The sequence below is a fragment of the Triplophysa dalaica genome, chromosome 8 (genome assembly GCF_015846415.1).
Source record: "Triplophysa dalaica isolate WHDGS20190420 chromosome 8, ASM1584641v1, whole genome shotgun sequence".
NCBI lineage: Eukaryota > Metazoa > Chordata > Actinopteri > Cypriniformes > Nemacheilidae > Triplophysa > Triplophysa dalaica.
This window is the reverse complement of record NC_079549.1, coordinates 3,025,357-3,097,445: the sequence shown is the minus strand read 5'-3', so window position 1 is coordinate 3,097,445 and position 72,089 is coordinate 3,025,357. Positions and strand designations below refer to the sequence as shown.

General features: G+C 40.0%; 1 protein-coding gene across 1 annotated transcript; it reads right to left on the bottom strand.

The window, feature by feature from the left end:
* Positions 1-41,199: 41,199 nt before the first annotated feature.
* kcnj3a (potassium inwardly rectifying channel subfamily J member 3a) lies at positions 41,200-58,847 on the bottom strand. The gene is made up of 4 exons (XM_056755060.1): positions 58,613-58,847; positions 57,031-57,702; positions 55,705-55,921; positions 41,200-41,792 (listed from the first exon to the last, which is right to left on the bottom strand). Exons 2-4 carry the CDS (start codon positions 57,694-57,696, stop codon positions 41,200-41,202), a joined length of 1,476 nt encoding a protein of 491 aa, XP_056611038.1. The 5' UTR covers positions 57,697-57,702; positions 58,613-58,847.
* Positions 58,848-72,089: the final 13,242 nt, after the last annotated feature.

Sequence of the window (72,089 nt, the reverse complement as noted above, 5' to 3'; positions counted from 1 at the left end):
GTCGTTTTGTGTGGTCAGTGGGCAGGTCCGAGCATAATCTCTGACTAGTGCATGGAGAGTTATAGACTCTCCCTGTTCAATTCTACTCCAGAACTTAATCCTTTTTTGCAATGGCTGAGGAGGGGGGGTGTTACTGGATATTATCTCTGGTTGTGACCTTACTCCGCCGTACTCATCATGCCAGTTTGTCTGGAAGAGATGCTGAAGCCCGATCAACCCGGCAGGGGTTTGAGCTGAACACACAGGAGAAGATCTCACACCAGGAGCTGCCAGAGAGAGGTCTATTCTCACTCTACAGCTGTTATTAAAAACACAGTTTGTTTGTTTCAAAATGTTTGCTTAAATCAGTTAAATCATTGTCATGTGCTTTATTTTTAAATTATTTTGTAGGACATGCTTCCTATAGCTCAGTGGTTTGAACACGGCACTAGCAATGCCAAGGTTATGCTCGTGTTTATAGATCATGACCGATGAATGTCTGTGGATTTATGAAACTTTGTACCTGCAAATAGATCCAGCTTCTGTCTCCATCTAAATGAAACGTTTTTAGTTACAATGACATGCGAGAAAAACTGACCAAAAAACAAGATCATTGTTCTATTTATTTGAGAAAAACAATGACTGTGTCTACATTTGTACTGCTGTTCCTGTTGTCCGGGATGGATATTGAATGGTCAGACCCACTGGAAGCCATCACTTCCAGTTAGTGTGGACAGCCATGCTTTCTGCCCACTGCCTAGTACCGGTCATAGCCACCAACACAACACACCGGGATCTGCCGGGCTAAGGCGCAGGGGGCCGACAGGAGACATTAGGTGGAAGAAGACTGAAGAAATAGCACACCTCTGCCTGCAGTCAGGATTCCAACACGCTCTCGGTATTAGAACTTAACACCAAAACAAAACAACAGAGACAAACTTGTTTAAGTTTTTTATAACATTGACTTTGTTTCAAGATAACACGATGAGTAATTCTACATGCCTACATTTAAAACCTTTTTTACACATGAGGGATATGCTACTCTAGTGTGTATATTTTTGTAGGCTCTATTAATAGAAATGGAATATGATAAAGACATAACCATGTGTTTAGAGGTGTAAAAAGGCATTACTTAATGAAGCGTTTCATGATTAGCTATTTCCATCTACATACACCCCTACGATTTCCCCTTACATCGAATTTGCCATGTTGTTTCTACAGTGGCCCTTAACGGACAAACTGCTCTAAAGAACGTGTTTCGTAAATGTGTTATCTCCTTCGCTAAAAAAGCAAAAACGTGCCGACATGTTTTTTAATAGCCACATAAGTGCTTCGAAAGGGAGGGGTGGAGTGAGCCGTTGGTTGCAATTCGCAGCCTCACCACTAGATGCAGCTAAAAATTACAGAACGGTCCTTTAATTCTACGCTGTATTTGACATATGTTACACCCTGTATGCTTCCGTAAATATGGTAATGTATGCATATTCACAAGCAACCAACCATAAAACCAACCTTAAACTTAATCTCAACCTTAGAACATTTTGTTAATAATTATTACACAATATTTAGGGAATTACACAATCACAGGAATGACAGCTTCTTTTTGAGACCATTATTGAAGAACAGGCTTTTGTCGACAAAATAAGGAAGTTAGAGCATTTTCTTTTATCAGCATAAGGGTAAATTCACAAATTACTGTATAATTGTTGAAAGCACACTATAAAGATTTCCCACTGCAACTCAATGATGAAACCTTAGAAAAAACCCAGCATGAACCTACAACCAAATAAGACCATGATGACACAGGGCAACTCTACTACAGGAAGCACCACCCAGAGGAGTCTCTTCTCAACCCATTGTGAAGTTCTTTAGCCGCTCTTGATAAAAGTAACCTCCTGTCTCTCTCTAACAGTACATCGCAGAGAGCATTTAAAAACAACAAAGTAGCGACTGGCTGCAGCCTCATCCACGGGAGAGAGATGGATCTTCCCTTCCTGCCTTTGAAGCTCCAAGGAGTCATTTAATCAATTATTAATCAAAGCGGTGTGTGGATCTCAAAGACACTCGCTTCTGCTGTAAATGCTGTATGGGGCTTCACAGAGGAGATTTCAATGTGCCATTATTGAGGTGTCGCTGGTTTTAATAAGGTGCTTTAAGGTACACATGCAGTAAGGGAAAGGTTTCTTTGGAGGTTGAGTTCTACAGTTGGAACATGACATGCCTGACTAGTGCAGATTAATGGGGTGTAAATGAAAATCTAGGTGTTGGGAGCGTGCAGAGTGAGAAGTCAAGAGAGGCTACTGTACAAAGCCTCTGGGGAAGAGGATGTCTTACACGGATGAAGAGGATGCTTTTGTCAATTAACACAATGCTTAATGCTCATAGGGAGCTTGGTTGCCTCGTGAAATTCAATTCAACTTAAATGGCAGTCATCCAGGAATCTCATGACCACCAAAAGCACCAAACATCTCAAATGACAAATCTCGCTAATAAATTGCCTTGCCTCTGTAACAGGGAACTTCGCAGAAATGACAGTGTTCGATGTTGACATCATGCTAAAAAGTCATGTAAACTGCATTGGGGAAAATGAAGGTAGACCACAACACCACAGAGCAATATTGCCGTGATGAAACGGAAAGCTGTGAAAATGCGTTTAGCAGTGCATTGGCATTACTCCCCAGGTCCACGCAGGAACACAATGGGAGTTAGTTCATTTGATAGAATTGATTCCAGGGGTCACCCTATGGGGCATGGATCCCTCAATTCAATTTATGAATAAAAATGGTGCCTCTTGCAACTGCATTTCATAAAAAATTCATCTGTTTTCTTTTGGCCATTCTGTCAGTCTTTTAGTGTTAGACAAATTGAAGTGCGCGCTCAGAGGGAGGCCAGCGGTAAACGGAGAATCCATTTGCCCATTCTCTCCCTCGGAAGAGAGCGGAGATCCGTCGTTCAAAGACGGCAGCCACAATGCGGGTGACACCGGGTCATTCTCTCTTCCTGTCCATCACCTGCATGATGGGATTGTTCTCTGTGGAGGAGAAGCTCTGTGAAGCTCTTGCTCTTTTTGTGTGACGGTCATATCTTCTGATTGATGGCTTCATGGCCAGGGCCAATGTGCCCTTTTTAAATAATTTATGTCGCAATTGCTGTGGACAACTGCTTTATAACAGGAGTTGTTATTTTTACATTGACTCAATGATCAATAGTTTAAAAGACATCACACTTGGACTAATGAACTTCTTAACAAGGTCTCTTGGGTGTGAATATAATTACTGCTCAACCACTGACCACCAAGAGGACAAATCTATTCTGATCTTTTAACATAATCTGTGTGCACTGAGGTGTGGTTCTCGATGGATTTATTTATTCGGTTTTAATTCATTTTTTTACTCATATATACATACATATGGAAATTACAAGAAAACAAGCTTTTCTATACAAACGTACTCTACCGTTCATTTGTACAAAATGGATGTCGAATATGTGCCCGACACATATCCAGAGCTCATTCGTGTCATATTAAATCTCTGATTGTGACAAGCCTGGGCCATTTTACGCTCCTATTTTTTGTGATAAGAGTAGAGTTCGACTCGGAGACGGGCATATTTTTTCTCACACGCTGTACAGTAGTCCCTAACCTCGTAAATCAAAGTCCGCATTCACCCTGCCTTTAACCAAGTGACAAATTGGCCAAACAATACCGCTTGAATTCTTATTAAGCTTGATTAATTCATATCATTAGTTAATCACACAACAGCTCATAAAATATAGTAAATTAATTTCTATAATGTGATTAATTTGTGAAACACTTGAATTAACATCAATAAATCAATTGGTGAATCAATTACATTACCATTTTTAAATACAAAGTTAATAGTGTGCTTTAACTAGTGCTATAGAAGTGATCATCTATCTTGCGATATTAGAGGACCAGAGGGAGCAGCTCAAGTGATCAATGATATGAAGGGTTTTTTGCTGTCTCTCAATGGGTCAGAGCTTATAGGGGATTTGAAAGGCCGTGGTCCTCTTAGAGCGGTAAACAAATTCTTTTACACACTTTAAGTCCACGAAAACAGGTGATGATTTATTACTGATGGTGATGACTTTCACTCACATGTTCACGTCATGAGTTTATAAATGTTCTGTCTGAATGCAGTCAGTCCATATTTATCCAATAAACAGATTCATATGTAAGGTTCTAGTCTATTTATTTTCGTCTGCGGTCATTCAAATATTCAATAAGGTCAGTTTAGATCGTATGTTGACTTCCATGTTTAGCAAAAGGGAACATGAATGATGGGTTATTGCTTTTACATTACAACGTGACCATGTGATGTAAGATTCCAGCAACAAATCAGTCCAAGATAAATGTGGCCCAGTAAAATGCATATGTGGCCTGAGATCTCTTCCAGTAACATTTCATTCTCTGGGGATGTAGCCCATGACCATATACCTGGTTTCTAGACAAGTTTAGGTACCGGAAGCCACGTCAAATATTTAATCTGAGCAGTTTTAAGCAAATCATACCTCAGCGAAAGTGAAAACTGAGGGACACGAAACGACAGACTGTGAACACGAGAGAAAGGTTCTTTACCGTGGTTGGAGAAGATAACACGGCTGTTAGCTTACATAGCAATCGCAGCAGCTGCTTGGCTTTACACAGCCACTACATGCGGCTTACGCTCCGCGCTCTCGTTAATAGTCCTGCTATCCTCCGAAGCTGTCCAATCCCTGATGTTCTGAGCAGGCTGGAAAGAAGAGACACTGGCAGGATGAAATGTCACCCGGAGGGGAAAAAATGTTCTTCCAATTTTGGTTAGAAGGTTTAGGTGATTTGAGCTTGATTGGACTTTGTGTTTGTGCCAATGGTCCTTATATGAAAGTACGATGGTGGGTTTGACAGGTCCCTGTTTCTACGCTGTCGATGTATACAGGGGTTTCTCAACTCTCTGAAGTTAGAGGAAAAGGTTAGAGAGACTTGTTCACGGCTGTGAAGCGAGAATGAGTGTGCTGCTCTAATTGCTGCCGTTCAGAAGGGGGCAGGGATGGCACAGTGATACACCATGGAATCAAGGAAAAAATGTTGTCATTTTGTCACAGAGAAAAATCTACTCATATGAATCACCTATACGTTCAACTACTTGGCTTATTGTAGTGTATGTAGAGTACTGGTACTATAAAAACTCAAATGACTCCAAAAATCAATTCATGAACCTCATAGATGGTTTCAAAGCAGCAACATAATCAAACGTTATTGCACATGCGCGCATTTTTGGACTGCCCTTGATGTCCGGAATAGAGTGCCTGTAGATTACTTCTGCGATAACAAACAATAGAAACCAAGAAGAACTGATACTTGGCTAAACTTGTTTCTCGATTTTTTTTATTTACACTGCAATACCAAGCTCAACCACTAGACAAAGAGACACAACGTATTCATCAAGTTGTTTGTTTAATCAAATTAACATATATAAAATTCAACAAATCGTTTATTTAATAAAATGATTATACAATGAAATAGGAATATAAATAATATTAACATAAATTAAACGTCGAGACTGCTATGTGGCAAAGGCTCTGGGCATTGGGCAAAGTCTGGGTGATTGTCATGTCGAGGAAATGTGAGATACACACAATGACTTACACAAAGTTATTGTTTGGCTTCATAAAATTGAATATAGCAAATATTGTAGCTGTCATTCCAAAACCTTTGTTGTACAAATTGGATGTTTTTCAGGAAATAGAAAAAACAATGAACTTTTTATACATACTTTTGATTATATACTTGAACAAGCACTTTTTTTAGAATCCCATGATCCCGGAGTTGCGATCGGTTTTTACTTCCGTGTTTTGAAGCATTTCCGAGTGAAATGGAATTTCAAATGAGAACAATTGTGGGCGTGGCTGTCATCTTTCTCTGCAATTTGATTGGAAGTATAAAAAACAGTTGTTGCATTTTGAAATGGAACCGACTGAAATCTGACACTTGAAGGACAGGAGTTAACTGATGCTCCGCCCAAGCCGTCTAACATACACTCACCTATAGGATTATTAGGAACATCATACTTATACTGTGTTTGACCCCCTTTCTCCTTCAGAACTGCCTTAATTCTACGTGTCATTGATTCAACAAGGTCCTGAAAGCATTCTTTAGAAATGTTGGCCCATATTGATAGGAAATCATCTTGCAGTTGATGGAGATTTGTGGGATGCACGAAGCTCCCGTTCCACCGCATCCCAAAGATGCTCTATTGGGTTGAGATCTGGTGACTGTGGGGGCCATTTTAGTACAGTGAACTCATTGTCATGTTCAAGAAACCAATTTGAAATGAGCTTTGTGACATGGTGCATTATCCTGCTGGAAGTAGCCATCAGAGCATGGGTACATGGTGGTCATAAAGGGATGGACAGGGTCAGAAACAATGCTCAGGTAGGCCGTGGCATTTTAACGATGTCCAATTGGCACTAAGGGGCCTAAAGTGTGCCAAGAAAACATCCCCCACACCATTACACCACCACCATAATTGCATTAATGAGAAATTGAATAATCCTAATAATCCTTTAGGTGAGTGTACGTCATTTAAGATGGATAGTCATTACAGAAAGTCCATGATCATATTTTCACTAAAGATTGTGGGGACAAACAAATTTTTAAAGAGAATGGCGCACATTGATCAACTATTAACAATAAACGCTGCAATATTTCATGAAAAAATAGGGATCTTCATTTTATATTTCACTGGGACTTTAATGTTCCTTGTTTTTAAGACTAGAAATCATAAAAATAGCGTCAGAAAACTTTGATTGTTTATTACAAAATCCATTCATCTGTATCTGCGCATTATGTATTCCACAGATGTAAAGCATCTTAATCTAGTTTACAGAACCGCACTAATCTTTCTTCGAGAAAAAAATGCAAATGCTTCACAGGAATCAAAGCGCTTACCCACTTGAAACAATCTGTAATTATTGAGGTATTAAATCGATTCATTCCTTTGCACCAACTGTTTCGCAATTCTTCAGAAAATAATTTGCCATGTAAATCTCTTCTGTCTCACAGACTACAGAGCGTAGTGCCTGAACCTATACGACAGCGGCCCGGAACTGGCGCCCAGTAAACAAAATGTTTAGTAGAGGGAGGAATATTAATTATCATGTTCACGAGTGAACTGCTCTGTTAGGGGATGGGAGGAAAGGGCCAATGCTTTTGGGGGTTGCCGTTTGAAAATGGTTGCTATAGGTGCAACTAGTCTCTCTTACCCCTCCCCAAGGGAAAGAGAGAGAGAGAGGGGATGAATTTATGCTGTAAAACCCCCGCTGATTGCCAGGAAGGTAAAAGAACCAATAGCGGCATCAGTGGTTTAATTTAAAGTGTGTTTCTCACTAGGCTGCCCACAACACTTAATTAAACTCTCCTGTTTTGGCAATGACAAATGCTGCCGAGCAAGAGGACGGCAGGCAAGCTGACGGAGGCCGCTGTAATTTCTTTCATGTGCAGCGACAGCCAGATTCAGGTCAGAAAGTGGAGAATTAAAGAACTAAACAAGATTTCTGCAAGCTGAAGGCCCTACGACAGGCTTTTCTTTCACATGAATACTCTCTCTTTATTTGCCCTCATTTAACGGGAGTTTTGTCATAGATTTATGGGGGTTGTGAAAAAGCGTCATGTTTGCATAGACCTTGCTTTGCTCCGCTGTGCTTCCCATTTTCGCCTCGCTTTGGAAGGAAATTTTCAGCCTGTCAAAGCAGCAAAAGTCAGAGGCGTTCCGTACCTTACGATGCATTGACATGTCGCAAAATTATTATGCTTTATATTGTAGATTTAGCAAAAAAAAACATTTTGTTGAGAACGCGTAACTTTTGTACCATCGTGGGGACATTTGTCATTCAGTCCCCAAAGAGTGAATTGCGGGCCACGGTAATCACACATGGCGGGTGTATTGCCTGATCATCAGCATGACGAACCTTTAATACAGTCTGGACTTACATACTGTACAATGTGTCATCTACTTTACGGAAAACAGAAACCCATTTACTACAGCTCAACAGCTTATTTGGTTGTGACACAGCCCCAAATCCATCATGTGTGCATTTCAGGAGAGCGCTTTAAAGTCAGCTTTCCTAACAGCTCAAGAAACCAGCCTCATGTTCAACATGAACACAAAACCTGCCACAGAATGAAAACACAAACACATTTGCCTATAAGGCATTTCATTCAGTTACATGTTTCTATTCCTTCACAGGGTTTTATGACTTAAGACAAGTAAGGGCAAAAACATTGATTTCTAGATCTGGCAGTATTAACGTTTAAAAATAAATTCATGAGTATGTTCGATGGAAGCTGATGTATACTATATTACATATAGATATTAACAAATTAGGTACCATGAATCAGATTGATAAAGTTATTAAGTTAAAAATGATTTACAGTTTTACACCAAACCATTTTTAAAGTCTGACAGTATGTTATATCATTCACTGGTACAGGTTAAATATCAACAAGAAAATCGTTGAAAGAATGATGTATTGTAGTTGAAAATATTGTTATTTCTGTGAAGAGCTCATGGTTGGTGCTCTGACCCACGTATTGCATTATAATAAGACTAACGAATAAGAGTTTCACAGTCCATATAAGCAATGCTTATTCTGCACCATGAATGAGAACAATCCTCCACAGCATTCTAACACATTAAACGTCATTTGCATGTCAACTATCTTTATTGTTTTCTAACCTGCATAATATTTATTTAGGGACCAAACACGGAGGTGCAGGTTGGCCCCAACGAAAATGAATCATGTTTTATTTTTCGTGGTAAAAGTGTAGTAACTGTAGAATCTTTTATTTTCATTTTTTATTATTATGATTAATTTTCATAAGGGGAAGGTGCAAAGCCTTGTTGTTTTCCTTAGGTTATTAGGGCCCAAGCATCGAGTCGCAAGGCTAAAGGCCTACATCATAGTTGCGAAGCCCTATTATTTTTCTTTGAATTATTTGTGACTCTGGACCACGCAAACGAGTCTTATGGGTCATTTTTTTAATTGAGATCAGCATAATAAATAAGCTTTTCCTTGATGAATGATTTATAGGAATACTTGGCCGAGATACAACTATTTGAAAATCTGGAATCTGAGGGTGCGAATAATCGAAGTATTGAGAAAATGGCTTTTAAAGTTTTCCATCCGAGGCACTGAAGGTGCTAAGAAGAAACAGGTTTTTTAATGCTTTTTGGTTGGCTTATCCACTCTAATGAAGTTGTGGAGAGAAGATGAACCCGATGTTCAATGTTTCTGGGTATCTTGGGGACCTTAACAGGCTCATACATTCTTGCACAATAACCAAAGATGTCTGCCATATTGTTGGCACATGAGTCTCTATAGCGCCCACTTTTTCGTTAAAGTTATCTTGAAGCATAGATCTACATAATTATATGCACATCTACGAAACTCAGTATGCATATAGTTCCCATTGACCCACTTTTACACTGACATCCATTAGCTCTTCCAATATGAAAGTTGCCCATTTGGGATTTTGTGAAAACTGTATGCCGTGAACTTTTAAATACTCCTCATTCCGGATCCACCATCAGTCTGATTACAAGCCAGATCCAGCTTTGGTTACCTTTGGGAAAAGACAGACATACTTAGAATAGAATATACTTCCATACAGTTTGTTGTAATAAGTACATCAGTTTAATTGGAAGTGTTCCTGGTTCCAGTTGATCTGACTGATGCAACCTAAATATCCTGTTAGGAATTTGGAGTGTGAAGCAGTAGATTCAGGTGTAGGCGAGGCTAAATAGATGAGCTGTTAATCTAGATTTAAACTGACAGTGTGTCTGCCTCTCATACATTACAAGGAAGACTGTCCCAAAGTTTAAGTGTTGGGTAGGAAAATGATTTGCCTTCCACGCTTGATTTTGAAATGAACAACATAATGTATTATCAACTTTCCAGAGTTCTGAGACCACAGTGAACACGAGGGACTGTAATGGGACATGAGATCAGTCAGGTACTGAGGAGCTAAACCATTCAAGAACTTATATTTAATTAATTAACAAGTTTATACAGAGTTTAAAGACGTTTGAGAGTCAGAGTGGAATCGTGGTTGAACTCGGGAGGGGACTTTTGGTTGTATTCTAAAGCGGACTTGAGGTCTGTATCTCGTCGTGTGTGTAGAAGAGTCTTGGAGAAACTCCGGAACAGACAGACGGGGAAACTCTGGAGCAGACTGATGGGGAAACTCTGGAGCAAACTGACGGAGAAACTTCTCCAAAACAAGAACTAAAGCCATTTAACTTGAAGGCTAAATAAACAAAATCGACCAGAGGTAGGCTAATCTAAATAAGAATTCTTCAATGTATTGCTCCAGCGGACGGCCGCCTTGGCAGAGATGGAGAGGCAGGTAATCCCCCATTGACGCCATATAGTAATCTTTTCTAGGTAAGTAAAATTTACTTTCAGAAACTTTTTGCAGAAATGTACACAAAGAATGAAGTTAATCTTTCTTGTTGTTTTCCACAGTGTATAGCTAATCATTCAAATTGACTTCTTACTAGTGAATTAAATACAGATGATATTGAAAAAATTGTGTCAGTCGTTTCTTATCAAATAAAAAAATCACCTTTTTAAAAAACAATTGAATTTTCTTTTAGTAAAATATGGACAGCAGAAAATAATACAGAATCTCTAACACTGTTGCCCTAAAGTGAAACTGGGATAAATTGTGTGCAATCTAAAAAAGAGAGAAAATAGACCTGCGAGTGAATTCTTGTAATTTGTTAAACGGCTGTGAGAAGTCTAAAAGAGAGAGAGGTATCTGGTGGAGTTAAGCGTGCGGCACTTTTTGTGTTCTCCAGCACAATCCATTAATCATAGCACGGCGCGGCAGCCATATTCTTCTGTGTAGTGCCTGTACTTTCATTACGGGAGCCTAATTAAATAGCTCTGTGAACTGGAATCTGAGATTCCTCTGTTACAGATTATCATTAATTATGGTGAAAGAGCTAGGAGATGTTGGACTCAATTATACCCGGCTCAAGGCTGGCACGCTGTGATTCATGGCCCTCGCCTCCTCATCGACGCTCTTTTGCCGCTTATCACACCATCCCACTTCTGTAAATTGGGCACTGCCAGACGACACACAGAGTCAGGGGCAGCGTACTTCATTACAAACATGTTGGAGAAGCACAGACCAATTAAGGCTTGTGAATATCTGCTGGGAAGGATAGAGGTAAAGGAGTATTACTGCATTTTTGTCTCCATATCTTAATACTACAAAAATATTCTTGAAAAAATATGTTTTTTTGATTCCTTTTTAAGAAGTCAATTAAATGGAATACTGTGCTAACATGATGAGTAGTATTTTATTAGGAGGGCATGATCTAGGGCATTTAGGTAATATGCATGCCCATTTAATAGTTATAGAAAAAAACATACAAAAATCATTCAGGAGATATGTATGTAAAAAAGTACAAAACTAATTTGTGTTCTTGTCCTGTGTTATAGTTTTGATTCATTTGTGTACTGTATTCAGACATGGTGTGTTAAGATGTTCCTGTAGATCAATTGGTAGACAGTTTTGATAGCACCGCAAAAGCATGTGGGTTTGAATTTCCAGATATGTCTACAAACTTTTTGTTTTGTTTCTACCAAATATCTAAAGATACATCTACTTGACAAGAAAAGTGAACTAAGATATTTAGACTTGTTATAATTATACAAATAAGTTTATGTTTAAAACTTTTCTGCTTAATCCAAAATGTATCAATTACTTTTATTATCTACTTTAAAACAAACAAGTTGCTTTAACCAATTGTTTAGTCGAGTTAATTTAAACAAATGGCTGGTTTGAAGAAAACCAAGCATTTTGTTTGTTTGCTTCCTTGAGTGAATGTATAATAATAAGTAAAATTGTTGTTTTTATTTGAAGGATTCAAAATGCCCGATAAAGAAACATGAAGAAATTTAAGTTCTGGTAAAGCTATTGGCCTTAGTGGTTTTTGCAACTCCATACACACAGAGGGCAGACATTTTAATATATATGAAAATCATCTATCCAGTAAGCACTACAGGGAAGTTAACATCACACATATTTTCACAGAAACAAGAGACGACTCTAGAACACTATTTGAGGGACAGATGTATCTTACTTCTGGAAATAAAGTTATTACATCTTAGACAGTTTTCATTCGAGCTGTTATGAAGCTCTATACAAACTTTTGAAATTCTGTGTCTTCAACATATTTAAATAGAATGATTATATAATCTATTATTTATTACAAACATAAAGGATAAAGAAAAAAATGAAAGAGAGAGAGAAAAAAAGAGTGAGAGAGAATGAGAGTTTGAGAGAGAGGGAGAGAGAGAGAGAGAGAATTGATGTCTGCTGGAGGGGATTGCGCAGCTCTCTGCAAATGTAATACACTCCTGTCAAGTCACAGGTCAGCTGGCAATCTGAATTTTAAAAGGAATATGAATAATATTCTGTTTTATTTTCAAAAATGAACTTTCTGCCCTCTATCATGGATCCAATATATGTCTTAATCTAAGGGGCTCCGCCTGCCAGGGGGTCCTGCATTCCGGCTTTGACTTCAACGCATAATAAAGAAATATGTGTTTGAATCCTGCTTAAAAAGACTCACCATGAATCCACAAACAGACATGTGTGCACTTAAAATCACACAAAAATGCATTAAAACCTGTGATTGTCTAAGGATGAAATGTAAACACGTCAGAAAAACAATTCACGAAATATCACAAAATATAAATGTTCTTAAGAGCATGAATGTCTTCATTGTTTGATCTAGATAGAGAGCTTAAAATGTGTCGGTTGCTTGACTGATGTTCCAGTTGCTCCAGTAGAAAAGCGTTATGTACAGAGGGTTAAGGCTATAAGTTTGATATAATATAGCTTATATATACTGTAAAGGGATGGTTCCTCCAAAAATAAAAATTATTTCTAATGTACTCATGTTATTTCATAACCAGTATAAATTACTTTGTTCTGATGAAACAAGGAAAGATATTTGAAAGAATGTTAGTAATTTTCAGTTCTGTGACATCATTGACAAAGGCGCCCGACAACTCTTTATTTTCCTAAATTCTTCAAAATATCTCATTACGTGTTCGACAGAACAAAAAATACAACTTTTTTTCTTACTATGGTAGTCGATGATGTCCCAGAACTGGAAAATGCTGACATATTTTTCATTTTTGTATGAACTATCCCTTTAAGCTTGGTTTATACTCACAAACTTTTGGGTGTGCACTGCAAAACATTGTTGATCATCATTGTTTAGTGGGCAGTCATGCATGGGGAGTGCACAGCACATCATTTCTCATGGTGTTCCTCGTTTTTAATTTATGCGGGTGGGAATGAATTACTTTGGCTACTCTGGCCAAACTGGTACGTCTGCACTGGCATCACTATGATTCATTCATGTGGACGCTTTGTATATACTTCAAAGATGTATTTACTATATAATTTTGATAATTATAATTTTTTGTGCATGGAACATTTACATGAATAAACAGTTATATAGAATACAAAAATGATTGGCTTAAATGTCTTACTTACTTGGATGGATGAAATAAAAATAAAACAACTATTTTTAATATTATTTTTGCGCCCCTGATTTGACATGAATCACCATAAGTCTTCATAATTCAGTGTGCATGTAATCTTGTTTATATGTTTTGCACATCAACTAACCCTAATTGCCTCTTCGGTGTGGGAAGGTACATGACCTTTGGAGGGTCATAGGAAAGAGCCAGACAAAAGTATAAAACCAGCAAAGTTGACAACGTCCAAACAAACAATGACACTCAAAACTGCTCCGTTGCCACAGCTAATATTGCAAAAACGTCTTGGTTACGTATGTAACCTCAGTTCCCTGATGGAGGGAACGAGACGTTGTGTCGAGAACGACAGATGGGGTTCACCCTTGAGAACCAATCAACTCTGACTACTATAGAAAAGGCCAATGAAATTTGGCGAATGCAATTTGCATGCCGGGCTCCGCCCCCGGAAATCCGGTATAAAAGGAGGCCGGCGTGCAGCATTCACTTACCTTTGTTCTGAAGAGCCTGAGACCTCTCAAACTGCAGCAGAATACGATACGTGTTCGTGGCATAAGGGACACAACGTCTCGTTCCCTCCATCAGGGAACTGAGGTTACATACGTAACCAAGACGTTCCCTTTCTGTCGGTCTCTCGACGTTGTGTCGAGAACGACAGATGGGGTTGCCTATGGAAAACGCCACAACGCTGTATCGCGTCACAATCTCTAGCGAAGCGACGGTAACAAGCCTGGGCGTGTCATCTCGAAGCTTTCGTGAGACTGTAACCTTCCAGTGTGGTGGTCGGGGGGTTCCAGAGCTTTCTTGGAGAAAGATGGGTACAGCCCTGACCGGTAACTTTCACGGACGGGGCCTTAGCTCTCTATAGGCGAGAGGCCGTCCAGATCAGTTTACACCGGGTAAGCGCGACTCTTAATCAGGGAAGCGCTACAGAGGCCACCTCCTACCCGTGGGGAGGAATATGGTGGATATAGGTATGGTCTCGTCCTTGGAGGAGAACGCATGGAACGTGCGGACTGAGTAGTTAACCGCGAGGTGGAGGCCCACCTGGGGAAGCTCATGGGTTACCAGGAGTGGGAACCATTCTCATGAGGATACATCAGACGGAACAGCCCACGGAGGGGGTGTTACAGACGTCCGGTAGCACTAGGTCCGGTTAGAGCTATCTGTGATAGCTCACATGGTATCCCGGCCTAAGGGGGAAGGCTGCTCTGCCCAGCCAGCCCCCAGGGGGTGCTTGTTTGGTGATGGATGGAATGCCTATTCTTAACCAGTGTCTGGGTAAGAAGGGAGGCTGGTGAGGTACCAGTTTCTTAGCGATGTGTTCGGGTAAGAAGAAAAGGTAAATAGCACACTGACCCAACCTGTTAGAGGGTGGAAAGGTGCTTTCGCAGGCATAGGCCCCCCCGGATGCCAGTCCTACATGTCGCCACGCAGGACGTGGGCTGACACCGGGTTTACGCGAAGGTTGTTAACCCTTGCGAAGGTGTTTGGGCATAGCCCAACCCGCAGCTCTACAGATGTCTGCTAGAGAGGCGCTTCTACCAGTGTCCAGGAGGTGGCTAAACTCCGTGTGGAGTGAGCCCTCACTGCCAATGGGCATGGGAGATTCTGAGATCGGAATGCCGTCGTAACGGCGTCCACGACCCAGTGCGCCAGCCTCTGTTTGGAGACAGCCTTCCCCTTCTGCTGTCCTCCAACAGACACGGAGCTGGTCAGAGCTTCAGAGCTCTGCGTGCGGTCCAGTACGTACTGGACACAACACTAGTCGGGTTGGGTCTTCCTCCCCTATGGGGAGCGCCTGCAAGTTCACCACTTGGCCCCGGAGGGAGTAGTGGGAACTTCTTGGGCACGCATCCGGGCCTGGGTCTCAAGATAACGTGAGAGTTTCCAGGGCCGAGTTTAAGGCAATCCAGGGACACGGAGGATGCTCGGTGGTCCCCTACCCTCTTGAAGGAAGTGAGCGCCGTCAGGAGGGCCGTCTTACTCTATGAGGAAGATCGGAACCTCCGAGGGGCTCTTTGGGGGGCCCTGAGGCTCCCCAGGACCACTTAGGGTCCCAAGAGGGTATGGAGCGGAGATGAGGCGGATTCCGCCCTCTCGCTGCTTAGGAACCTGGTGACCAGGTCGTGTTGCCCTAGAAACTTTCCACCGACTGAGTCGTGATGAGTGGCAATAGCGACTACATACACTTTCAGTGTGGAAGGGAGATGTTAGTCTCCAGTCTCGTGAGAAGGGGAACACAATCCTGATCAAGCACCTCAGTGGGTCTTTCTCGTTGAGAAAGACACCAGGACGAGAAGAGGCACCGTCTAGAGGCGTGTAACCGCCTAGTAGATGGGGCCCTAGCCTGGGTGATGGTCTCAGCCGTATAGGGGGAGTAGCCATCTTAGGATCTTCTCGTCCCGTCTAGAGACCAGACATGGGTGTTCCAGAGGTCTGATCTGGGATGCCAGAACGCGTCCTTCCCCTGAGAGAGCAGGTCCTCTGTCAGGGGAATGGTTCAGGGGGAGTCGCTGTCCAGAGCATCGGCTCTGAGGCCAAGTGCGGTTAGACCGGTGTGGTGTAACCAATAACACTTGGTGCTCCTGCTCCCTGACCTTGCACAGAGTCTGTACAAGAAGGCTCCTGGGGGGGGGGAGGTGTGCTTCCGCCCATCCCGCGGCCAGCTGTGCGCAAGGATATCCGTGCCGAGGGCAGGGACTATCAAGCGGGCAAATGGTGGTGTTACGGGAGGTGAACAGGTTTTACCTGGGCCTACCCGAACAGCCTCCAAATGAGCTGGACTGCACGGGGGTGGAGTCGCCACTATCCACGAGGCATAAACTGGCGAGAAAGCACGTCCGCTGTCTAGTTCAGTTTGCCCGGGGTGTGTGGCCTGCAGGGAACGAGTCACCTGTTGACTCCACCGGAGGAGGCGTCGAGCAAGTTGTGTTTAGCTGCTGTGTGCGAACGCCACCCTGACGATCTGTATTCGCTACAGCTATAATGCTGTCCTCGGAACAGCACGTGCATGTCTCGCACGAGAGGCCGTAGCCTGCTCAGTGCAAGTAGCATAGCCCACAACTCTTGGCAATTGATATGCCAGCGCAGGCGGGGGTTCGTCCAACACCCCACCTGCGTGCCCGTTGCACACTACACCGCACCCCTGCAGGGAGACTTCAGTCGTCACCACGACCTGCCTCATAACCTGCTCAGAGGGACCTGAGTCCGTCGAAAAAGTCATAAAGACTAGGGGTTATGGTGCGTCGGCAGCAGGGCGGCATCACCATGCGCCTGCTGCCGGTGTGCCACGCTCTCCTCGGAACTCAACTCTGAAACCAGTGTTGGAGCGGTGTCATGTGCATCAACTCGAGGGGTATTAACCCGCGAGGACGCCATGTGTCCCAGGAGCCTCTGAATTGTTTCAGGGGGACCGCTGTCTGCCTAAAATGTTCATTTCAGACAGTTCAACACTGGTTGGGCACAACTGCGGACAGGTGTGCCGACATGGTGACAGAGTTGAGTCCCATACCGAGAAAGAGGATGCTCTGCACTGGGGAGAGCTTCCCCCTCTCTTGGTTGACCTGGAGTCCCAATCGACCTAGGTGCCGGAGCACCAGGTCCCTTTGTGTACATAACAGATCTCGCGAGTGTGCCAAGATAGGCCAGTCGCTGAGATAGTTTAGTACCCGCTCGCCTTCCTCCTCTCAGGGAGAAAGGGCGGTCAGGGACAGACCGAAAGGGAGGACTCTGTACTGATATGCCCGCCTCTCGCACGCGAACCGTGGGAACGGCCGGTGTCGAGGAGGATCGAGACATGAAAGTAAGCGTCCTTCAGGTCGATTGCCACGAACCAATCCTGACACCTCATAGATGTCAGGACGCGCCTCTGTGTGAGCACCCTGAATGGCAGCTTGTGAAGGTGCTCTGTTCAGGGTACGCAGCCTTTGGGGGCAACCCGCCGTCTTTCTTGGGAACGATGAAGTGCGGGTGGTGACCCACTGAACATCTTGGTTTTGAGGGACGAACTCGATGCCTGTTTTGCCAGAAGGGTGGTGACCTCTACCCGAAGTACGGATGCGTCCCTGCCTCTGACAGAGGGAGAGATGATGCCCCGAAACTTGGGTGAGTCTCTGGTGAACTGGATCGAGTAACCAAGACGGACCGCCCTCATTAGCCAGCGAGACAGTGTGGGCAGCTCTCGAGCTCCCAGGGACTGTGACAGGGTGACCAAGGGGACGGTCTGCTTCATCATTCCCACGGGGGGTGGTTCGTCGGCTGGTGGAGCTAACCATGTCATGGGGAGTCCCCGGAGGGAAGGTTTGCTCCGCCTACTTACCTGCCTGGCGGGACAACGGCACGCACTGTCGGTTTGAGAGTGGTGACGGCTGTCGTATGTGTACGACCTCACGCCTCGCCAGGGTGTGAGGTCGGTTCGCCGAGCACAGTCCAGTGGAGTGTGCGATCGGCTGCAAGTAAACCTGGGGAGAACAGAAAACTCAGTGAGTAAGTGGGCGCCAAGCCCTAACAAGGGCCCGGCTTTGGTGACGAGGCAGGAGTCGTCCCGTACCGACCGATCAGAGCCGTGGCTGTGAAGGTTCGGGCCCGATGTTGTTCTCCCTGGGGTCTTCCCGTCAGTGTCCCTTCTCGCGAGGAGGTTGCTGACGGGGTGGAGGTTTCCCCCTCGACCTCTGCTTCCGGGGTGCCGCCTGTGGGGGCACAGGAACCGGAGCCGATGTCGAAAGGGTCCTGGGTTGCAGGGAAGCAGACGTCACGTGAGATCTCGGAGGCCTGTAGGCGGCCGAGTCGCGGCGTGAAAAAAATGTGGTTAATTGCCACTGTCTGCTTCGCCGTCAAAAAACTGCTGAGCGCAGTCCTCGACGGTGTTACCAACAACCCACCCTGCGAGATGAGTGCATCAAGAAAGCGGACTTCCTTGCTGTCACTCTTCTGCACAAGGTATAGCCGGGGGTGTCTCTCCTGGACCACTACCGTGGACATCGTCCGACCCAGGGCCCGTGCCGCCGCCTTAGTCGCCCGTAGAGCGCTGTCAGCGGTGGCACGGAGATCCTGCATTATACCCGGGTCGGCCTTACCCTCGTGGAGCCCTCTCAACGCCCTGGCCTGGCGGACCTGCAGGATGGCCAAGGCATAGAGAGAGGAGGCAGCCTGGCCCGCAACATCGCAAGCTTTCGACACCAGTGATGCCGAAGTCTTACGTGCTTTGGACGGTAGGAGTGGTCGATCCCCCCCCAGGCGGTAGCCGTCCGCGGCACAGGTGCACCGCGGGCGGACGTTCCACCCGGGGGATCTCGACGCAGTCCTTGGCTGCCTCACCATCGAGGGAAGTAAGGGAGCCAGAGCTGGTTTCACTGGAACGGTCCGTGAGTGGAGCGTTCCAAGTTTTACACAGCTCCTCATGCACCTCCGGGAAAAACATGGCACCCGGGGTGGGCGCGGTTTGCACCGCGCACCGACCTCGGGAACCACGTATCCCCGGGTTAGCACGGATGACATCACTTCTGCTTCCTCCTGAACTCGACCGCTGGGGGTGGAGTTTGGATTCGGCAGAGTCGGATGCCAGTCTCCCTCCGATGCTGCGAGCGACATCTCATCTACGTCACACATCGTTTCCAAGTGTGTGCGTGAGGATCCGGACGGTATGCCACCGCCGGTTGGGGAACGTTCAGAAGAGCGAATCGGGGTGCGATCGGCCCGTGAGCACTTGGCTGGCGGGTTTACGTTCGCAGAGTTCCCCATATCACTAACGCTGCTAACGTGGGTGGTCATCGGGGCCGTAGCCACAGATGTCACAGCCCGGGTAGCAGACGAAATGGTGGCTGGTTCCCGTAGGAAGACAGCCACCCGTGACCGCAACTTCTGAATGACAATCTGCCCGCAGTGCAGGCAGATGTGTCAACGAACGCTGCTTCAGTGTGCTGGACGCCCAGACACCTAATGCAGCGATCGTGTCCATCCCCCTCCTCGATGAGGGTGCCGCACCCAAGAGAACAGCGGGACATGCCGCGCTGGAGAATGCTCAGTCAGTCCTGAAAAGGACTTTTAGAAAAAATCTCTAACACCTCCGGAACCGCCGAGACGCCCAGGGGAAGGTCGCTGCAGGAAGGGACGATCCGCTGTAACACGTCGTAGTACCAGCGTGTAGTTGTAGAGGATTGAATCCTGAGTTGTACTCATGAGCGATGGCTCTGAAGAACAAAAGGTAAGTGAATGCTGCACGCCGGCCTCCTTTTATACCGGATTTCCGGGGGCGGAGCCCGGCATGCAAATTGCATTCGCCAAATTTCATTGGCCTTTTCTATAGTAGTCAGAGTTGATTGGTTCTCAAGGGCGAACCCCATCTGTCGTTCTCGACACAACGTCGAGAGACCGACAGAAAGGGAACAGCACATTTTACATCATTTCTTTGAAACAGAATTATTACTCACATATTCATCTGAATCAAAGCATTTCTATTGTAGATGATCTTGCTTAGCAACAAATATCTGCTAGAAAACCTTCACCATAGTATCATAGTTTCTAACACGTCTCTGCTTGAAGATCTCTCCAATGATAAAGGTGTTTTTTACTTTCCAATTGGAAGTTAATTTTCACTTGTGTTTTTTTATTCAAACTTTTCTTTAAATTAGAGAGGATAGAGGGAAATTATCAAATTCAACAGCCAGGGGTTTAAAAATGACCATACCATGCAAAAATTTAAAATAAAAAAATGAACAATAAAAAAGTAGCAGCAGTTATCACTTCAGTATAAAGGATATGCACAAAGGTCTCGTTTTCACTAAACACGCCTCCCGCAATCGGCCTGAGTGGCAAAACTGGCTGCAAAATACTGGAAAATGGCTGCTTTCAATGGGAAGAAAAAATAAACCTGAACTAAAAATAGTTATCTGATTAAATTAAAATCAGTTGGACTCGACGGTGATCCTTACAATTACATAGATATGAACCGGGTTTTCTTGGACATTGAAATGTGCCTGGAATTGCGTTTCCTGATATTTTTTTGTACCTGATTTCAACCCCAGGGAAAATACTTAAAGGAAAGCCTTCAGTAAACATTTTCTACTAGGTTTAACAAACTCAATCTTACAAGATTTACACTACTAATCTAAATGTTTAAGGTGTTGATAATGTGTTAATCTTAGGGATAGTTAAAGGAATAGTTCACCCAAAAAGTAAAATATTTATAGGAAGTTACGTATAATTAGCTAATTTGAAATCCGAAAAAACGGTTGTGTAAAATGATCTCGTAATTTTCAGCAGACATGTATTTACTTTGTATATATATGCTTGTTACGTGTCCCTCTGTGTGTGATTTTTTTATCTGAAGATTGCGTTGGAAGAGGTTTTCTTAACCTACGCAAGGAAGTGACAACATTGGGGTTTCCTGATTATATACTTCCATATATATACATATATATATATGTTTTTGGAAACTGACATGTTTATTTTACGGGCATGTTAAAATTATTTATATTGCTTGTTGCTTGATATTAAAGAGGTCTCTTCAGCAAAATATAGCTGATCATATCATTTTTTTTTTATTCGACCCAGGGCCACTTGTTACAGTCCTGTTTGCTCCCAAACTGGTTCCCTGTGTTTCCCCCTGGACTACACTTCCCAGAATCCTCCACACTCCCTCACCTGTCCCCACACCTGTAAGCGATCTCATCATTTTCTCCACCCCATTTAAGCTGCGTCTGAATTACTTGTTGAATTACTTGCGTCTGCTTACTTGTTCACTCATTCATTATTTTCCCTATGTAGCGATTGCTAAATAGGCCACTATATGGGGAAGAAGTGAATGAAAATGATTAAACAATTTCGAACACTGACGTAATATAGCCTCCATCTGACAGTTCTGTCACAGACGTTCGTCATATCGCTTATATTACACCTGTGTGGCTTTATGTATTGTTTTGTTAAATGGTAAAGTTCATTTTCACCCTATTAGTCACGTTTACTGTATTCGTCAGGACGAAACAAATGTTTGCCATGTTTATTTACTATTACATTTATTTACGTTTAATAAAATTACTTAATATATTTAATAGAAAACACTACTCTATGTAACATTCATTGAATCACTTATTGTCTTCCGTCTGTTGTGGCATGTTCTTTGACCCCTATAATAATTTTACGAGCTGTTTGGTTTGGTTCTGAACCGTTACATTACCATATAGTAAATATTGAACTATTATTATATAGCATAGTATATTAAAGTATACTGCTCACTACTATTCGACTGTATTTTCATGTTGTCGGGAAAAGCTGTAACTCAAAAAGGGGATATCCTGCTACTTTTCAAATGCTTTCAACAGAAACGATTATTATATCATACCAAATCATGAATGTTCAAAAACTGTCAACATGTATGATTTTAGTCCTGCATTTATATGTGATACCTTTTTCATTGACTGGTCAAAACCGAGGCCACATGCACTAATGAATGTGTCTCTATAGTTTAACCAGTCTGTGGAATACTGTCTCAGCCTATAACTCATCTCTGCACTAAAAAAGCCACTTAGCTTTGACTGACACTAATTTTTACTTTATGAAACGGCCAAAACCCTCTTTTTTCCCAGCTTCTGTCTGTCAGACAATTACAAAAGACAGACCGGGCTGTGTCGGCGAGGTGCCAGATCCGTAATCATGTCAGATCGGTGCCTTTGATATGATGCCTTAGCTACGCACGGTAACATGGCAGTGTAGGAAGAGGAACGGGCGGGACCTGTCAAAGCCGTGGCAGAGGGGAAGGATTGTCGCTTTGACTGATCTTAGCCCTGCAAGACTGTCAACTCACTGCCTGGATCAGTCAACACAAATAAATGCAGATATTTCCTGGCTATAATGGTAGAGATGAATTCTTTAATTCCCAACACTATAGATGCGATGACATGATGTGAAGAATGAGCATGTGTGTTGTTGAGTTCCCATTAGTGAGCTTTCACATTATCTCCTCCTCTGTCTCAGAGGATGCTCCTTTTCACTCATTTACCGGGCTTTCGACTGCCATTTGGCTTTAAATGTATTTTTAGTGCAAGGAAAGAGTAACATTTCATATTGATCTCCCCAGGCAGCTGCTTTTCTATTTACTTTGGGCCTTTTTGTTTTATACACCAAACTGACACTTGTTAATCTCTGTATTGGCATCAGAAAAAATGTGACAGTTCTTTTCACTTTTACTAAATATAATAACATAACCTATAGTTGCAGGGGCACCATAAAGGGGGGGCACGCACTTTGCTTTTGGTGGCCCTGTGTGACCTGCCGGGACTCTGGGGGACTATGATTTAGTGAGGGGGCCCAGAATAGCTAGCAGACCCCTGGCTAGTTGTTTCAAATTAAAGTGGAAATAACACACACAGTTTCTGCCAAATCTTATATTAATGTTGAGTACCTATAGGGTAGTAGTGCATACTACTTATCTTCAAAGAGTCTAAAGTTTGATCACATTTATAAAAGACAGATGCAGCTGTTAGATTTATTCCGAAAAACAGACGAGCCCTGACCACATGAAGGGGGGTCAGGACTACAGCACGAGCACACAATTCATCTGATTGTCCTGCATAACTGTTGATTCACTATAAGTTTGTGTTGTGTACCTTATGTACGTATGTGCCAATTGCCAACAGAACACAGATATGACTACATTTCACTTAAAGCGTGATTTAGCACTGGGACTCACTTGGCTGTTAAATGACAATATTTCTTTTATTTTTTACCATAAGATAATTTCGAATTTCACCTTAAATTGTATTTATTCTATGTAGAGAAATAAAAACTACTCTATTTTAAAAGGATGACTGGTATTTTCTCCCCATATTTACATAATTTACAAAAATTATTTTGGTGGGACTCAAGATTTTTCCTGTCTAGGTGGGTCTTGGAATGAAAAAATTTGGGAATCGCTGATCTAACCCACTTCGCTTTATGATCGGCTAGTCTTTTCTTAGTATTTTTCCCAAAACATGACAATTCTAGTTTGATATTTTTCTCTGCTGCCCCAGTAATTAATAAAATGAAATAGAACTGTTGTCGTGGTTCTGCATCATCATGTTCTGTCTTTCTTGGTCTTGGGGCAGAATCATAGCAGGATCCCTTGTTTCATGTGGAGAGAGAGAGTTTTGGATCTTTTTGATCGCCATACTCTCTTTCTGAGTCTCGTCTCTGTTCCAGCCCTTTCGTCTCGTTATTGCTTGTTAATAAGTTAATTCCCCGCACCTGTTCCGAGTTGATTTTGACCCCTTTGAATAGTCCTCATGTTTCCTTGTCCTGTGTTTGGTCATTGTATGTGTTTGCTGTCTTGCCTTCTCCTCAACGCTGTTATACTTACCTGTTTGTGTCATGCTCTTGTTCTTGTTGAGTCTCCGTCAGTCTTAGAAAGTGTTTAGTTTAAATTTATGTCTAGTGTTGATCAGTTTAGTGTTAGTGTTAGCTAGTCTACGTCCTGTTCCTTGTATTATTATCTTATATCCTTATATCTTATATTATATATCCTTGTTTATACCCCATCGTGTGTCTTTATTTTGTGAATAAATCTTTCATCACCACTGCCTGCAATTGGGTTCTTCCCACTGTATTTCATGTCAACTGTTGTATATTTGTTGTTTTTGACCTGTGTAGCTTTAAAACATAAGTTTATGACATCAAAAACTGCTATTTTGAATATCATTCATGCCAAGTAAATTATGATAAACTTTTGTGACGGTGCGGCTTTGCTGAACAGTTTTCAAACTTAAATGTATGCCCTTGACCATAATGTTAAATGAACATTATTTTCAGACAACGATATGAAGACATCATTTTACAACATATCCTCCGTTTCATTCGATCAGGTTAACTGTCACTTCGTTGATATGAAGCCAAATAGGAGCATTTACTAAATGAATGCCGCTACCGGCAGGAGGCGTAACCTCGTAAACTTTCGCTTGAATCCTTTTTTGGGGATTAAATCTGCATGCAAATTGGAAAATTGCTGCTTAGCTGGAAGAGCATTGTGTTATCAGTGCAAAGATCAGTTTAAACCCAGCAGACGGACATACTGATAAAATGTATACCTATGTATACACTAAAGCAAAATAGCGTGAGACAGCAATTCCAAAAAGGTGCAGATAGGAATATACATTTCTGCGGGTGATTTACTAAAAAGATACACATTAAAAAACGCAGCTGCAATATACCATTTCCATAATGACTAAAGCCATCTACCAGGAGGAGAAAAAAAATCTGTTTTTTTTAGCGTAAATAGATGAGGTCAAATTTAGTAAATCATATTGCATAATTCCTTTAAATATACTCCTCCAATAAATTTTGTGTCTGAAAGGGAAACTCCTACAAATGCATATGCAGTAAGGTCATTTAGGGCTTATTTTATACAGCGTATCATTAGTAAATGCTGCCAGTAGTTTTTTTAATGGCAAAAGATGGTTTGTGCTGTGGCAAGCTGTTAGTAAATCTGGCCCTTATTCTTGTTTATAAAGTGTCTGCAAATACATAAATGAAAAAGCAAATTTAGGAAAAATGGTAGGTAAGGGTGGCATTAATTAAAGGAGTCAAATGACACGGCTTAATGAATATTATGTTGTTGTTTTTATCGATGTAATGCAATGTGTATACACGATTTAAGGTTTGTATCTCCTCTTTGCCCCGCCGCCATGAATTTTATTTATAAACCTCATCGCTCTGAAAAGTGATTTGTGCTACGATTGGCCAGTGCAAGGTGATTGGTCGAATTCTGCAAGCATGTGACGGAAATGTAACGTCACTTACCATATTTGGGACATCAGATTCCAAAGCAATTGTACTGATCTATACATTAAGGCGGTCTTAGTCAAATCATACCACAAACTGACGTAGATTTTTGGGGTGTGGTTACACAAAGCGTTTCGGGGCGGTGTGCATTCGCCTTTAGATAAAAAAATTTGAATAGACACTTTAATTTTTGCAATTGTACGTTTCTAATTCATAAAACTTACATCGCCGAAAAACACATATTCGCGCCATTCTACCCCTTTTAAAATAACATTTTATTTAAGATATTCGTAGCACCATGAATCAAAAGGCTCTGAACACCTGCCATATTGTGAATATAGTTGCAACCTTTCCTACCTTAGTGCTTCATATTACACAAATTTACGGCCTTCAGTGTTCCAAAGATATCAGCAGACGTGTTCATGTTTTAAAACATCTGACCAATGCCGGCAGTTGCTCTGAATGACTGGCATTACACAAAGGCAAGCCAATGTGTATGTGCGCTCACATATGATGATGAAGGAAAATCAATCCATCTCTATGTTAGTGTCACATTAGTGTGGCTTAGATCGACAGAGTAAACGGGTTAGTGGTTTCCCCTTAGCAGTTTAACCAGGGACCGGACCTGACAGTCCCTTTATGGGTTTGTAGCAGCACTCAAGTGTTGATCACCTATCTCAAGGGACGGTCTTTCAGGTGCTTTCACTCTGGTAAGACCCCTGACATTATCAAACAGGACAGAATGGGTCAAACACAAATGTTTCCTCTGTTTAAAAACAACAAACAACTGCATATGTGGCGCCATGTTTTGCAATGATTTTACTATTACTTGACATAAAGCAGAGTGACTTATTAATTGTGACATTTTAATTGCAATATTCATTTAATGCTCCTACAATTAACATTAAAAAGATAAGAATAGACTTACTCTGAACAATTAAATATTTTATGTTTTAAGTATAGCAAAATAGATAATTTATTGGGGGTATATTTAAAACTAAAAGTCGAGTGTGTTAGCCGTCTTTAGCTCAAATTCTTTGTTTTTAAGACAGCAATGTAGTTTATAAAGTGTGTCACTATTTATTTTAGTCTACATTGTATTTCTGTACCAGGAGAAACCACTGCAGATTTTAGAGATGGGCACATTGTTTCTAGAACTGACACAAAACGTTGAAAGTTTGATAAAATGAAACAGCCCTCTTGTGGAGCAAGTGCAGCTTTAGTCTCAGTGAATAGACCGTGTGATATATTTAGTCTCTTATGGCCTGCTGCTCAGAGTAGATAACTACACACGCCAAGAATGCAGATGTCTGTGCAGTCAGACCACCAAACTGCTGAGACAGTACAATGCAGCCAAAGACGGCCAAAGTTCCATCTCATTAGGGGTAAGAAGTCTGATCCGTTTAACCAAGTTAATTATTTTCAACAATAATCGGGTTAAGAAATAATTAAGTAATTTGTTTATATCATCACTCAAAAGTGTTTCCAGAAGATAAAATGTCTGCGTGCATTATTTGTGCAACACTTATGCTAGAAGCACAGAAAAGGTGCAGTAAAATATCAATATAGTAATAACCGTGTGTAGAAGCAATTTATTTTTGTACATCACTGCTATCCTTCTGAAACCTCTCCATATTTCATTATTTTGCCATAAATGACTATTATTAGTCAACCTTTACTGTATGTTTGTCAATGGGTTTTGCAGATATCTAACCAATAAAAAGTACTTTATATCTTCTTTTTAAACGTTTTTTTTCATTTCCTGGAAAAACAGTGAAATCAAAAATCAGAAATTTGACGATGACATGTTGCTCTCATTTTTTATTTTATATTGCTTCAATGCAAATGAATCAATGCACCATTGTGTGTTGCATAACACGTATCTCCTATATTTGAATAGAGGATCATTAGTATTTGCACTAAATTAGCGCAGGTTTGGCTTACACATACTTTGCAAGCAAATGGAGTGAACGTAGTGTATAATGGCTGGTGATTTGGCAGCATTACCCTCCATGATCCTAACATGCATATGGCGGACTCTTTTAATAGGCTCAAAGTCTCTATTTCCAACCCAAGCCAAGAGACAACAGAGGTACAGAATAATCTTGGGTTCATTTGCTCTACACAGTAGTTCCACTAAGTGTATGAGAGACACTTGGGCAAGTGGCTGCAGAAGCTCAGTCAAGCGCTCCGGTCTGTATGAGATTGAGAATTCCTCAGTTCAAACTAATCTGAGACATGAACCACAGAATCTCTAGGAGAGATCCCAGTATTCACACACTTCACACTACAACAGGAACATGGTGGTTCAACAGCAGCGCCAGGGGAGCCACATGCTTTATGTGCTCGGTTCCTTTATGACATTACTGACGGAGTTGCTCGAGTGCTTTGCTACTAACTCTCTTTTCTTCTTTTTTCTTCCCCACCTTCTCTTTCACCTTCGTCAGTTTTCCTTGGGTGCACAAACAAAGGATCCCTGCGGTCTGCGTGCCATTAGAAGACTAACGTGGCAGCACTGTAAACCGAAAGCTTTCAAGCAGAATCACAGAAAACATACAGACACTTATAAAACTGTCTCTGTTCACAGGCATGTGTGGATATTGCCTTTTACACAGCCAAAATCATAATCCTAGTGTTGTAAGGAAACATATTTCTGTGAGAATCTATCAGCTGTTTTATTTTTGTTAGATGTTAGAACCTTAAGCCTATAATTGCGTACTGTACATTTACAAAATGTATATATTGTGTTTGTTTGAGAATATGAGAGCAAAATGCGATAAAGCCTACTAATTCTTTTTTTAAATAACTGTTTACTGTTGTAAAATTAAGCAGTGTAAAATGACTATAACTTTGGATATTGATTATGGATTTACATTTAATAGTTAGTTGTATTTAATTTAGAGCAACATTTTACAATAGGTATTTTTATATGAATAAATGCAACATGTCTACAGCATTTATTAATTCCAGTTCAGGTTAATTTCAGCATTTTATAATACATTTTTCACTTAAAATATACACAGAATGTTGATTGGTATTTCATGTTTGCTAATGCATTCACTAATGTTACCAATTCACTAAATTGTTCAAAACCTATATAAATTACTTAGTTCTGTTGAACACAAAGGAAGATATTTGGAAGAATGTAAGCAATTTTCAGTTCATTTAACTACCACAGCGGGACAACTTAAATGGTATTGTGAAGGGCTCCCCAGAATTGTTTGCTTGCCTTAACACTTCATAATATATATTTTTTTGTTTGAGAGAACAAAAAATATACATTCATTTTATTTTATTATGGTAATGAATGATGTCCCAGAACTGAAAACTGCTAACCCTTTTCCACATATCTTTTTCTGTGTGTTCATCAGAACAAAGAAATATGAACAGGTTTTGAAAAACTTAAGGTCTAGTAAATTATGACAGAATTTCCATTTTTGTGCAAACCGTCCCTAAAAAATCTTTGGGTGTGTGCCAGCCTTAGAGTTTCGGAGCTATGGGAAAAAGGTTAATTCTCTTTTTTAACAGTCACATGTACTATAGCCACCCTTTGATGGACTGTCCATCTATCCGGTGCACACCCTGCCCAACGATGGTGGGATAGGCGCCAGCCCTCCTGTGACCCTGCAGAGGATAAGCGGGTTCAGAGAGTGGACGGATGGATTTACAATAGCGAGTGACAATAGTGATAAGAATGATAACTTGGTAGAGCCCATAGGTGTCATAGATGTCAGCGTTCAGGACTGGAAATGTTCATTTTCTAATGAATAATGTATTTGATCAATGTATGACTGATGAAATATATGAATAGGTAAAGAATAAAAGAGCAATATAATAGAATAAAGATTGGAACAATCAGAAAGCAAATACGGATAAAGCAAACAACAAGGACAGCTTTATTTAAAATACCTCTTACATCTATCTATCTATCTATCTATCTATCTATCTATCTATCTATCTATTTTCAATTAGCATCCGTCTGCCTCACGTGGTTGCTATGCTAACTAGAAGAGACACAGAAAGCCATGGGGTCCTCAGCAAACACTTCACAATCTATTTCCACCAAAACCCTTTTCTGCTCTGTCTGCTAACACCCCTCTGAGAGGACTGGCTACCCCGCAGAGAGCTGGGCGAGTCCGCAAATCCGGCCGTCACTTCCAGTCAACAGTCTATGTGGGACTCAAGGAAGGCAGCGCCGTGGCAGACACGCTGGGTTAACACGCGGAGACCAGTTCTCACAGCTGCCTCTGTAATCCAAACCCACACACAGGCCATATGAGAGACACTCTCAAACAGCCATTTTAATTATATAATGAAAGAAGTGAAAATAGACAGAAATTGACGAGTATGCAGCCTTTTAAGGATAAGATTAACATGCAAAGGAAGTAATTACTGAGAAAACATTCTGAAATAACAGAATTTATTAATAAATATTTTGTCTTTCTGTCCAGTACTATTATCTAAAAATTCTAAGATAATTTAATTATAAAATGCATTTACTACCTTGAATTAGTTGCTTGAGGAGAAGCTCAAATAAATACAAAATGTATTTTTCTTATCCCATTGGCAGCTTGTTCTAAACAAACACTTTTGTATTTTCTTTCATAAAAAAACTAAATATATTAAGTCACTTTTCTTGTCATGTAAATGTCTATTGATCTTTTAGATATTTGTTGTAAAAAACAAGAGAAAATGTATATATATATAGTCCTTCAAATATGAGGAACTGCAATTGTCAAAACAAAAAAAAATGGTATTGCCATTCAGTTACTTTAATAAAAGCAGATAAACATCTCCCTCTCTGTGTCTGTTTTAAAGAGCTCTGGTTATATGAATTCTCTTGTGTGGGTGAGTCTTAAGTCTTAAACAAACAGAGGTGCTGAGCTGAATTTGAGCATTATAACAGTGGTGGATATACGGAAACATACAACAAAATGACAGAAAAGACATCTTTGGCGATTGGGAGGTGAATCGTTCCTGGGAGAAGTTTACCTTTTTAATAAGTGCCTCCATCTTTCTGCAGATCAGTCCTGGCTTTCTGAAGTTAGGTAGGATGACCGATATTGACTTTCAGACATAAACGGCAACTACTTCGATATATCCGATTGCTGAGTGGGGCCAACGGAGAAAATTGAGTGGATTGAGGATCAACAGTCTTTCCATGGGAATTTAGGTGTTTTTGAAGATTAAAATTTCTTCGTCTGGACCTCAAAGCAGGTAGAGAGAGAAAGAGAGAGAGAGATAGAGCAAGAAAGAGAGAGAGAAGGATGCCCTCTGCTGCCAGGATTAGCCTGTATGCTATAGTTGCTGTTATACAGATCAGCTTAGTAGGATTTATTTTATTTGAAAATAGTGTAGTATAACAACTATTCTAAGAAATCGTATTGGCTTTGTCATATTCAATATAATTGCATTTGTAAGACTACTGGAAATGAAAAAAAGCTATTTTATACTCTGAATAACCTGAAAATAATACAACAAAAAAATCATCAATATACTAGAAAAATAAATCAAATGCTGTGTCACAAACATTTGTCACAACAACAAAAATGTCCCCCAGACCTAATGAAAAACTACAAAGTGTACAATTCCTGTATATTATTTCAATCTTGCTTCAATGTATCATACACAATTATTATTGATTTGATTAACCAACAGCTATAACAAAATATAAGTCATTTAGGCAATACCCTGTACATATAAATAAATGCATTTGGCAAATCTTCTTACACACTTAACACAAAACAACATATTAGAGAGAAATCCCTTGCCTCAAGCAAACAAGAGAGGAGGTTTAGCACATGATTACTACACTATAAGCATAATGAATGATATGGATCTGTGGCGAAACATTGACCTGAAGTGTGTGTGTATGTGTCATGAGGACCATGGAAGTCCACATAAACCTGCATACAGGCCTCAAAGAACGAGAAGAAAAGCAAAAGAGTGGATGAGAGAGTAGGAGCTCTTCAGCAGACAGGCCCAGCAGGAGATGGACTCACTGTAGTCACATCAATAGTTGGCACCCAACACTGGACCACCTCCTCTGGCTTTGAACACACGATAAATTAAACAACAAAGAACACAATGACATTCACAGCCTCCAGTGTGTGTTTGCTCCCGTTAACTCGGCCAGCCAGCCATCCCACACAGACACACACACGCGTGCAGACACAAACACATTTCCTGTGTGACCAAATAGTCGTTATGTCATGAATTATTTTACATAATTACAAAATAAAGCATACAACACTTGATCAATAAATAAAATGGTAGACATTCAGGAATAGGATGTTAAAATGTGTTAAAACATTTTATTAGGTAAAAATGGAAATAAAGTGCCACTTTACCGCAGTAATTAGTGGTTTTACTCTACACAACTTGATGAACAGTTTTGTGCATACATTTATGCACAGGATGTGTGTTATGTGCAGGAGAAAAGAAAAATAAGAAAACTAACATTAAAAGAAAAATCATGAGAAAAGAAAAGAACGCTTTTAACAAAGAGTGAAACAGAGGAATACAGCTAGAAAGCTGGAAAGCTTTGAAATGCTGGAATGAAGGGAACAAGGCTTGAAGATTGATTAAAACCTAATAAAAATTAGTTTGAAGATTGAGAGAGGAAGGGAGAGAGAGCAATAGATGGAAATGTTTCTCAGAGACTGAGCTCACACGGTCTTTTCTTCAGTTCATTAATCAGACACACACTTGACAGACACGCACACTTTCATTTATCGGAAACGTATTAACAAATCATTACTGTAATTGTGTTTTGTAGTAATTTAACTGTCAATGCATAACAGCAGGCAGTTCTGTGCTGACATACTGTGCCAACCGCTGCCAAATAATAACTAAACCAATAAATTCATTATCCTTAATGTCAACACCGTAAGTCTAGAACTGCTAAAATTATATATACCATATGACGTATATAAATATAACAGTCCCGTGTCTGTTGAATTTCAACAAAATCAAACCTCAAGAGTGACAAAAAGTCAATGTGTAAGACTGTAAGAATGTCAACACACATGAAAACTGTGATAACAATCGAGGTTATCGCAATTCTTTTTATTAGGAACTATTCCTACATGTTGTAGTGCTAAAAAGCGAATATGATCTTGTTTTCTTTGCAATATTTGAGGTCTGCAAAAAGCATCTTTTCCGTTCTCCTGTTGAGTGGGTGAGACAGAGCATGCATTCATGAGAAAAGGTTTTTAGATGGTGCTTTCTTCAATATTGTGACTTTGAATGCACAAAAAAGACATCTTAATCGTTTAATTGATATGTATAATCATGTCTTTGAAATGGTGCTCTCATCAGCAGCAAAGGCATTTGGAAGGGTTCCGTTTTGGTAAGCCACTGAGATCTGAAACTCTGAATCACAGACGGTGTTTGTCAGAGCCTGTGTAAAATCATACTGCTGTTTACTGAGAGTTTAGTCACGATTAAACTGATCAGCCTCTAAATCCAAAATAGCTGCTAACTGTTTCACAGAGACAACACTGACACACTATTTAACAAACCGAATATCAAACTAATCAACGCAGACGTGTCATTCCTTATGCATGTATGTATGCGTGCGTGTTATATTTATTTATTTGTATTTACCGTTTAGTCACTCAACCTGTTAATTATTGTGAAAAGAGAAAAATAATTAATGAATTCTGAGTCCAAGAGTGTGGGGATAAAGGCTACAAAGGTGGACAATATTGCACATTAAATTCATGTCATTTAGACGCAGTGAGAGAATGACACAGTGTCAAATCTGTGTGACAGAATTAGGTGACTGTTGAGAGAAGGGGCCAGCAGGGGTATAGACGCTCAGGGCACATGCACGCACACGCATGCACACACACTCATTGTTTCTCGATCCCACTTGTAAATAGATTTAGATCACATATTTATAACGTGGATGTAACACTTCAAACACTAACTCTAAATCATTATAAACTGACATGAAAAAAACGTTACCACTTGTATTTGTACAAATTTTTTATAAAATATATGATATACACTACCAAAGATAGGAAAAATGGTACATAGGAGAGGCTGTCTATTTGATTTGACGGTGGGACACCTTGTGATTATGTGATTTTTTTTTAAAGCATATTAGTTTTTATTTTCAAGTAATATCCAGACTTCATATTATATTGATAACAATATCAAAATCTCATTGCACGATAATACCTCGGTATAAACCCGTCGATACGGTGGTCGTTGCGGTATTTAAAAAGACAAATGATGACTTGGAAACATGCCATAAGCTTCCTCTTTTCTTTATCCTCTAATCATAACTGTTGCTTAGAGATATTAGTTTTATGAGATGGGTCAAATGACCTAAAAATCTCTTTTATAAAATCATATAATTGCACCTGATGGACCTTGCCAAAGGTAACATCTATAATTTTTTCTAACATTCTCTATGTTAGAAGACCTATCCTTTCATAGTCACGTGACCACGATAATATCGAGACAATTTTGCTATTCCGATAACATGATATCGATAATATCGTTACATCCCTTTCAACTTTGTCATCCCCAATTGATAAATATACCTTTATAATATATTGCATGTACCTATTTATTACAATGATACAGTATTTCTTACTTTCTGTATTCTAGACTTAGTATAATATGAGCTTTCTCTGACTATTTCTCTCTCTATGGTGCAGAGCAAATAACAAAAGCAATTTCTATTGGAATTTGGAAAGAAAGAGAAAAAAATAAGGACAGACTGCCATCAGGTGGAAAGACAAGACATTACACATGTATTGCTCTTCTGTTTATTACACAGTAACAATGGGGATTTTCAGTTTAGTTGTGTTAATGTAATTTTTTATTCGAGTTTTTGAATTTGTTCATTCAGGATGTATAACATACAATAAATCATTTCGCAGTTTAGCTTTTTTAGTGTAAACTGGAAATACCCTAAAACTAGAAGCCACAAACGTGAACAGGAATATAATTTATCAAATTAAATCACACCTTGCATATGATATTTAGTTTTTTGTATAATATGTGCATGTATGTATTTTATGGTTATGTTATTTTTCATGTGCCTATTTGTTATTCTTTCATTGTTCGGCTATGTAATTGTAATATGTTGGGGTAATAATTTAAGGGTGCGATACATCAAAAGGGGTAGAGACAAAAAGTTAAAAATATACAGATACAGAGTCAAGCTGTTCAATGAGAGACACAATCTATTGGATGTCCATCAATTATTTATTGAGAAGTGACAATAGGAACCAGTGGTGGCTGTCTGCTAAAGTGTTTGTCTCCAGCTTGCCTTGCCATTGGTGTTAGAGGGCGCAAAAGTCACGTTTCGCTACTGTTAAATACTTTATTGGTTATCATCCACTACGTTGTTTAAATTCTGCATTATGAGAATACACTTAATCTGCAGAAACAATATATAGAGTTTGTTTATATTTACAGTTATCCCCAGCATCACAGAGCACTGAAACTGTGATGCATTTTGCTTCCGTCAAGATGTGTTATGGGCTGCCCTCATGCGCCTTCGAGAGAGTACTGGTCAGCCAAAGCAAATCCAGGTCACTAATACGCAAGTTAATAGGTGTATACACTGGATGCAAAGCAATTTATAATGGTTTATTCATACAGGTGTCGATTGTTAACGCTTTTTATTTATGGGTGACATGATGCATTGCCTTGATGAATTAGGGGTCTGTTGTGACGCATTACTCCTGTTGCTTCAAAAGTGTGCTAAATAATTGATATTGTGCGATGACACTTGATGCAGGGCATGTCTGAAGTTTGGTGCCCACGAGACCATTATAGTGACCACAACCACATCTCATTATTTCCCTCTTAGACCACAACAACCCCCAAATGAATTTGCTTTTGGCAGCTAGTTTGTTATATTAAACGGATGCCATTCTGGCTGCACTGACAATTGCGTATAATTATTTTTAATGCACCGCACAAGCTCAAGCGACAGGTGTCTGCAGCTGTTGTGTCCATTTGATTGTTAGAAAGCAGCAAACAGTGTCACATGACTTCACTTCACTACCCAACCAACGATTCGATTTTGATGTTCCTGTATTTTCTCGAGTGTTTCATGGTCTGCAAGGCGTATTTGCATAAAGGTGATGATTGCGTTGGCGCTTGAAAAGTTTAAAATTTTTGAACTTCTGCAGGATTAACTGCTAATTCCGACAATTCAGTTCCGCCGAGCATGACATCACCCATTCAAAGCAAAGTGTATGTAAGCAAAACTTATAAAATCTTGTTAATTGACAAACTGTAAAAAATTAGTCAAGAGAGTCCTCTGCTAGAATGAACAATACAATTGTGATCAAAACCATTCTAAATGCCAGCAATGCGCAAAGGTGTGATAACAATTAAATATTTGGCCTAGACCTGTAGGCCTGTGCCCTCTCCTTTGTGTCAGTATCAAACATTGGAATGATATTACCATTAAAATAGATAATATGAATACAAGAAGTACTTTTTAATATGTATGCAAAACATACAAAAGATTATTTTTATAAGGAAAATTAACTGGAATGGAAATTTCACAACAAAATGTTCTTTGAAGTGTAACTTATTTGATTATTGACCAAATTTGGCCAAAAAGGTCAACAAATTACATAACATGTGTATTTCTGTTGTCCTCGCTCTGGTATTGTTTTGTTGCAGTGCGTGTTTCGGATTTTTGCTTCTTTGCATTTCTTGTTTGGAGTAAATACTTTTTCACTGTATACACTGCACAAAACACGCAAAATGCAAACAGCCCCCGAGTGATTCGTAACCGTAAAAAAACATTTGGGCATTACTGAAAACATTCAGGGCTTCATCCCCTTTAGCCCACCACTAGAGGCGACCAAGTCCTCGAGGACCATATTAAAGCTAATGTTTGGACATTTCTTATCACACCGATCTCCAAGATAGACCATTTTTGTTACTGACTCAATCAACCCAATCAAGGATGTCTGTTTATTACTTGAAAGTTGCTCAGAAGCAGCTTTGTGAAAATATTGTCAGAGAATACTCTTGACTAAAAACTTGTACTGCTGTTTGGGAGAACTCTTAGTGCTTAGTTAAAATGTTTGTGAATATGTTAAGATTGAAGCATATGTCAAGATGTATGCGCGGGTGTTTGTGACCAAAATAAACACGTCTATTCATAATGTTTTTAAAAAGACCATTTGAGAAGTGATATGTCCGAGACAAACTGCGATTATCCATCAGCATCTGACGCCACCAGCTGTCAATCGCAGAAATGGGCAGTTACAAAGAGTGCAACCCGTAGGCTCTTTAGGGGTAAACAAACAGATCTGACTTATTTTGAAATTTAAAAAAAGGCAGGAAAAAGGTCTGATTTAAAGGGATTTAAAAGATTAAAAGGTCAATTTTTTTTATCTACTCCCAAAAAAATGTAGTAATACACTCCAAAGCGTCTTGTTCACAAGTGAGGGCTAATACCTATGAATCTGGGCCCGTATCAAACATTTTATCTTACCACTAAGAGCTCTCCTAAACAGCTGTAATAGTTTAAGAGTTTCCTTAATCTTAAAATAAGAAAAAGGACAGGGTTGACCTCGTTCCGCTGGATGATGTCTGACTATGACCACAGTGATTGGCTGATAGAGGATGGGTTGCTGTCATTCATTTAATCATATAAATATTATAGAATGAATTCTCATGATGACATATTTAAATCATCGTATTAAAACAAAAGTTTAGTCTTTCTTTAAGAGTTTCTCCCAAAACGGCAAGTAAGGAGCTACTTTTATCCTTAAGATTTTTTGTGAAAACGGGCCAAGAAGACAGAAAACTATTTTAAGGTTTTGGCCTAACAATGCCTTCACATGTTGTCTGAATTATGAGTTTAAGTCAAAACTGCACAAGAAAGCCCTATGATGTTGTGTTTATCACTGGAAAGAGGCCATTTATGTGCATTCTTTACCCAAGAAACTTATTGTACTGATAATTCAGAGTGCTTGCGAAAGGAGCATAACAGCAGAACCAAGATGTCTTTCTCTTTAGTGTATGTGCAGGGTTAATATCTGGGGTTACATGTATTACAAGAGAAAATCTGGGGTTACAAGAAATAATAAACTTGAATCATTAATGTTGAAGTGTCGCATCAAACATAAACATAAAAATGCATTGATTAGTTTTCTTTTATTATTCCATAATTGTTTTTCCATAATTACTCCCTCCAGCACACGGAAAATAAATCATAACACTATTCCCGTTGACTAATGACAGAATAGGGAAAATGTGCAAGGGAATAACTGCAGGTCGAAGTGTCCACAAGATGGCACCACTGTCACACATCCAAGCTAACGTTGAATGAAGTGCACTTTGAAAGGCTTGCACATCATATTTTATGCAAGACAGAAAACCAAATATGTTCAATTCTCAGACAAATTTTTTTGTGAGTATGCAAGAAATACACTTTTTGTCATTGTCAGACAGAACATTGACATTTTCTCCACCCTTACACAGGTATGACTGCACAAGAAAATGGAAAAACGATATAAAAAAAAGGGGGACAATTTAAAGGGGTGATATTACACGGCTGAAACGAATATTATCGTTTGTTTAGATGTAATGCAATGTGCACGATTTAAGGTTAAAAACGCTGTAGTTCCACCTACCGTGCATGTTTGTATCTCCTCTTTGCTCCGCCTCTCTGAAACGCGCTGATGTCTTAGAAAGCTCATCGCTCTGAAAAGCGAGGTGTCCTATGATTGGCCAGTTAACCAGTGATTGGTCAAATACTGCAAGCGTATGAGGGAAATGTAACGCTTCTTACCATATTTTGAACATCGGGTTCCAAAGCAATTGTATCGACAGGTAGGCCCACCTTACTTGCGTACACATTTGGGTGGTCTTAGTCAAATCATACCACGAACTGACGTAGATTTGTGGGGGTGTGGTTACAGGTTTCAGGCAGATCTGGGTGAGCATTCACTTTTAGATACAAAAAAGTATGTGCCTGCGTGCTTGTGTGCATATGTGTGTGTTTATGGGGGGGGGGGGGTGTGCGAGTTTGTGTACGTGTGAGTAGGCTGAGGGACGCAGGTGCACACACCCATCTGTACACTCTGTAGTTAAGGGGGCAGCTGCTGTGAATCAAATATCCCCCATGTCTGTGAAGCCTAACTCAGACTAATCACATGTACGTCAGAGCGGCCACACAGAGATGCTCTCACAAGGGACAGAATGAAAGGAGGAAGAGAAGGCTGGCAAGGGGAATGGAAAGAGAACATAATATAAGAGGATTAAGTCAGTGCTAAGACTTTATAATGAGCTGTCTTTAATGGATAAATGCCGAACCTATTTTTCAGTAGGCCTACTGCTCACGCTCAAAGTGAAAGCACACGTATGATAGACATAAATGATTCACACAAAAAACGATAAAAATGCACAGAATAAGGAATGAATGTCTACTGTGCTTTTAAGAATTGGAGTATGTCAGAGAGGAAAATATCAAATATTTCTAGAAGATGCACCCATCTAAACTTGAAAAGTACATTGTGGTGCATTACAACATTACCAAAGTGAAATGTCTATATGATATATAGACTTTCTTTCCGTGTATCATGTAGTACACAGACAGCTAAAGGTTCTAGCATGGCACTACTCAAATCAACCCTAAGTGCACAGCGGACGACACGAGGCTGATTGTTGATTTCAAGTGCTTGATCCTTCCAATACGTAAATTGAGGACATCCCATCGAAGAAAAAAGCATGTATGGCCTAATGTCAATTTGTAAAAGCCAGACAAATAAGATGTAATTACTGTAAGACGTTTGAAGAATGTTGATAATATTAATATTCATTAAAAATATATATACCAGAAACAGACCGGAAGTCAATTTCAGGCTAGTATTTGCGCTCAATCAATAAATTCATCCCATTTTGGGCTGGTATTTGTTTACCTCAAGTAGGGAATGGTGGAGAATGTGCGAGCAAAGCTTGTGATTATTTTTACATTTCGATGGTGGGCGCAATTGTGTTTAAATAAAGGCTCCTGGTCCGCTTTTGGTCCTCTACAGACCTGAATGGGTACCACCGTTGCTCGGTTACCAACATTCTTCAAAATATATCCTTAAGTGTTCTGCAGAAGAAAGAAAGTCAAACTGAGAAAATAATGAAAGAAATTTCATTTTGGGGTGAACTGTCCCTTTAAATCTTTGATTACTTCTAAAGTGACAATGTAATAATCTCATCATGTGGATAGAATGCAATGAGCCCTAATTTCCTGAAAGCGCATGAAATGTTTTCTCTGTCAAGAAATACGCATTTGCTGTGTATGATTTTCAAATGTCCAGTGAACAGACTTTTGCATTTCTATATTTTATAGAACTTTTCTGAGGGCGGTTGTTCTATTTTCATATTTTTATCATTTGAAAAATGTAAAGTTTAGACACACATGCTCTGAAGTCAAGTCTTTATTGTATATTTTCTGTGTTTAAAGGCTGAACTCTAATTGGCAGATAACATATTTGTGCTATGAGAGAAGGTTGTCTATGGTGAACTGCTCACTGTGACACGTTTACTCTATATATAAAACACTATTGATCTTTAAAATACCAGTCACCCATCATGCACACACAAAAAAATCTACATGACCATGTAAAATACATTAATAAAGCATAAGGATCACTGAAATAAAATTGTTTCACTATTCTCTTCACTTATCTTCAGAACACAGACATTATGGTACAGAATATACAGTTATAGCATATTATGAATAATTCCTCATGAGCCATGGCACCGTCCAATATCCCACCATATGGCTTGAAGAAACAACACTTAGTTTACATTTCCTTGGCATACTTATGTGTACAGCTTGTCATCCCTTTCAGAGAAAGATATTTGAACATGCACTTAAGGCTGTCATCCGTAACAGATTGTGCTTGTAGTAACAACAACTCAAAAACATATTTACTAGGCCTACCCAAGAACCTGCCACAGGAACAAATGTTCTGTATTACATTAACCAACTTAATTAGTATTGCATATACATATATGTCTTTTCACACACGCTGGATATCAGAATATAATAAGGTCATTTTTGAAAGCAGTTTAAAGGGATCCACCGTAATGTAAATTTTGGCCGATAACCGATAATTCTTATTAAACATTGGAAGCCTAACCGATATATTGGCTGATATACGGTATCTTAATATTAATATAAAACTCGCTAAGACTGAAACAAAGGGCAAAAAGTTGGACAACTGCTTTTATTTGAAAACATTTTCCCTTAAAAATCATATACCAAGCCTACTTTACATTACCGGTAGTTAACGATTCTTTAACCTTCAAGCTTTTCTGGTATATTTAATGAACAAATTATAGATGTTCTTCCAGGAAAATGTGTTCAATAGCCACATGTTTTACAGGTCTCCAGACAGAAAGCATTCAGACAGCAATCTGATTCAAGCAATATGCTTTTGTTTTTATAATTTTTTATAAAGTTTTTATAAATACTCTATCTACATACTGTACCTACATCAACAATGTTTTGCTAATAGAAGTAAGTGAATGATAAAGAAAGACTGTACTATACTGTATTTGAACTGCGAGCAGTGTGCAGGTGAAGTAGTTTAACCAGAGGAAATGATTTTAGATTTATAGGCTTTAATAAATCGGCATCAATTTTATTATCGGCCGATACCGATAACATTAAAAATGACCATTTATCAGTCGATACCGATATCGTCGATAATTTATTGTGCATCCCTAGTTTAAAGAAACAAACTGTTCTGACAAAACGCCCAGAGTATACTTACTGTATGCAAACAATTCCTAATAACCATAGTGGTGATAAAACATCAATAAATGTGTTATTTTTTTCTGTAATTTTCCATATACAAAATATTGCTTGGAAAGTCAATGAATTTTCTACGCAAATCGATCCGAGTTCATTTTTCGGAGTTTGGGGGGCAAGTGTCCATCCATTCGGCCTCCGCTTCCTGCCAATCTCTGAAGTTTCGGTGGGAGGTCCGCAACCGACTTGCTAATTGCCTCTAGTGTCATTTTAGTTGTCTGAGTAACCTGTCTCTCCTCCGAGATTCCAGGCACAGAACTGATGCGCTGAAGCTTAATGGGAAGTTCACCAAAGCTATATGTCATCTCGGATGTGGTAGAGCTCATTCTCAGGAGCTTTCTGGGCAGCCCGTCTCTGCCTGTCATCTTCTGGAGCTTTGTTGGTAATTTGATTGTGCTGTCTTGATCTTCAAGCAGTTCCATGCAGTCCAGGGAACTGTATCTCTCCCCACTATTGCACGCAGATGGGGCCATGAGCGGAGAGGACATGAGCAGGGCCTCATCTTGCTCCTTTGCGCTGTAGGGAGAAGTGGGAACTTCGAAGGTAGCGTGGAATTGAGAATAATCCACTTTAAAGAAGCCCTCTTCCAGAGATATAACTGGAAAGAAACGATGGCCCCAAAGCACCTCATCCTCCGTGAAAGATGTTCGCGCTTGACAAGTCATGCCTGTCGGAGAAGATGGTGAGAAAAAACATTTGATGAGTGTTTACTCAATGAGACAATTAAAGCATTGCACTTCTGCACACTAAATCTGAATTACTAATGGTCAAAATGCTCAATTGCAAAAATTATTAATTATTCCAGTCCTAGCAAGAATTTTTCGAGTGTTCATTAGCAATTGTAGTCATAGTGACATCTGCAGTATCCAGCTCGTTGACCTTTTGAAAGCTTTCTCCTTTTGCTATGTCCGACATCGCCCAAAGCACTCCCTATTGCATTTCTGTCAATGGGTCTTCTAAAAAATGTAACACTGAACATTAAAGCTAATCCTTGTCCAGGAAACCTCACTTGATAGCGAACTGCAAAAAGAAACTTTTCTGAAGCTGACTGATTTTAACTCAATCATTTATGATGACGCTTTTTCCATTGTACATGCATACAGTAGGCAAATCTCCCAAAACGTCTAAATAAGTGATGACTGTGTGACTATAATTGCTGGCAAAATATACAAATAATAATATTATAAATAAATCCTGGCTGTCCTAAAATTGTATTCAGAGCAATTTTAAATTGAAACAGACTTTTTAATAAGACCATAACTTGTAAAAATCATTCAAAACACATGTCATTTTCACAATATTGAATTAATTCTGAAAGGTGGGGGGGACAGGGGGCTGTGGTGGGTTTCCAAAATAAATTTTGCCTAGGGTCTCCAACTGTTTAGACTTAAACATGAGCTGTTTTTCTTTTCCTTGTTATTTCTTTCAGATGGAATATCGAACGGTTAAAACATGGACCTTAATGCAAACACACGAGCTGGAACCTAACATGAGATTTGATTATACCCACTACTTACATCCTTATTGATTAATGACAAGTTTTACATGGAAGCGACTGAATGTGCAGGTCCCTGTCTGTTTAAAATGAATAAACAAACATGAATGATAGCATATACAACAGAAATATTGATAACTATTGTTAAAAGGTTTATAAGAGCCATTTTGTGAATACTGTATGTTGTCTCCATCTAAAAAGAAGCAAAAAAGTGTCATCATTATTAGTCTTCTTTCTTTTTTTCAGTATTTGTGTTTGACAGAACAGAATGATGGAGAGGACAGAAAACTATAGGGATAAGAAAGGAGAATCAGATCGGCTAAGGACCTCAAGTTTAGATTAAACTTTACCATTTACTACATGAACATTCTACATATATAAAGAACATACTGTGAAAATGTACTCTTTGAAATCTATGTTATTGACTGTTTAAGAGATTAAAGATATGAAAATCATTTAATCATAAAATCAAATTAAATCAAACTTTGATGCTTGTTATCTCAGAATTTGATTATGGTTTATGATACCCTGCCTCAGGAACGTCATATGCCCATCCCTAAATTATGTTTTATTAACAAAGTTCGGGAGGAGCACGTGCAAATAATTAAGCAGCTGCAGGGCATCAGAAATCACGCAGCTGCCCGGCATTAGCAATCACATCACTTATCCTTCCAAACCAGAACGAGCTCTATAAATCGTGAAACCGCCTTACCTCCTTCACTCATAGATTTTTGCAGCATACAGCAGCATGTCTGAGATCGACAATTCTGAAATGGAAAACAACGACTTCTTTGCCGACCAGGGTCCCTCAGAAAACCCGACCGCTCACCAAAGCACCAGCACAGGACAAGAAGCTGTTACGGGTAAGACGACAGAGACACCAAGAGGCCGCCAGCCCTCCCGCACCGTCCGTCGCACCCCAAAACGACGATGCAACACGGCGTCATCTACTCCGCCATCCAGGGCATCAGCAGCTTCTTCCGCCTCTTCCTACACCTCGGCTCAACGCTCGATTCCTGAGATGAGGAAATGGAGCGTCGTAACCCTGAGACAGGCCCTAGAAAATGCAGACATCCCTTTCTCCAAGAAGGCAACAAAGGCGGAGATGTACCACCTATACACCTCCAGCCTGCCCGGAGTTCTAACAACCGCTCCGACATCAAAACTAAAAGCCGCTGACAAGACCCGCAGCACCACAATCCTCCAACACCAGGAATCATCTACTCCAACCGCGGCTAGGAAGAGGCGCCGTTCACCAAGCAAGCAAGGACGGCACTCGGCCAGCCTAAGCCACGCCCCGGACCACGCGGACACCAGCAACCAGCTGGCTGCAGGATCACCCGAGTCCAGCACCTCCGACGACTCCACGCCGGTCCATCACCACCACGGCGGCGCGAGCACGTGCCCGCCAGCAGCAACTCTCCCTACCCTATCCCACTATCCTCCGTCCCACTTTCCCTCTGGTCTCCGGCCTGCAGCCCCAATGCCTTCAGATACCGCGAGGTTGCCTCCGGCACAGACGCAGGCCCAAACCTTTTTCAATTTTCCTATTGCCACAGGCTCTCCAGCAGCCGCCCCCTTATTCCACAACACTCTATCCTACCCTAGCCACTGGCCTGCAGCCACACTGCCAATTGATAACGCGAGGCTGCCTCCGTTACAGGCACAGGCGCAGGTTCAAGCTTCCTCTCCATTTCCTATTGCCTCAGGCTCTGGAGCCGCCCAAAGCGTGATGCTGCATCCGTACGCGGCTCCAGCAGCCGCCCCTTTGTTCCCACACACCACATCCCGTGCCGCCTTCACCATTCACTCCACAACACCAATAGCCATCCCCCCGAACGCACCAGCCTGGGAACCTCCTCCCGTAGCCAGCAACATTACGGACCAGATATTAGCCGAAGTTCAGGCAGCTAGTTTCAGAAGCAGTCCAACACCCCACCCTAGTACCTCCCTATTCGTAACCAATATTCCCCTAGGCCACCCACTGAAGACCCTCCTTGACGTCTCTCTCAGCCACATCATCCTCTCAGTCTCCCCCAGGACCCTACAATCTTATCTCACAGCTTGGAAATGTTTCAAATCGTTCCACGCTAGATTCATCCTAACATTCCCAGACTTCTCAATGCTAGCCATCACCTCATTCATCTCCCACCTAAACACCTTAAAAAACCTCCAAGCCAGTTCCATTAAAGGATACCTAAGCGGATTACAATTTTTCCACAAACTCATTTTCGGATCACCTTCACCCCAAATAGCCAGCTCACAGACCTCCATGCTGATCAAAGGCATCCAAAGAGCACACCCCTCCCGCCCTGACCCCAGAAAAGCCATAACACTAGAAATACTAACTAAGTGCATAAACACTCTCCGCCAGGGCTACCACTCCACGCACACTGCCCGCACACTGGACGCCATGTTCATATTAGCTTTTTTCGGTTTCCTCAGATGTTCAGAACTCACTATCACATCCAAATTCAATCCAGACATCCACCCCACCATTTCAGGTCTCTCCGTAATGGATGACGACACAATATCTTACTTTATTAAACAGAGTAAGACAGACCAAACAAAGAGAGGCCATCTAATATACATATTTAATCTACCATCAGCTCTCCAACCATACCAAACCCTCCAAGCCTACCTCCAGCTCAGAAGCACACAAACCCTAATCCCCTCCGACCCTCTCTTCGTAGACGATTTCAACCGCCCCACCACGCGTTTCTGGTTCCAGAAACACCTCAAGCTAGTCTTGATCCAATCAGGCATCCCAGCCGATAACTTTTCCAGCCACTCCTTCAGAATCGGAGCAGCCACAACAGCGGCCCAAAAAGGACTCTCCCAGCACCAAATCCAAACACTCGGCCGCTGGTCTTCAGAAGCTTTCAAAAGCTACATTCGTTCCGATCGTTCCCACATTAAAGAAGCACACCGAACCCTCATCAACCAAAACCGTTAACCCCAGCCCGCCGGTAATCCCCCACACACACCAGCAGCTCACAGCCACAGCCTTTTCCTATTTTTCCACACTGCCGCAGCAGTGCTACCCCAGCAGGGGTCCCTATCCATATCTCACACTGCAGCAGCAGTGCTACCCACAGCAGGGGTCCTTTCCTATATTTCACACTGCAGCAGCAGTGCTTCCCCAGCAGGGGGGCTTTCACCTGCATTTCCCACCGCAACAGCAGAGACGCCCCAGCAGGGGCTTTTATCTCTATTTCACACTGCAGCAGCAGTGCCACCCCAGCAGGGGTCTTTACCTGTATTTCGCACCGCAGCAGTAGTGCCACCCCAGCAGGGGTCTTTATCTATATTTCACACTGCAGCAGCAGTGCTTCCCCAGCAGGGGCCTTCACCTGTATTTCCCACTGCAGCAGCAGTGACGCCCCAGGAGTGGTCTTTACCTATATTTCACACTGCAGCAGCAGTGCCACCCCAGGAGGGGTCTTTACCTGTATTTCCCACTGCAGCAGCAGCGCCACCCCAGCAGGGGTCTTTTTCTATATTTCACACTGCAGCAGCAGTGCTCCCCAGCAGGGGTTTCCATCTATATTTCCAACTGCAGCAGCAGGGCCACCCCAGCAGGGGTCTTTATCTACATTTCACACCGCAGCAGCAGTGCTTCCCCAGCAGGGGCCTTCACCTGTATTTCCCACTGCACCAGCAGTGACGCCCCAGCAGGGGCTTTTATTTCAACTGCAGCAGCAGTACCGCCTCAGCAGGGGCCTCTATCTCACACTGCCGCAGCAGTACAACCCCAGCAGGGGTCTTTACCTATATTTCACACTGCAGCAGCAGTGCTTCCCCAGCAGGGGCCTTCACCTGTATTTCCCACTGCACCAGCAGTGCCACCCCAGGAGGGGTCTTTACCTGTATTTCCCACTGCAGCAGCAGCGCCACCCCAGCAGGGGTCTTTTTCTATATTTCACACTGCAGCAGCAGTGCTCCCCAGCAGGGGTTTCCATCTATATTTCCAACTGCAGCAGCAGGGCCACCCCAGCAGGGGTCTTTATCTACATTTCACACCGCAGCAGCAGTGCTTCCCCAGCAGGGGCCTTCACCTGTATTTCCCACTGCACCAGCAGTGACGCCCCAGCAGGGGCTTTTATTTCAACTGCAGCAGCAGTACCGCCTCAGCAGGGGCCTCTATCTCACACTGCCGCAGCAGTACAACCCCAGCAGGGGTCTTTATCTATTTCACACTGCAGCAGCAGTGCTTCCCCAGCAGGGGCCTTCACCTGTATTTCCCACTGCACCAGCAGTGACGCCCCAGCAGGGGCTTTTATTTCACACTGCAGCAGCAGTACCGCCTCAGCAGGGGCCTCTATCTCACACTGCCGCAGCAGTACAACCCCAGCAGGGGTCTTTTATCTATATTTCACACTGCAGCAGCAGTGCTTCCCCAGCAGGGGCCTTCACCTGTATTTCCCACTGCACCAGCAGTGACGCCCCAGCAGGGGCTTTTTATTTCAACTGCAGCAGCAGTACCGCCTCAGCAGGGGCCTCTATCTCACACTGCCGCAGCAGTACAACCCCAGCAGGGGTCTTTATCTATCTCACACTGCCGCAGCAGTACAACCCCAGCAGGGGTCTTTATCTATCTCACACTGCCGCAGCAGTACAACCCCAGCAGGGGTCTTTATCTATTTGACACTGCAGCAGCAGTGCTTCCCCAGCAGGGGCCTTCACCTGTATTTCCCACTGCACCAGCAGTGACGCCCCAGCAGGGGCTTTTATTTCACACTGCAGCAGCAGTATCGCCTCAGCAGGGGCCTCTATCTCACACTGCCGCAGCAGTACCACCCCAGCAGGGGTCTCTATCTATATTTCACACTGCAGCAGCAGTGCTTCCCCAGCAGGGGCCTTCATCTGTATTTCCCACTGCACCAGCATTGACACCCCAGCAGGGGTTCTACCTATATTCCACACTGCAGCAGCAGCGCAACCCCAGCAGGGGTCTCTCATCTACATTTTCACACCGCAGCAGCAACGCCACCCCAGCAGGGGCCTTTATCCGTTGTTTACACTACCGCAGCAGTGCTACCCCAGCCGGGGCCCCTTTTATCTATATCTAAATCCGCCGCAGCAATGCCGCCCCGGCAGTAGCTTTCTACCGCCTCAGACGTAGCGTCGTCCCAGTAGGGGTTCCCATACACGTCGTTTAAACCGCAGCAGCAGCACCTTCCGCACAGGGGCCTCATCCACATTTCCAATGACCACACCAGTATCCGTACCGCACAGAAGCCCACAGAAATCAACCCCGCAGAGTCTCCAGCCGGGACCCTACTCAAAACGAAGGCCAGCAACTCACAGCTGTAAACCTTGCTAATTTTTGGGGGGGCAATAACGCCCAGCTTTGGCTGCTGTCCTGCACTAGTCGCATTTTTGGGGGAAAGCGCTCGGGGCACGGGCAAACAGAGACCAGAGCCCTCGCCCCGAACAAAGGGGGAGCGCTCCGGGGTCGGGAGAGAATGCCGACCCCGGAGCCCTCTCCCCGGACAGCACGCCAAATACGCATACTAAATTCTCAGCGTATCCACGCTGCCCCCCCCTTAATTATTTGCTAAGGTGAACTCGTGAAATGATGTTTTATTAACAAAGTTCGGGAGGAGCACGTGCAAATAATTAAGCAGCTGCAGGGCATCAGAAATCACGCAGCTGCCCGGCATTAGCAATCACATCACTTATCCTTCCAAACCAGAACGAGCTCTATAAATCGTGAAACCGCCTTACCTCCTTCACTCATAGATTTTTGCAGCATCCCACCTCCACCCCGACTCCTCACCATAAAAAACTATTTTCTACCCAAAAGGGGGGGAAAGCGCTCGGGGCACGGGCAAACAGAGACCAGAGCCCTCGCCCCGAACAAAGGGGGAGCACTCCGGGGTCGGGAGAGAATGCCGACCCCGGAGCCCTCTCCCCGGACAGCACGCCAAATACGCATACTAAATTCTCAGCGTATCCACGCTGCCCCCCCAATTATTATTTACTAAGGTGAACTCGTGAAATAGAGATAACGCCAGCTCGTGCTGAACATCCCCAACCAAGAGGAAAGATGGACCAATTGTCACATTAATGCTAAATTTACAATACTTAGTATTTAATGCCAAACTTACATTACATGACAGCACTCAGTTACATTATGCCATTACCATATTCACTGCTTAAAATGTTCCTCAGTTGTCTGATGTCAATCACAAAATTACACCTAATCAGTTTCAACAATTGAAATTTCCTATATCACAACTAATAAATTCTCCCTATTCATTCATAAACATTTACTCCGTAACTTTCAAACCAAGTCACTGAGCGCAGCTGTGACATGTCAGAGGAGACCAGGCCCTCCCGGCTGAGACTGGTTTCTCCAGAGGTTTTTTCTCCATTCACTTATGAATGGAGTTTGGGTTCCTCGCCACAGGGCTGTGTTTTCTTGCTCAACGGGAGACTGCTTTTATTAGATATTATTTACTAGAATGATCTTGCTTGTTCTTAACAAGTACACTGTGCTTAGTTTTACCTTTTTTGTGTTTTCTACTGTAAAGCTGTTTTGGAACAATCCAGATTGTGAAAAGTGCTGCTGTAACAAGCAAGGCGGGACTAGAAACGTGAGGGAACGATGCGTGGCCCGTGACGCGAGTGATAATGAGTGTCAGCTGCGCGTTGCACCTTCTTCCTATTCCTTGAACTTGTTACAGCAATATAAATAAAATTGAATTAAATAAGAATAAGAATAATTGCAACACGTAATTTTACAGAAATTTTCAGGGTTTTATTTACAAATTTACCACGTGTAATGTAAAAACTGTAAAATGCAACTTTTGGAAAACATAGTAAAAAACGTTACATATTTTTACAATAAAGTGGATTTGGAATGGATCCAAGAATGGATTTTACAAGATAAAACTGTTATTTCACAAATTATTTCTGGTGCCCCAGCTGCCAGAAAATTTCTTTTTTTTTACAGCAGTATTGTTCATTGATATTTTATGTTAACTAACGCATTAACTGATAAGTACAGTTAATGCATTAGTTAATGCAATACTTATTTAAAAGTTTTACCAATGACTTTTTCCTAAGCATGTTTCACTGTTATACATTTAAGTGTTAAATCCCATTTAAGCTGTGTTACATCCAATTTCAGTAAAAAAATTGACAATGCCTGTGCCAAAAACATCTGCCCTCTATAGAAGCTTATATAGAGTCAATATGATTCTCACAAGATCAGAAGTAAAAGCCCCTGTAATCTGCGATGCCCAGGCTGTCTTCAGTTAGCTCAGATGAATAGCAGTCTTCTTATTTTTTTATAAAGTACAAAATTGCTTTCTAAAGGAACTAACCTTAACTCATCAAAAATCATTTTATGCTTTCATGGCAGTTTCTGATAAATATTTCAAAGGAGTAATGCAGAAATGTGCTGTGGGACTATGCAAACCGAGTATTTATATGTTTTTATTATATGTTTGTGTGAAACTGTTAGCTCTTCTGATGTGTAATCTGTGCTCATCAAAAGCCAACACAAGACTGCTAAAAGAGAATAAAACATTAATGTCGGCCAATGGTGTAAATCTCTGTGAAACTTGCTTTCCTAAATTCTTTAAAATCTCTTCTTTTGTATTCAACAGTACAAAAGTCACAAAAGACACAATAATTGTTTCTACTGTAGTAGTCATTGATGTCTCAGAAATTGTGAACATTTTAGTTACACACAATCAACACCAAATGAAACGTGCTAATAATTAACACATTCTATTTGAGAGTGAACCAGGTGAATGTGATTATATATGTAGGGTGTGAATGTAGTGTGTTTCTATATTATAATACATAATAGCGTTTCCAGACCATAAAAAAATTATATAGGCAGATTGTACAATAACTGCCTGAGCATTCACAGATGGTGGGCTCATTACATCATTACTGTCTGTAATACCCCACGAGCCCATCCTGAACTCCATACAGAAGAAATCATTTAAACAACATGAGAACATCAGCTGCACTGCTGAACCAATTATTTCCATCTCTCTCTTTCACTCTCCCTCTTTTTCTCTCTGTGTGTGACATGTCCTAGTATTTTCCTCACCAAATATCGGAGGGTTCACATACTGCAGGTTTGTGTGACATTGCACACTCTTCAGCCCAGCCATGGCAACTCCCTTGAGACATAATTAAAACGTTTTTCACCAGAGAGTAAAAAACATACAAGCTATGCTCAGTTTTTTTAATCCATGTCATGTCATGTTTGCTCTTCAAAACAACAGAATAAAAGCGTGATCCATTCTAATAAAATAGTAACGCTCATGAGGCTCTTATGATTTAAATGCTGAGCTGTTGTTTCTATAAAATAACATTGACTTATTTTGCTGTCTGTGTACGTGTACTTTCCATTCTGATAACTGGTTTCGAAACAAACTTTCTGTGCCTTCCCTAAACCACTTCAGACCAGTTCTCAAGGTACAAACTAATATAATCTTATGTTTGTCTTTGATAAGATATCGAGGCTCTCCCTTCCTTAACCCCGTTGGCGGTAGAAGGTTTGGGTCACTGTCAGAAAAAAGGTTTTTGTCACTGGGGTGGCACCCTCAGGGGCGTGTTAACCTTTTTGGGGGCCCTAAGCAAAGTCAAGACCTGAGGCTCTCCACAAATTACCTAACTTTCTTTGTTTGAATTGCACAACAGTATTGAGTAAATAGAATTAATGAGTCATATATACATACAAATATTATCTTTATTTATTTTACGTTGAACCACATTACAGTACAACATTTTCTACAGTTTGTTATAAGAGTTAACCTTCTCAGTTTTGGGATGAAAAAGTGTCCTTTGTTTTATTCAGAATAATATATGCTTTTAGCTGCAGTATAAGAAAGCAAAAGGTGAAGGATTCTTCTTTTCATGCTTCTTTTCATAGCATTGTTTTGCTAAATTCGTAAAATGAGTATTAGATTTATTTGCTTTATTTGGTTTTTGAGCACCGCTTTGATACGCCCGCTTCATTCGTAGCTCTAGGGGGCCCCAAGCTTGCGGGGCCCTATGCATTTGCATGGTTTGCATAGTGGTTTACAATGCTAGTTGGTATCCTAAGGAACTATTTTGTACCTTTACACGTTTAAACAACATGATATAATGCTGTGCCATTTTGGGTACATTATTTCCCCTAATATTTAACTGGTAGACAACTGGTCCTTAAGGTACACAGAAGGTCCTTAGGGTACAATTATGTACTGTACCATTTTTATGTGCTGTACACCCGTTAATGAACAAAAAAAGTTCCTTTAAAAGAACATTATTTTATTTTTGTGCGTATTTCTATTTATTGTCATTTTGTATTAAAGCAACTGAAAAATGCATTTCTGAATCCAAGGGCTGTTTTTTAATTAATTATAAATATTTTACTTTTCCAAAGAGAATAAAAAGAAGCATGAACTAAAATTTGCATATATCCTCAAGTTCGACTGGAAAACTTATTCTGCAAACGGTATAATTTCTGCAAATGCTCACTCAAATAACAAAAAGAGTTGCTCTTCACCTCTTGACTTCTACATAGTTGTTCTAGTTTGTGTGGATTTATTGTAATGCTTCAGACCGTTGGAGAGATTCTGCATCCACAGACAAAATATTTTAAATCAGCGTGACAGGCACACAGATCTTAACTTGGAAGGTTTAGTTGATGTGTCAGTACTGTTCAGGAACATTTTGCTGAACTAAGGGCTCTCAAAATAAACTTTACTTTGCCTCAATAAAAGTTCTTAAGGAGTGATATGTGATGCCATTTTGCACAACACACACACACGCAAGCACACACACATGGCCAGAAAGGCATTATACTGATTTCAATGGCAGGTTACCAGAATTTGACTTTTTAAATGTTTCATATTGATTAGGAGGAGGAAAATTACCAATGACCAAACACTTATTCTTTAACTTCTTTAACAAAACTGATATGTTGAAACAAATATATGTGTATCTATTAAAGTAATTTAAGATATTTAGGCATACATTGAGATGTGTTTGAAGTTTTTTGTTCATTAGAAACATTTCAGTTAAGGATTTCCGATTAGGAAATGCACAGACAAAATCTTTTTTATACATTTGTGATTTGATTTCTTTTCAATAAAAATGATTGACAAAGAAATGTGGAGCATTTGAGAAATCATTTTAAAAGGGGACTTGTTCATGTCTAATTGATCTTAACTCATTTAAAAGTAATCGTGAAACTTTTATTGTGAGCTCAGTATCTGGAATTGTTCCATCCGTAGTACTTGGTACTGTATCCTTGTCTAGAGATATATATTGAGCAAGGCTGAAGTCCATGTTTCTGAAATTCTCGTAACTCACAACAGTAAAGGCTTGACACACACTATCTAATTTAATGTGTCAGTAGTTAACGGCCAGAACAACCACCCAAAGCCAGAGTTGACAGCACCACAGGGAAAAGCCACCAACTCTTTAAAATTCTTACTCTTGGTTGGACTTCTTTCTAAATATGCAACAAAATGTTTACAAAACATTAACATATTTTCTCTAGCTGTACCAGCATGTTTAATCTGCTAGAGGAGAACCGGTCCTCTCGGTTGAGCCTGGTTTCTCCGAAGGTGTTTTCGTTCTTTGCCACTGTCGCCTAAGGCTTGTTCACTGTGAGACTGATGATGTATTAAAACACATTTGTGACCCTGGACAACAAAACCAGTCTTATGTAGCACAGGAACATTTTTATAATTGCCAAAAATACAAGATAGGGATAAAAATTACTGATTTTTCTTTAATGCAAAAAATCATTAGGATATTAAGTAAAGATCATGTTCCATGAAGATATTTTATAAATTTCCTACTTTAAATGTATAAAAACATTTTTTAAAACTCAACTTTGTGAGTGGATGGCCTGCTGCAGTAACAACTTCAAGGGCGATTTTCTCAATATGTTGCTTTTTATGCACCCTAAGATTCCAGCTTTGTAAACAGTTGTTGTTCTGCCAGATAGTTTCCTCTCCTAACAAACCATATATCAATGTAACATATTTGTCCTATAGACACATTATTCCTCCACAGTTTGTAAGGTAAAATTAACATTTGAGGTTATTGTTGATCTATTCAAGGACTATTGACTTTGTTCTTTATTGTATACTGGAACGAGACTGTCTAACCAAACTATAATCATTTAGGATTCAACAATTAGTCAGAAAGCAATTTGTTCATGCATTTCACTAGCTACTGAAAAGTCATACCGAGGCACGTTATCAAAGACATTAATATTTAAAAATACCCCACAACAATGGCAGTGAATAAAGAGGGATGTTTCGCTCAATATGGCCTCTTTAGTGAACATTGACATGATTCTCTGGGTTGGGGCTCTTATGGGGCGCTTGCCAGCCTGTGCGCATGCACAGTGGATTAATTATCTTGATAGATATATAAAGCTTAAGTTATTTTCTCATGTTTACAGCAGTTTGGTCTGCAGTTTTCCCCACAGCAACTTATCCAAACTCAGACTGAATAAGGTGTAGATGTAGACCTCTTGACACTTCATCCACGAGCAGTCAGCACAGACATAACAGCAGCCAAGCTGTGACCTCTTTCGCTCCTCTGTGGAACCTCTGTCCTTCACTGTGGTCAGTACTGTCCGTCTTTAAAAAGTGCTTTGCACACTTTTTATGCTTTTAAAATAACGTGTTCAAAAGCAGCAGACAAACACAAATGAAAGGAGGGCTTTAAAGTAGGTTGCCATAGAAACAGTATTACAGCCACCAGAAGATTGGAGACTCTTGGGATTTAGCACTGCTTATCGGTTATTAAAGTTATATTATATTTGTATTCGGTTTGGTGACACTTGTTCAGGGAAACAACGCGCTTTTACATTTTTACCAGCCACAGGAAGCACAAATAAAGTGAAAAAAAGGTTGTAACATCAGAATGGTCAGATTTACTGTACGATCATTCCCAAAATATTCTGTTATTTCCATAACTGTATATTAATGTAAATGTAGGCACATGAAAAGCTTCAAAGGTTAAAAGTTCATACAGACATGAATTTTAATAGGATCCTGAGCGACTTATCAAGAAAAACATCAGCCACTTCATAAAGTTTCAGTCTTGTCACAGAGCCAAGTGAAAAATATTCATTATAACCATTAGGGATTCTAAATGAGCTCCAAACCGTTTTAACATTTTGGTTCTGTGGCATTCTGTGCTCTAGAAGTCATTTAAAGACTGTGTTGCAATAGTAAATGGTAGGGATGTGCCTGAATGTGTTATTCGGAATGGCACGGATTATGGTCTCAAAACATAATATTCAGAATATGCGTGCCCTGTTTATTCAGAAAAGCGGCGTTTGACTCACACATATCAGATGACACAAGGCACAGTCATTTACCAAAAGAGAAGGAGGGGAAGATGTCTTTTTTTGTGCTGTCTCAAGCTGCGGAATAACTGTAAACTGGGTTGTTTGTTATAATTACTATAAAAAAAATACTATCAATTACTCTCTCGGAGTATGTACGTTTTTCCCGCATAATTGAGTTTCAAATTAAAGACACATAAGCACCACAAAAAAATACAATTCAACTAAAAATCTTACTCTACTGTATTACATATATTCAAGGATTCTTATGCTTTGCAACAGCTTGCAAGATCCGTTCAAAAATGTACATCAAAATCATATAAATGATAAGTTCATGAGAAAAAATTGTGTCTAATTCATGATTCATCATTTTTGGATATATTCAGTTTATTTCAATTTGAGAATCCCGTTGAGAAAACTGTATAATTCCTTTGCGAATAGAATTGATTTGGTCCAGAAGTTCAGCCAAATATAACAGCACCAAGATGTAGCACTGACATAAAGATGAAACACTTCTAAGTGTTATTCTGCATTTCCTCACCAATGATACACACTGACATCAGATTACAGCTGTGCTGCGTTACCAATCAATAAAACACAATCGATCATGTGCACTTCAAGACCAATGAGATGCCGGTGCCGTTTATATATAGAAACACTTGTAAACAAGTTCTGGTGGTCTTCTATAGGAAACATTTGTTGTGCAGTTTATGTGTTAACCAATACATGCTTTACAAAGAAGAAGGGGTAACTTACCGGTTGTTTCGACTATACCCTCTAATATCACAACTATTTCAAACTGCTCTGTCTGCATAGATCTCTGCGAGAGCTCATAGAAAGGGCTCTTGGTGTCGATCACATGACAGATCGTGAGTGGTGACACCAGAAAGAGTTGATCGGCTCCGGTGCTGAAGCCCACGTCCAGCTCCAACTGATCCAGCGGGAGGAACTCGCCCTCGGGCGTCTGTCGGGACTGCAGGAGTGAGAAGATGAGATGTGCTTTACACACTGTATTGTAAAAAATGCATGAGGATGGACACTCGATCAGTATAAAATGTAATTCATGTTTAAAAAGTGTATAAATAATCAGTGCTGTTTTTATAGGAATTTAGCTTGTTTCTCATTCCTTCCAAATAACCCTTAAAAAGAATTAGACATTTTTATAATATATTTTTTAAATATTTTTATAATATATTTTTTTTAAATGTTCAGGCCTATGTGCCAGACAAGTCCTGAATTAGAATGGGGCATCAGTTCTTGTAATCTAGTTAACTTTTATATAGATAAACAGTTTTTGAAACATCAATGTAAAATGATTACTGGCTAAGTACTGAAACGAACAACAGAGGGCAGAATAACACCTCACAGCGGCTGATACACAATATAGTATAATTATTTAGATCTGTAATAATGATGACAAAGTGCTGTCTTTCAAAGCAGCTCCACAAACTAATTGCATGGCAAGTATGTGTTATGAAATATTTCAATGATTTATAAACGTAAAAAATAGACCCAATTTTAAAGCTCAATACAATGTACAATGCCGGCCAAAGGCTTATTCTTTCTAAATTTCCATTTGCGGTTGGTTCTTATTGTTGCCTTTCGTTATTATTCAGTCAAATTCACAAATTTTAAAACCATTTTTATGTGGTCTTATAATGTAAGAAACATGTTTTCATTATATTTTATTTATAAAAAAAGTTTAATTATATCTTTTCTCCTAAAACAAATAATATTTAGGCATACTTTCATATTGAAAGGTTGTTATTATCATGAGAAACATTTCTGTCAAGGGACCCTATACTTTTGAACAGAAAAAGAACTACAATTACATATTACATAAGTTACACTTATATACACTGTACACAAAAAGTTGCTTCAAAAGGTTCCATAAGAAAATGTAACATCTGAAGACCCTTACATTTCACAAAAGGGCGAAAAAAAGGTTCTTTAGATTATAAAAAAGTAAGAACTTTTGACTGAACCAAAAATGGTTATTTTATGGCATTGCTTTAAAGAACCTTTCAAGCACCTTTATTTTTAAGAGATTAAAATGTGCCCAAAGTGAGCAGCGAGGCTTACCTTGAGTAATTTACAGCGGATCTGAGCTGAGACCATGTGGCTGTTGCGCAGATTTCCAACCCTGAACATGAGTGTGAGTTTGCCGTCCCTCGTAGAGATGGCTGCATTTTCACTGAACATTAATGTCTCTGCTCTCTTCTTGGGCTGCGACATCTTAATAAACATACAGCCTATTAAAAAGGCGTCCACTATGGAGCCCAGGATGGATTGAAATAGGAAGAGAATGATCCCTTCTGGACATTTCTCAGTGATGTATCTGTGGCCATATCCTATGGTGGCCTCTGTCTCGATAAAGAAGAGAAACGCTGATGGAAAGTTGTATACGTTGGCCACACACGGTGTGTATTTCTCATCATGGGTTCTATTTAAGTCCCCTCTGATGTATGCGATGAGCCACCACAGTGAGGCCATGAATAACCAAGCCACTGTGTATGTGAGAACGAATATGAAAAGGTTCCAACGCCATTTGAGGTCTACTAAAGTTGTGAACAAGTCTGAGAGATATCTGCTCGTCTCTCCACCCAGGTTTCCATGCTGGACATTACAGCGGCCGTTCTTGTCAACAAAACGCTGTCGTTTCTTCCGTCTATCCTTCTGATGACTTGACGTCCTGGTAGTCACCACCTGATAGTCACCTCCTCCAAATTTCTTCCGAAGGGCAGACATTTTAGCCTGCACAGACAGCAGGAAAAACAAATCGATTTGGGATATTTTGAGAGTGCATTGACCATTGATTGCCTTTGGTCGGTTTCTTCTGATCTCTGGTAAAACGTTAACCCTAGTTTAAATTAGGATAGCTTAGATAAGTACATATTAGCTAATTATCAAATATCAGCAAATAACACCAATTCTTGTGACCAATCAAGTTAACATAGGCAAAATGAAAGTACAGAATAAAACAAGACATTGTTTTTAGGTAAAAGTACTTTTAAATGTTTCTGGTGGAAATTTCTCACTCGGTCCGGTCAACCACATCTCTCACAACATTCAAAAAAACAACTTAAAACCCATCTCTTCTGTGAATACTTGACAGACAAATGAGACACAAACTAACCCTCTCTCTTTCTATCAATAGGTAGTGGTCTAGCTTTTACTGAAACTAGTCACTTTGTATTTGCACCTATTGTATTATTTCTCCTGTATGACGCTTATTGCTCCCTGAACTCTCTGTAAATCGCTTTGGATAAAAGCGTCTGCTGAATGACTAAATGTAAATGTCAGTTGTGTAATGCATTTTTATGAAGTGAAATAATTAATAATTGATTAGGCAAAATACAATTTTTATTAGTCTTAAATCATTGTCATTATGTTTCAATTTTGAAGGCACTATACATTGTGTTAACATGCCCTTGGCAATAATAGTTTAACTATTCAAAACACTATTGATTTTGAAAAATAAACATTCACAGTACAGCAAATGTGTTTATACTAGCCCTAATCTCTGTTGTTTCCAAGAAACAAAAGCAAACTATTTGGAAAATTGTAAAAACACAACATTCTCTCCCTGCGAGGTATCATCGCATCAATTGCCCTGCCCTTTGTTTTTAAGTAAGAATTATTGTACGTGTGTTACGTGTGTTACCTTGATGGGACTGAAAGTAGAGATGCAGGAAAAACTCTCCACATGCGCTGTCCAGCCGCTCGGGTGCTGAAACACACAGTCGCTCTTTACTCATCTGCTCAGTTTCAGAAAATGGAGCTCAAAGTTGCGGATGATTTTGATCAGATTAGCGATCTGATCGCAGGTGAGCATCCCTCACTCTTGTGATTCGCGCATCAACTGATGGGGACTAAAATAGCCCCGATACGTTGCAACATCTGGCAGGATCTATCTGCCCAACAACGGAACAAATGCACTTTAAGAAAAGAAGGCTTCTGTTTACCAACACAATGATGCTCAAAACCTTTCAGTCAAACCAAAACTAAGGAAACCGAGATTCTTTCGGAGGCGCGTCGGACAGATTCACAAGATGTTCCGTTCCCAAAACTGAATTTTCCTGCATAATAGAACTCTTCAATGGCAAAGAAAAAAGAGGGCAAATGCTGCGACGTTCAAGTCATTTCCTCTAGACCCTCAGAAACGAGTGTTTAAAGCTGTTCTTTCAGCAAGCCTGTCGCCTGAAGCTCTTCACACAATACTGAGGTTTGGATCATTCACTGGAGGAGGGCGGAACTTTACGTTTACAATTCACCCTTATTGGCCATGTAAGTTACACCTAAAAGATTGAATTTTAAACAGTTTCGAACGTCTGTAGTCAATCGGTTGTAAGCGATTTAACATCGCATACCACATGTATTTTAGGGGAGAAAGGGACGAGCTCATACACATTTTTCCAGTGTTATGTAATTATAATTGCATAAATGTAGCAAATGACATATGTTTTGTACATTGTTTTTTGTCAGCACATTATAAGCTGTTTTAGGAATACACAAAACAAAAATTAAACAAATGTAAAAAACTGTTTTCCAACAAAAAGAGATACATATTTACTGAATTACATAACACTTGTTGTATAATTGCATACATGTTAAGTATCAAATTATTTTACATTAAGGAGAAATAAAAAGCATCTTTGGATTGTTTAAATTTAAAAATATCTTACACGTTGACCCATACCTGAATTTATTCAAGCATGGCTTTATTGTAGTTATTTGCTTTCCAACTGTATAGTTTGGAATTTAGACCTCCAAGAAAAACCAGTCTTTTCACTATAAGAAGGTGCAACATACTATACTAAAGATGCATGAGAGTCTGTATCCCATTGTGTTGTGATGTGTTCTAATGGTTCAACGACGTTTCAGATTAGTCAATATGTACTTTAACATCTGGCTACCGAATAATATAACAACAAAATGTAATTATTCATTATTTGGAGTAAAGCATGATTTCTGGATACGTAACAACACAATACGGAAAACCTACAGCACAGGTGAAATAACATATTGTAGCTTGCTTGGAAAATTCATTTGTCATTCACGTTTAGATTCATCTTTTTTAATGTATTTATTTTGTGTCCCTATTTATAACTTGTGGATTTCAAATGTAATTTTCCCATCAAAGGAGAGCAATGACAAGCCACCTGCCTGGCATATTGCTTGTAGTCAACCTGCCTAATTTGATTTGCGTTGACGTTCTGATTTACTGAGACATTGGATAGATATAGATGCACTTTGAGGAATCCTGATGCTTTCAGTAAACAATGTTTTTGTGGATTACATCTGTGCTCCAGTAAATCATAATACAATTATTTGTCTTGGAAAGAAATTGAAAGAAATCAGACTGTTTAAGAATGACATAGACGTTTCTGTGTGTGTGTGAGCGTTTGTGTGCGTGAGCATTTGTGTGCATGTTCCTAAGGTTTTTCGTAAGGTTTTTCATTCCACTGCACCTGACAAAAAAGAGCAACACTTACCATCAAAAGGATAAATATATTATTGATCTGCAGCAGGTTAAAGAAAATAAGGTCCCTGTAAAACCACTGAAATTCACACAGTAATTCATAAAAGAAGCTTCAAGCAATCTTTAGACAATAATGAGGTTCACTCCTCTAGTCACGGGAGGTAATGAGAGCGCTGCCTTTGTGTCCCAGAGGACAAGTCTTTCCAAGAAGTTCATTCACATGCAAACATTTTTTTTTACACATTTCTTTAAGTACAATTTCTGTCGTAACATTATGTAATGCATTATATATTCGTATTATATTAAACATTTATTATATTGTACAGTGCTGTAAATGGCCGAGACTCACTGGGGGTTTATATAGTTTATTAATAAACCATAGAAGCTAAAAAAGTGTATAACATACGAAGGCGCTTTTATGGATAAAATACATTTGCAGGTGAGACTCCTTCCCTCTAAAAGTCTCTCCCTGGATTCTGTCCCTCCATGATCCCCATAACAGAATTGTTTGATCAGCCACTGAGTGCAGAAGTAATTAACATATATTATTTAATTACAATCGCACATCAATGTGTATTTTTTGGAAGCAAGAAAATATCCAAGCAAAAATAGCTTGCAAAAAAGCAAAAATCTTAGTAAGCCAAAATAATAATACCAAGACAACTAGTGTTTCCATGGTGCATAGTTATTATCTTCCAAAAGTGATTCATTAAAGAATTAGTGAACCATGATCAGGGTCATGGGTGCCGAAGGATCGTCCGTCTGGTCCGATCACACAAAAGAGCTAAACTTGCTGGAAAAATAATAACATCCATGTTGGAGAGGTTTCAGAACACACAGTCCACTGTACACTAAAACATAATGTAAATGTGTAATGTGTAAATGTTCCTCGCATTGATGCCATAGCCAAAACATTTTTGGTTTTCCAAACAACCTTTCAAAATCCTTACCTTTTTATAATCGGTAGTCTTTTCTTCTCACAGTCTGTTTGTCTTTACAAAGAATCTTTAGTGTTATAGAAAGCTTCTGTGGATATTAATAAAACTTAACACAATAAAACTTTATTTATAAGATGTTGGTAGTTGCTTTTGCATCTGTTCCTCATATAAATCAAAATTATTGTTTGACCTCGGTACACTTGGAATATGTGTATTTAATATAAATATACAGTATAGATTTTTGTATTTGTATTTTCTATTATGTGATAAATGGGTTATTTGCTCAAAATACCTGAATAATGTAATGTGCAATGAAAACATCCTGCTGCTTTAAACTAAAATTCATACCCCAATATATGCCATCATTGCAAAATTATAGCACGATGTATCATTTCATAATGGCAGTAGACGAAAACTTCACCTGCTGCCTCTAGGTGCTAATTCAGGAGAGACTCCTATAGGGAAAGACAAACAATTTTTATATTTATATGGGTGGGTGGCTGTTAAATCAATATGTTTGTTGTCTGTTGAAATAGGTATTTTCCACCCAATTTGCCACTAAGTCTTGTCATGAAGAAATCAATATTGGTACAGAAGACAGCAAGCAGAACGTAAATTCTAGTACAGATGTCTGGAAAAAAAGTTTATTATTTTTTTAATGCAAAATTGTTAGCATACAGAAGGACCCAGAGACGGAGAATGGGTACGTTTAACAGTTTATTGTAAACAGGAACAAAAGCGTTGGAGAAACAGGTAAGTGATGGCAGTTGTGAGCAGAAACAGTATAATCGGATTGGTCACAGTTTTTTTCCTTATCTTTAGATATCCTTAGACCACAATGGGAGGAAGAATTGAGAATTTAGAAGAGGAAAATCTTGGCTTGACTGGTGAGCTTTGGTGTAGCTCACAAGAGACCAGATGCTGAGGTGCAGGAGTGGTGAGTACTTAAAGGGACCTGATTGTCAAATGCAGGTGTGGGGAATCAGTAGTCTGGGGAAGCTGAACTGCTGGAAAGATGAGAATCTGACAGTCTGCGTGTATCCATGACAAAATTGTTGTGTCAATTATTTTTTAATGAAACATCTTACATGTTGTGTGTCATTTAAACTGTCCACATGCACCACTATTAACGTTAACTGTGCATCATTTATCAGAATCATTTTATGGAATGTTTTGAATGATTTAAGGATTTGTCCCATTAGTATTCCGATTTAACTGGTCTTTTGCATATTTTTTCAGCGATAATTAACTTTTCCGTGCCCAGTCTCGTAAATCTGAACCATGGTGTGTTGTCAGATAAAAGCAGCGTCTCGGCCTCATGGAACCGTCAGAAGCTATAATTGAGTGCCGGGTGAAAGCAGGTCAGTGCTCTTTCCTTCATTAATGAGAAGCTCCTGTTTGTCTCCAAGTCTTTACTTATGACAGACACTAAACAAAAGAAGCTCTCGGTGCCAGAAAGATGTGTGGAGTGCGTTAGTGTAATATTTTTTTTTTCCTGATGTCTTATGAGCATTTATGAGCACAGAATAAAATGGAATGTCAAGTCAATTTGATTGATACAGTTATTTTTACCATTTTATTGTTGCAAAGCAGCTCACGTACATTTTAATTAAACAATAATAATAGATTAATTAATCAAATAAAATAAATACATGGTACATGATGTTAAAATACCTGTTACTGCAAGATTGTCTCAATGTGAGGTGCAATGAAATTTTACTGAAATGTATAATATGCAGGATTGTTAGAAGCTGTAAGTTGTTCAATTGAAGTAAATTACTTAACTGAAGTGTATTCATTTAAATGTTATCACTATTGGAAACTTAAAATTACAATATAGCAGAACAATCTGCAATAAAACCATGACATGCTAATAGCATACTATATAATAGCATTTAGTAAGCCAGTGGGAAGAAACCAAAACCAAAAACACTATAAATTAATATATATGTGGAGAAAAACCTTGGTAGAGACTCAGCCGGGAGAGCCAGTTCTCCTCTGACATATTAATATTACTCTGCTGCGACTACAAAGAGAATGAATACTAAGCGGTGAGATTCTATGGAAATAAGTTAAGGAAAGATAAGGGCATATTTTGTAACTTGTAGACCTTGCTCAAAAAGCAATAATGTTTTTGGAAATAATCACACATGTTAATGATACATTTTGCATTTTATCAATCTTTTATCAATCTCTCAGAGTTGTGTTGATATACAGCTTTCAATTGGGTCAAGGTCAAGACCCAGATTTTTTAATCTTTTTTAGCCATTTTTCCGTCACTTTACTAGTTACTTGTGTACTGTGGGTCATTATACGAACAAACCACTTGGATGTCATGGCCTTTAGGAGCAACTGGCCAACAAAAGTTGAATTTGCTGCTGGCGAACTGGGGTGCATTTTCCAAACAACAACATAGGTTGCGGATTGGCTATCATAGAACGATGCATTATTCGGGAAATCAACGGTGTAGTTATGACTGTTTCCCAAAACCATTTTAACTCTGTCGGAGATCGATCGTTTGAACCAAGTTGGTTCAGCAATCTAGTTGATGGCGCCATACAAGTGGTGGATCGATCGTTGGAACAAGTGTTTCGTAAGACTCGAATCTTTGAACTATGCTTGAACGACAGAATTTGTGACCATTGTTGCCTTACGATGCTTTTGGGAAACGCACCCCTGGTTGTGTTCAGGTGTTTTTTTGTGTGGAATAGAAGCCAGAATCATGCTTGAGTGCGTCTTCGGAAAATATTACATGGAAATAGTTTTTAACCCTATATCCTACTGTTATAGTAACAGCTTGCTAACTTTTCTGAAATATTGGTGAAATAAATGCTATTTTCGCTTCAAATGATTAGCCTCATATATAAATAAGTACTCATTTAAAAACAAGACGTGGGATGAAGCTGTTAAAACAAAAGAGCATGTTTGTCACTGCAGAAATCCTTCTTCTTTACCTCGGAAAGCCAAATTTCTAAACATTCGGAGAGTACGTAGACAGCAATGTATACAGATCACTCCACACTTAGTGAGTAATCAATGCATAAATTCAGGTGCATTTAAATGTTTTGCTAACAGTTTCTGACCTCTATGATGGCATTGCATTTATGCAAATCCTTAAATGTATCTCAATGTTGGTGTATTACATGTGTTTATGCTTGTTTTATCACATGATGATAATGCCAAATTATTGGAATCATCTTGAGGATTAAAAAGAAAAGAAATACATGCTCCTGTGGGTTGCAGACAACCCAGTCGCCCTTGTTGAACTTGGATCCAGCAGATTGGGGAGGGCATCATTTCTTCTCTCGTACATGACTTTTCGGCCGCAGCCAAAGCTCAAGCGAACTGATGATGATTATAACTGTTTCAGATAGGGTGTTCCTAACAAAATAGTTAATTTGCAGTATTGCAAAATTCTTAAACAAACAAAAAAACCTGGAAACTAGTTGGCATTCGGAACAGTATATTATTTGAATACTCAAAAGTAAAACAAGGAATAATGGGAACCTCATAGCAGTACTAACATAACATAAACACACAATAAAAGGAAAACACATTTCCTAGGTAGGTTTTTATTGCGTTCTACAATGCTCAAAACAAACCAGTGAAAATTCTTTTTTACTTTGTTTTGTTATTTCTCGGATTGTTGCAGAAGGACACTCTTGCTAGAACTGCCCCCTCTGTGCTCAGCAGCAAATGGTAATCGGCATTTTGCTATTTCTGGCCTGACTCCCGCAAGAACTGTGACAAGGGACTTTTCCAGCACAGCTCTGGCAGATCAATTATTTTAATTGTGCAGATAATCTTCCATCGGTGCATAGCAATTAATGCATTTTAAACTTCCCTTGTTAAGACAGCAGATAAAAAACGTTCACAGAAGGGGGGGTGATGCGGGCGAAGAATCATTTTGTAGAGGGGTAAAAATGAGCTTTGGAAATTATACATTAGAGTGATACATTACTAAACAGCTAAACTCAGCCTAAACTGCTTGGTTTGAAGTGGTCTCACAGCCAGATTTGTGCTGGTTTTAATGACATGGGATATTTCAACCCATGGTTGGGTAAATATGTGTCATGATCCCGTCCTCCATGTGAGGAGTTTTCTTGTTCTGTGGACAGGGTCGTGACAGTACCATGTATTTTGAGCTTGTTGTTTGTCTGTGTGGAAGCACGTGGCCTTTGTTGTTGCTTTGTGCCGCTTGCTCTCGTGTTCTGTGCCTTGGCCCCGCCCCCTTATTTCCCCGTAAAAAGCCCCTAGTGTTTCATTCCCCTCACCTGCCCACTGTCATTCTTCTTCTTTAGTTTTCCCCATTTAAGGCCATCGTGTTCTCTGTCCCTTGCCGGTTGGTTATAATTTGTCTGTGGAGTTCAAAGTCCGTGTGGAGTATTCCCCAGAGTATAATACCCTGTTACAGTCTTGCCTTGTCTTGTTTCATTGGACCCTTTATTTTTTTGTCTTCTGGACTTTATTCGTTTTGCCAGCTCGTGGGAAGTGTTCTGTTTTTTATTATTGAGTATTTGCTGTTTTGGCCCCTCGTGGGTTTATTATTTATTAAATGTCTGTTTATCCCTACCTTTGCTTTGCTGTGATTCATATGTGGGACAAATATGGACACACTCAACCATTTGTTATGGGTTAAAAGCATTTTAGACACCTCATCAAAATCCAATGCATAACCCGGTCCTACCTGAAACCATAGCAATCAGTCCGACATGGGAGTCGGATGCTCCAACAAAGAGACTGAAGGCCGCAGCCTCTAGTGTCATAGGGCTCCTTCTGAGATCAAGGAGTGAGGTTTACTGCACAGCTTTGATGTACTATCTGGCCTTTGTTACACATGCATCTAACATAAATGGTGCAGAACTAATTTATGAACCAAAGTTGAATATTGAACATTAGTGATGTACGTCATACGTGATATCCTCTGGGCATAAACTCTAGTTGGCTACCCCAATTCTATCCATTTCCGATTCCTGAGAGTAATGACCCCACTCTAAAACTGATAGCCTGCCCTCCAGAGAAAGAGGAATCAGATTTTTTGTACTTGTGTAACCCATATTATAAAAATAGTCGGGTTGAGGCCTGGCGGGGGATCTTGGATTTATCATATTAATTTAATCAGCGAGGAAAAGCGAGACAAAATGACTGAGTTAAATTCTCCCGCAACACTTTCATGCAGGGTCACTCAGACAATCGCTTCAGACAATCATTCTCTCATTTGCCACCATGCGCCTTAATCACTCTCATCAGAGTTATTGCATGAGGTTTTTTGACTCCATTGTGAGCTCGGTAAAGGTCTATTAGAATCTTCTTCAGTGGACTGTGGGATAGTGGGGATTGGCTATTTCGGTGATATTGGGATGCATTGTTTTGTTGTCAAGGTATCGATTGCCAATAATAGCTCTCTGAGTCACGATTTCTCATCGTCAAGAGGAAGTGCGGTAGAATGTTCTGATTTTTGTTGAAGCTTTAGGTGTTCTGTAATGTTGCAGTGTTGGATGATGGTAATGATGATGGAATGATCAGAATGGATACGATTGCTGATGAGAGGGACACTTATTTCAGAATACTGTAGGTTTTATAGAGCTGTCATATGGATTACTTTACTTTTTACATGATTTGTTGATCAAAAATGATTTTGTAAAGTCTAAACTTTACAATGGCAATTGAATATAAGTGATGCGCTAACTAGATAGCAATTGAATCTGAATAAGGTTTGAAAAAATTATAATCTTGGGGCTAGAACATGGTGTACAGTCTTAAAAATAAAGGTGCTTAAACGGTTCTTCACAGTGACGCATCAAAGAACCATTTTTGGTTCCACATAGAACCATTCAGTCAAAGGTTCTTTAAAGGACCATCTCTTACTTACCTTTTCATAATCTTAAGAACGTTTTGTCTCCACAAAGAACCTTTTGTAAGACAGAAAGGTTCTTCAGATGCTTTTTATGATGTTCTTCATATTTTCTTTATGGAACCATTTAGACAAAAAAAACATTGAAGAATCTTATGAAGCAACTTTATTTGACACCTATACGTGTATGTCATGATCCAGCCTCTGCTTGTCAAGATTTTCAGGTCTCGTGGCAGGATCATGACATACCCAAGTGTTTTATGTGGAAAAGGGCTTTGCATCGTTTTGTAATGCCATGTTCTCTCTACGGTGTCGTGTCCTTTAGCCCCACCCCTTGTTCACCATTAGCGCCCCATTAGTGTCATCAGTCTCACCTGTCCAGCCAGTTCCCATCAGTGTTTAAGTCTTGTCACCTGCCCGTCAACGTCCCGTTTCAATCTTCCCTAGTTAACATCTTCCTATGTATTGTCTCAGTGCCCATTGCTCCCCGTCGGTTCATTGTTTGTTAACGCCATTGTTGCATCCCCGTTCGTGTCGTCTAAGAGACTCTGTGTTCCTGTTTGGACTTCCCCTATTCGTGTTTGGACTTATTTTGATTATTGACCTCGTATGTGTTGTTCCACTTGCGGGAAGTTTTAGTTTAGATCCTTTGTGTCCATTATCGTGTTTTGCCCCATTGTGGGTTTTTCTTAATTCATTAAAGTGTATTTTTGTAACACCTACGGTGCCTTGCAATTGGGTTCTTCCACACCACGTATTTCATGACAGTGTAGACTTGGGGGTGGGATAACCTTCCTCTTCATCACTTGGCAATGCTGCCCAAAGTTAAAGGTGGCCGCTACCAGAACACAATGTGTCACGTTGGTGTCCAGCTATGTGGTCTTATAGTATTACTTTCAGTGAAATGTTATTATTCTAGCAACATGATGGAGCAGATATGGGTCTATGTGTTCCACGCTGGGAATTTAGACAATATGTCCAGATGTAAACCCTCTTCAATGTTACTCAGAATCTGTCATTTCTCAAGAGAATCCTGCTTGAAACAGCCACTAATTTAAAAAAAACCTTTTGTTCTCTGAAGCGACTGAACCACACGCCCTCACCCCAATTAAGAGCAACTCTATTCTCAGATCCTGGATAGATAGAGAAATTGACCAGCAAAGCTTTCATTTTTACAATAATCTCAAAATGCCAAAAGCACAATGCATAAGGGAAATGCACATACAAAACACACAAACACATAACAGAAGTGTTGAGACGGTTTTAAATCGTGGATCTTTGTGCCCTTCGGTGTCTCTCCTCTTAATCTCTTGAGAAATAAATCTTCAGCAGTTATTTTGCACTGTTATTTAAAGATACTCAAAACAAGTCGAAACGTGAAGACGAGAGCATTTATTAACAGCTTGCTTAAAAAGGAGGTCTTTCGGTCCTCTCCACAGATCTTTCCTCCTTTGTTCAGTTTAAATGTCATGTTGGGTGACATCTGACATGAATAAAAACATCCATCCGGTCAGATGGCCAAGAACAAACCGATCCCTACATTAAAAATCAGGATCTGTATTTTTTCAAACCTCAAACACAGCAATGAAAACTAGTTCATTTTCACTTTTAAGCAATACAACAGTTATATTTGTACATTAGGGAAAAGTTCATAGATCAATTTTTTTGTGATAACACTTGTTCAGTTCTCATCTGTTTGGTCATTCTGTTAGTCTTTCACATTCCTGTTGGATGACTATGTCACTACTGACTAAATGCGATTTGGAATAGTCTCTTTGAAATCAGCTGGATTTCTTTAGGTGTGTTGTAATCAAGTAAAGTCAAACTGCCTCTACAGCTCAAATAATAAATTATTTTTAATACATTTTAAAACCTTAATCAGATTAAGATAAGGCTACTTCAGCAAGACATTTTTCACACTGTAAAAGTGCACCCACATGTGGACCCAAATATGCTGTAGTAGTGTATGAATGAGTGTTTACATTTAAATTTACATTTAGTCATTTGGCAGACGCTTTTATCCAAAGCGACTTACAGTGCACTTATTACAGGGACAATCCCCCTGGAGCAACATGGAGTAAAGTGTCTTGTTCAAGGACTAAAGTAAACTGTTATATTACAGTGTACTGTAGTATATTATTGTAATTACATCAAAATCTACTGCATGTTTCAAAAGTGGAATCCTGTAATTTGATGATGCAAGGTAATAATCATCCATGAACAGTATTGGGTGTAACTAGTTACTAAGTAATGAGTTACTGTAAATGTATTACTTTTACCTCGGAAAAACGTCTGATGTAGCTAAACTAAATATGGTGTGATATATATGTCTGCAATAGTGGAATTGACATTAAAATTCAAAATCTAACTTTATAATCTGTGCTTTAATGTATCATTCTCACATTTAGAATACTTTGGACTGTTAATAATACTGTTTTATATTATTTATTTGAGTGAATTAAAAGAGATGTTTCATGTCTATCCTTGAATCACTTATCCAATCAAGGTTGATGTAGGATATAGAAAGTTATTAGTAATAAGTAATTAAATACTTTTTGGAGAGAGTCATTTGTATAGTAATCTCATTACATTATTGAATATGTTATTCATAACGAGTAAGTAATTACTTTTTCTGATTAACTTGCCCATCACTGCCCGTCAATTGATGATTAACAATTAAATAAGTCCCACATTACTGACGTTGTAAAAATTGTACCAGTCGCCACTGTGTCAGAAAAGAGAAACGCTACGTATCCAACACTTCCTGTGGTCGATCAGTGTCGGGTGACAAAATGATCTAGGGATTTACATCGTTTAAAGCAAAACGAATATAAGAACAGTTTATTTAGAGTTCTTCTCATAAACCTGCAGGCTTTTACCATAGGACAGAAATGTTTTTGTGTAATGTCTATATAAAGCTGACGTAAACTTAGATAGATATAAAAAATACCAGGATTCCCTGATTGCTGCTGTAGCCATATACTGCTGGTTGCTTGTTTTTTGGGGGGGATATGTTATGACCGACTGCTGCTACTGGACAACAATAACCTTTTTAAAAAAGGGCCTAGAGCAATATACTGGTAAAACCAGCCTCTTAAACAGGTCCCTTAAGCATTTCCAATGAATCCCTTCCCAGATAAATAGAAACTTTGTTTCAGATTGTCACTTTAATGAGCCGATAAAAGCAAGCCTATGAAAGTTTTATTTATAATTGGCCGGTGTAGTGTTTAGATCCAGTACTGTATGCCATTTCAGAATCTAGCAGGCCTTGATATAGCACAGCCTAATCTTGAGTTAAATAATGCACTTAAATAATGAGTGAATACAATGCATTGAAACCAATTCCCCTGCCTTGTAAGAGAGATTTTCTGCCCTACAAAAAATTAAACAATCTTCAGGAATAAGAGTTGGTTGTCATTACTGGCATCATCACTGCACCAGAGCTTCTGATGGGTCTGAAAGAACGAGTAACTGGAGAGATGAATTGCATTAAAGGCCAAATACACATGCATGCCACCATTTTGTAAAGTCAACTTTTTGCAGCACACAAATTTAAAGTTTTGCCCACACACACATTGTAAGTTAGTGTACCCTGTTTTCAAACCGAACCAGTGGTACACAACAAGTTCCATAATAATTGCATGGATTTTTGAGTTAGTTTTAGCAGTTGGAAGCATGGAGCCCAAGGTTTAAAACCAGAGCACACAGTATGCTGCTTCACTCTCTCATAACCTCACTTGCTTGATCGTTCCCAATTCCCAATGTGCTTACTTTCTGATAGGTCAAACTAAGTTAAATTTAGTGTTTATTTAAATTACATTTTACAAATTAAAACGAGCAGTGCCATTTTAAAATGAGTGCCATTTTTCAAACCCTTAAAAAATTCACTGCCTTAAAATTATCGGTAGGTTGTAAAATCCTCATGAAGCTTTTCATGGACGGCACAGCTTTGCACATACTTTTTATATAGAAACCACATGAGCGCTCACAATTACCCCATGATTTCGCCTGACTGTACAAAAAATTGTCTCTACTAGGGGTAGAATACTTTTTAGCTTGTAGTAATTAAAGGGTCATGTTTCTATTGATAATAAATGTTTGAAGCATACTCACTTTTGTTTGAGGACTTTAGTAGTAAATTAAAGATATGGAAAATTAAATGAAAATGGGGTTTAAAATGAATACAAGACTTCATCAATACTTAATGTGAAGAAATTCAGCCGGCACGCCAAGCTTTTGATATGAAAAAAATGGCTTAACTTTGGGATCTACAAAATTAAAAATAGTGTCAAGAGCAGACCTTTCCAAACAGCACAGAAAAGAAACTGCTCGGGAGACACATTATGTATATGTTGTGTCTGACTACACAATGAAAGTGCCCAGTTGTGTTTTCGCTGCTTTCTGAACACCACCCGAGTTAATTATGGATTTATGCCTGATTCTGGATCTTTAACACTTAACGGTGATAAGATATTAAATCACATCTCCATTGTGAAAGAGTCTTAGAACTGACTGCCAATGGTTAAAAGGAGGTTTAATGTTGGGTTCCAGGATAAAAATAGTCTCTTATTATCTATACAGGACTCATGCTGTGGAACATCTAATGAGAGAGACGTTGCAGTTTTATTCTAAACTGCCTTTTAATTTTCCTCTGGGATTTGTTATGGGATCATGGAGAAAGTATGTGCACGCGTGTGTGTGAGGTGTCATGGGGGAGGAGGCTCTTTAGTCATGGATGTGTGTTCATCATTAAGGGGAGATTGGGGAATTGGATGTCTGACCACTGGTGCAGTGAGTGTGAGTGAGTGAGTGTGTGCGTGTGGACATATTTTTATATCCCGGCGGGGACCTAAACCTGAATGCACAC

Bases quoted from the DNA above. Each gene is read 5' to 3' on its own strand.
- kcnj3a (XM_056755060.1), bottom strand. From the start codon at position 57,696: ATGTCTGCCCTTCGGAAGAAATTTGGAGGAGGTGACTATCAGGTGGTG. The intron at 55,922-57,030 runs GTAAGCCTCGCT...TCACTCCTGCAG, and splicing joins TCCGCTGTAAATTACTCAAG to TCCCGACAGACGCCCGAGGG. The intron at 41,793-55,704 runs GTAAGTTACCCC...CTTCTCCGACAG, and splicing joins GGGTATAGTCGAAACAACCG to GCATGACTTGTCAAGCGCGA.